Source organism: Amblyomma mixtum, chromosome 1, assembly GCF_055824585.1.
Source record: "Amblyomma mixtum isolate Tamu chromosome 1, ASM5582458v1, whole genome shotgun sequence".
Taxonomy (NCBI): domain Eukaryota; kingdom Metazoa; phylum Arthropoda; class Arachnida; order Ixodida; family Ixodidae; genus Amblyomma; species Amblyomma mixtum.
Window position 1 is genome coordinate 127,693,525 of NC_143012.1, and position 71,709 is coordinate 127,765,233.

Below are 71,709 nucleotides of genomic sequence, written 5' to 3' on the forward strand. Positions count from 1 at the left end.
CATTGCCGCAATAAAAAAAATCAGCGCCGTCAGTTTGTTTCACCTTGTCCTCTGTCCGTGTTCGTAAGCGCTGGTTTTTGTACGATGGATCACCACCAACTCGCCCAATCCTCAGTTCTTCTGTAGTTCGTTTCTTGTACCTGGGCTTCTTTATGTGTTGCAACCTGAACCTTTCAAACCCAGCTGTGCTGTCTCCACTCATAGCCGCATGCATATGCAGAGCGCGCACTGCTTCTTGGTGTTGCCGCTATAAAAAAAACCCAGCGCCGTCAGTCTGTTTCACCTTGTCCTCTGTCCGCGTTCGTAAGCGCTGGTTTTTGTACGATGGATCACCACCAACTCGCCCAATCCTCAGTTCTACTGTAGTTAATTTCTTGTACGTTGGCTTCTTTTATGTGTTGCAACCTGAACCTTTCAATCAAAGCTGTGATGTATCCACTCATAGCCGTATGCATATGCAGAGCTCGCACTGCTTCTTGGCATTGCCGCTATAAAAAAATGAGCGCCGTCAGTCTGTTTCACCTTGTCGTCTGTCCGTGTTCGTAAGCGCTGGTTTTTGTACGATGGATCACCACGAACTCGCCCAATCCTCAGTGCTTCTGTACTTCATTTCTTGTACCTGGGCTTCTTTTATGTGTTGCAACCTGAACCTTTCAAACCCAGCTGTGATGTCTCCAATCATAGCCGTACACATATGCAGAGCGCACATTGCTTCTTGGCATTGCCGCTATAAAAAAATCAGCGCCGTCAGTCTGTTTCACCTTGTCCTCTGTCCGTGTTCGTAAGCGCTGGTTTTTGTACGATGGATCACCACCAACTCGCCCAATCCTCAGTTCTTCTGTAGTTCATTTCTTGTACCTGGGCTTTTTATGTGTTGCAACCTGAACCTTTCAAACCCAGCTGTGCTGTCTCCACTCATAGCCGCATGCATATGCAGAGCGCGCACTGCTTCTTGGCGTTGCCGCTATAAAAAAATCAGCGCCGTCAGTCTGTTTCACCTTGTCCTCTGTCCGTGTTCGTAAGCGCTGGTTTTTGTACGATGGATCACCACCAACTCGCCCAATCCTCAGTTCTTCTGTAGTTCATTTCTTGTACCTGGGTTCCTTTTGTGTGTTGCAACCTGAACCTTTCAAACCCAGCTGTGATGTCTCCACTCATAGCCGTACGAATATGCAGAGCGCACACTGCTTCCTGGCATTGCCGCTATAAAAAAATCAACGCCGTCAGTCTGTTTCACTTTGTCCTCTGTCCGTGTTCGTAAGCGCTGGTTTTTGTACGATGGATCACCACCAACTCGCCCAATCCTCAGTTCTTCTGTAGTTCATTTCTTGTACCTGGGTTCCTTTTGTGTGTTGCAACCTGAACCTTTCAAACCCAGCTGTGATGTCTCCACTCATAGCCGTATGCATATGCAGAGCGCGCACTGCTTCCTGGCATTGCCGCTATAAAAAAATCAGCGCCGTAAGTCTGTTTCACCTTGTCCTCTGTCCGTGTTCGTAAGCGCTGGTTTTTGTACGATGGATCACCACCAACTCGCCCAATCCTCAGTTCTTCTGTAGTTCATTTCTTGTACCTGGGCTTCTTTTATGTGTTGCAACCTGAACTTTTCAAACCCAGCTGTGCTGTCTCCACTCATAGCCGTATGCATATGCAGAGCCCGCACTGCTTCTTGGCATTGCCGCTATAAAAAAATCAGCGCCGTTTGTCTTTTTCACCTTGTCCTCTGTCCGTGTTCGTAAGCGCTGGTATTTGTACGATGCATCACCACCAACTGGCCCATTCCTCAGTTCTTCTGTAGTTCATTTCTTGTACCTGGGCTTTTTTATGTGTTGCAACCTGAACCTTTCAAACCCATCTGTGATGTCTCCACTCATAGCCGTATGCATATGCAGAGCGCGCACTGCTTCTTGGCATTGCCGCTATAAACAAATCAGCGCCGTCAGTCTGTTTCACCTTGTCCTCTGTCCGTGTTCGTAAGCGCTGGTTTTTGTACGATGGATCACCACCAACTCGCCCAATCCTCAGGTCTTCTGTAGTTCATTTCTTTTACCTGGGCTTCTTTTATGTGTTGCAACCTGAACTTTTCAAACCCAGCTGTGATGTCTCCACTCATAGCCGTATGAATATGCAGAGCGCGCACTGCTTCTTGGCATTGCCGCAATAAAAAAATCAGCGCCGTCAGTCTGTTTCACCTTGTCCTCTGTCCGTGTTCGTAAGCGCTGGTTTTTGTACGATGGATCACCACCAACTCGCCCAATCCTCAGTTCTTCTGTAGTTCGTTTCTTGTACCTGGGCTTCTTTATGTGTTGCAACCTGAACCTTTCAAACCCAGCTGTGCTGTCTCCACTCATAGCCGCATGCATATGCAGAGCGCGCACTGCTTCTTGGTGTTGCCGCTATAAAAAAAACCCAGCGCCGTCAGTCTGTTTCACCTTGTCCTCTGTCCGTGTTCGTAAGCGCTGGTTTTTGTACGATGGATCACCACCAACTCGCCCAATCCTCAGTTCTACTGTAGTTAATTTCTTGTACGTTGGCTTCTTTTATGTGTTGCAACCTGAACCTTTCAATCAAAGCTGTGATGTCTCCACTCATAGCCGTATGCATATGCAGAGCTCGCACTGCTTCTTGGCATTGCCGCTATAAAAAAATCAGCGCCGTCAGTCTGTTTCACCTTGTCGTCTGTCCGTGTTCGTAAGCGCTGTTTTTTGTACGATGGATCACCACCAACTCGCCCAATCCTCAGTGCTTCTGTACTTCATTTCTTGTACCTGGGCTTCTTTTATGTGTTGCAACCTGAACCTTTCAAACCCAGCTGTGATGTCTCCACTCATAGCCGTATGCATATGCAGAGCGCGCACTGCTTCTTGGCATTGCCGCAATAAAAAACTCAGCGCCGTCAGACTGTTTCACCTTGTCCTCTGTCCGTGTTCGTAAGCGCTGGTTTTTGTACGATGGATCACCACCAACTCGCCCAATCCTCAGTTCTTCTGTAGTTCGTTTCTTGTACCTGGGCTTCTTTTATGTGTTGCAACCTGAACCTTTCAAACCCAGCTGTGCTGTCTCCACTCATAGCCGCATGCATATGCAGAGCGCGCACTGCTTCTTGGCGTTGCCGCTATAAAAAAATCAGCGCCGTCAGTCTGTTTCACCTTGTCCTCTGTCCGTGTTCGTAAGCGCTGGTTTTTGTACGATGGATCACCACCAACTCGCCCAATCCTCAGTTCTTCTGTAGTTCATTTCTTGTACCTGGTTTCCTTTTGTGTGTTGCAACCTGAACCTTTCAAACCCAGCTGTGATGTCTCCACTCATAGCCTTACGCATATGCAGAGCGCACACTGCTTCCTGGCATTGCCGCTATAAAAAAATCAGCGCCGTCAGTCTGTTTCACTTTGTCCTCTGTCCGTGTTCGTAAGCGCTGGTTTTTGTACGATGGATCACCACCAACTCGCCCAATCCTCAGTTCTTCTGTAGTTCATTTCTTGTACCTGGATTCCTTTTGTGTGTTGCAACCTGAACCTTTCAAACCCAGCTGTGATGTCTCCACTCATAGCCGTATGCATATACAGAGCGCGCACTGCTTCCTGGCATTGCCGCTATACAAAAATCAGCGCCGTAAGTCTGTTTCACCTTGTCCTCTGTCCGTGTTCGTAAGCGGTGGTTTTTGTACGATGGATCACCACCAACTCGCCCAATCCTCAGTTCTTCTGTAGTTCATTTCTTGTACCTGGGCTTCTTTTATGTGTTGCAACCTGAACTTTTCAAACCCAGCTGTGCTGTCTCCACTCATAGCCGTATGCATATGCAGAGCGCGCACTGCTTCTTGGCATTGCCGCTATAAAAAAATCAGCGCCGTCAGTCTGTTTCACCTTGTCCTCTGTCCGTGTTCGTAAGCGCTGGTTTTTGTACGATGGATCACCACCAACTCGCCCAATCCTCAGTTCTTCTGTAGTTCATTTCTTGTACCTGGGCTTTTTATGTGTTGCAACCTGAACCTTTCAAACCCAGCTGTGCTGTCTCCACTCATAGCCGCATGCATATGCAGAGCGCGCACTGCTTCTTGGCGTTGCCGCTATAAAAAAATCAGCGCCGTCAGTCTGTTTCACCTTGTCCTCTGTCCGTGTTCGTAAGCGCTGGTTTTTGTACGATGGATCACCACCAACTCGCCCAATCCTCAGTTCTTCTGTAGTTCATTTCTTGTACCTGGGTTCCTTTTGTGTGTTGCAACCTGAACCTTTCAAACCCAGCTGTGATGTCTCCACTCATAGCCGTACGAATATGCAGAGCGCACACTGCTTCCTGGCATTGCCGCTATAAAAAAATCAACGCCGTCAGTCTGTTTCACTTTGTCCTCTGTCCGTGTTCGTAAGCGCTGGTTTTTGTACGATGGATCACCACCAACTCGCCCAATCCTCAGTTCTTCTGTAGTTCATTTCTTGTACCTGGGTTCCTTTTGTGTGTTGCAACCTGAACCTTTCAAACCCAGCTGTGATGTCTCCACTCATAGCCGTATGCATATGCAGAGCGCGCACTGCTTCCTGGCATTGCCGCTATAAAAAAATCAGCGCCGTAAGTCTGTTTCACCTTGTCCTCTGTCCGTGTTCGTAAGCGCTGGTTTTTGTACGATGGATCACCACCAACTCGCCCAATCCTCAGTTCTTCTGTAGTTCATTTCTTGTACCTGGGCTTCTTTTATGTGTTGCAACCTGAACTTTTCAAACCCAGCTGTGCTGTCTCCACTCATAGCCGTATGCATATGCAGAGCCCGCACTGCTTCTTGGCATTGCCGCTATAAAAAAATCAGCGCCGTTTGTCTTTTTCACCTTGTCCTCTGTCCGTGTTCGTAAGCGCTGGTATTTGTACGATGCATCACCACCAACTGGCCCATTCCTCAGTTCTTCTGTAGTTCATTTCTTGTACCTGGGCTTTTTTATGTGTTGCAACCTGAACCTTTCAAACCCATCTGTGATGTCTCCACTCATAGCCGTATGCATATGCAGAGCGCGCACTGCTTCTTGGCATTGCCGCTATAAACAAATCAGCGCCGTCAGTCTGTTTCACCTTGTCCTCTGTCCGTGTTCGTAAGCGCTGGTTTTTGTACGATGGATCACCACCAACTCGCCCAATCCTCAGGTCTTCTGTAGTTCATTTCTTTTACCTGGGCTTCTTTTATGTGTTGCAACCTGAACTTTTCAAACCCAGCTGTGATGTCTCCACTCATAGCCGTATGAATATGCAGAGCGCGCACTGCTTCTTGGCATTGCCGCAATAAAAAAATCAGCGCCGTCAGTCTGTTTCACCTTGTCCTCTGTCCGTGTTCGTAAGCGCTGGTTTTTGTACGATGGATCACCACCAACTCGCCCAATCCTCAGTTCTTCTGTAGTTCGTTTCTTGTACCTGGGCTTCTTTATGTGTTGCAACCTGAACCTTTCAAACCCAGCTGTGCTGTCTCCACTCATAGCCGCATGCATATGCAGAGCGCGCACTGCTTCTTGGTGTTGCCGCTATAAAAAAAACCCAGCGCCGTCAGTCTGTTTCACCTTGTCCTCTGTCCGTGTTCGTAAGCGCTGGTTTTTGTACGATGGATCACCACCAACTCGCCCAATCCTCAGTTCTACTGTAGTTAATTTCTTGTACGTTGGCTTCTTTTATGTGTTGCAACCTGAACCTTTCAATCAAAGCTGTGATGTCTCCACTCATAGCCGTATGCATATGCAGAGCTCGCACTGCTTCTTGGCATTGCCGCTATAAAAAAATCAGCGCCGTCAGTCTGTTTCACCTTGTCGTCTGTCCGTGTTCGTAAGCGCTGGTTTTTGTACGATGGATCACCACCAACTCGCCCAATCCTCAGTGCTTCTGTACTTCATTTCTTGTACCTGGGCTTCTTTTATGTGTTGCAACCTGAACCTTTCAAACCCAGCTGTGATGTCTCCAATCATAGCCGTACACATATGCAGAGCGCACATTGCTTCTTGGCATTGCCGCTATAAAAAAATCAGCGCCGTCAGTCTGTTTCACCATGTCCTCTGTCCGTGTTCGTAAGCGCTGGTTTTTGTACGATGGATCACCACCAACTCGCCCAATCCTCAGTTCTTCTGTAGTTCATTTCTTGTACCTGGGCTTTTTATGTGTTGCAACCTGAACCTTTCAAACCCAGCTGTGATGTCTCCACTCATAGCCGTATGCATATGCAGAGCGCGCACTGCTTCTTGGCATTGCCGCAATAAAAAACTCAGCGCCGTCAGACTGTTTCACCTTGTCCTCTGTCCGTGTTCGTAAGCGCTGGTTTTTGTACGATGGATCACCACCAACTCGCCCAATCCTCAGTTCTTCTGTAGTTCGTTTCTTGTACCTGGGCTTCTTTTATGTGTTGCAACCTGAACCTTTCAAACCCAGCTGTGCTGTCTCCACTCATAGCCGCATGCATATGCAGAGCGCGCACTGCTTCTTGGCGTTGCCGCTATAAAAAAATCAGCGCCGTCAGTCTGTTTCACCTTGTCCTCTGTCCGTGTTCGTAAGCGCTGGTTTTTGTACGATGGATCACCACCAACTCGCCCAATCCTCAGTTCTTCTGTAGTTCATTTCTTGTACCTGGTTTCCTTTTGTGTGTTGCAACCTGAACCTTTCAAACCCAGCTGTGATGTCTCCACTCATAGCCTTACGCATATGCAGAGCGCACACTGCTTCCTGGCATTGCCGCTATAAAAAAATCAGCGCCGTCAGTCTGTTTCACTTTGTCCTCTGTCCGTGTTCGTAAGCGCTGGTTTTTGTACGATGGATCACCACCAACTCGCCCAATCCTCAGTTCTTCTGTAGTTCATTTCTTGTACCTGGATTCCTTTTGTGTGTTGCAACCTGAACCTTTCAAACCCAGCTGTGATGTCTCCACTCATAGCCGTATGCATATACAGAGCGCGCACTGCTTCCTGGCATTGCCGCTATACAAAAATCAGCGCCGTAAGTCTGTTTCACCTTGTCCTCTGTCCGTGTTCGTAAGCGGTGGTTTTTGTACGATGGATCACCACCAACTCGCCCAATCCTCAGTTCTTCTGTAGTTCATTTCTTGTACCTGGGCTTCTTTTATGTGTTGCAACCTGAACTTTTCAAACCCAGCTGTGCTGTCTCCACTCATAGCCGTATGCATATGCAGAGCGCGCACTGCTTCTTGGCATTGCCGCTATAAAAAAATCAGCGCCGTTTGTCTTTTTCACCTTGTCCTCTGTCCGTGTTCGTAAGCGCTGGTATTTGTACGATGCATCACCACCAACTGGCCCATTCCTCAGTTCTGTAGTTCATTTCTTGTACCTGGGCTTTTTTATGTGTTGCAACCTGAACCTTTCAAACCCATCTGTGATGTCTCCACTCATAGCCGTATGCATATGCAGAGCGCGCACTGCTTCTTGGCATTGCCGCTATAAACAAATCAGCGCCGTCAGTCTGTTTCACCTTGTCCTCTGTCCGTGTTCGTAAGCGCTGCTTTTTGTACGATGGATCACCACCAACTCGCCCAATCCTCAGGTCTTCTGTAGTTCATTTCTTTTACCTGGGCTTCTTTTATGTGTTGCAACCTGAACTTTTCAAACCCAGCTGTGATGTCTCCACTCATAGCCGTATGCATATGCAGAGCGCGCACTGCTTCTTGGCATTGCCGCAATAAAAAAAATCAGCGCCGTCAGTCTGTTTCACCTTGTCCTCTGTCCGTGTTCGTAAGCGCTGGTTTTTGTACGATGGATCACCACCAACTCGCCCAATCCTCAGTTCTTCTGTAGTTCGTTTCTTGTACCTGGGCTTCTTTATGTGTTGCAACCTGAACCTTTCAAACCCAGCTGTGCTGTCTCCACTCATAGCCGCATGCATATGCAGAGCGCGCACTGCTTCTTGGTGTTGCCGCTATAAAAAAAACCCAGCGCCGTCAGTCTGTTTCACCTTGTCCTCTGTCCGTGTTCGTAAGCGCTGGTTTTTGTACGATGGATCACCACCAACTCGCCCAATCCTCAGTTCTACTGTAGTTAATTTCTTGTACGTTGGCTTCTTTTATGTGTTGCAACCTGAACCTTTCAATCAAAGCTGTGATGTCTCCACTCATAGCCGTATGCATATGCAGAGCTCGCACTGCTTCTTGGCATTGCCGCTATAAAAAAATCAGCGCCGTCAGTCTGTTTCACCTTGTCGTCTGTCCGTGTTCGTAAGCGCTGGTTTTTGTACGATGGATCACCACCAACTCGCCCAATCATCAGTGCTTCTGTACTTCATTTCTTGTACCTGAGCTTCTTTTATGTGTTGCAACGTGAACCTTTCAAACCCAGCTGTGATGTCTCCAATCATAGCCGTACACATATGCAGAGCGCACATTGCTTCTTGGCATTGCCGCTATAAAAAAATCAGCGCCGTCAGTCTGTTTCACCTTGTCCTCTGTCCGTGTTCGTAAGCGCTGGTTTTTGTACGATGGATCACCACCAACTCGCCCAATCCTCAGTTCTTCTGTAGTTCGTTTCTTGTACCTGGGCTTCTTTTATGTGTTGCAACCTGAACCTTTCAAACCCAGCTGTGCTGTCTCCACTCATAGCCGCATGGATATGCAGAGCGCGCACTGCTTCTTGGCGTTGCCGCTATAAAAAAATCAGCGCCGTCAGTCTGTTTCACCTTGTCCTCTGTCCGGGTTCGTAAGCGCTGGTTTTTGTACGATGGATCACCACCAACTCGCCCGATCCTCTTCTTCTGTAGTTCGTTTCTTGTACCTGGGCTTCTTTTATGTGTTGCAACCTGAACCTTTCAAACCCAGCTGTGCTGTCTCCACTCATAGCCGCATGGATATGCAGAGCGCGCACTGCTTCTTGGCGTTGCCGCTATAAAAAAATCAGCGCCGTCAGTCTGTTTCACCTTTTCCTCTGTCCGTGTTCGTAAGCGCTGGTTTTTGTACGATGGATCACCACCAACTCGCCCAATCTTCAGTTCTTTTGTAGTTCATTTCTTGTACCTGGGCTTAATTTATGTATTGCAACCTGAACCTTTCAAACCCAGCTGTGATGTCTCCACTCATAGCCGTATGCATATGCAGAGCGCGCACTGCTTCTTGGCATTGCCGCTATAAAAATATCAGCGCCGTCTGTCTGTTTCACCTTGTCCTCTGTCCGTGTTCGTAAGCGCTGGTTTTTGTACGATGGATCACCACCAACTCGCCCAATCCTCAGTTCTTTTGTAGTTCGTTTCTTGTACCTGGGCTTCTTTTATGTGTTGCAACCTGAACCTTTCAAACCCAGCTGTGCTGTCTCCACTCATAGCCGCATGCATATGCAGAGCGCGCACTGCTTCTTGGCGTTGCCGCTATAAAAAAATCAGCGCCGTCAGTCTGTTTCACCTTGTCCTCTGTCCGTGTTCGTAAGCGCTGTTTTTTGTACGATGGATCATCACCAACTCGCCCAATCCTCAGTTCTTCTGTAGTTCATTTCTTGTACCTGGGCTTCTTTTATGTGTTGCAACCTGAACCTTTCAAACCCAGCTGTGCTGTCTCCACTCATAGCCGCATGCATATGCAGAGCGCGCACTGCTTCTTGGCATTGCCGCTATAAAAAAATCAGCGCCGTCAGTCTGTTTCACCTTGTCCTCTGTCCGTGTTCGTAAGCGCTGGTTTTTGTACGATGGATCACCACCAACTCGCCCCATCCTCAGTGCTTCTGTAGTTCATTTCTTGTACCCGGGCTTCTTTTATGTGTTGCAATCTGAACCTTTCAAACCCAGCGTTGCGGTCTCCACTCATAGCCGCATGCATATGCAGAGCGCGCACTGCTTCTTGGCATTGCCGCTATAAAAAAATCAGCGCCGTCAGTCTGTTTCACCTTGTCCTCTGTCCGTGTTCGTAAGCGCTGGTTTTTGTACGATGGATTACCACCAACTCGCCCAATCCTCAGTTCTTCTGTAGTTCATTTCTTGTACCTGGGCTTCTTTTATGTGTTGCAACCTCAACCTTTCAAACCCAGGTGTGCTGTCTCCACTCATAGCTGTATGCATATGCAGAGCGCGCACTGCTTCCTGGCATTGCCGCTAAAAAAAAATCAGCGCCGTCAGTCTGTATCACCTTGTCCTCTGTTCGTGTTCGTAAGCGCTGGTTTTTGTACAATGGATCACCACCAACTCGCCCAATCCTCAGTTCTTCTGTAGTTCATTTCTTGTACCTGGATTCCTTTTGTGTGTTGCAACCTGAACCTTTCAAACCCAGCTGTGATGTGTCCACTCATAGCCGTATGCATATGCAGAGCGCGCACTGCTTCCTGGCATTGCCGCTATAAAAAAATCAGCGCCGTCAGTCTGTTTCACCTTGTCCTCTGTCCGTGTTCGTAAGCGCTGGTTTTTGTACGATGGATCACCACCAACTCGCCCAATCCTCAGTTCTTCTGTAGTTCATTTGTTGTACCTGGGCTTCTTTTATGTGTTGCAACCTGAACCTTTCAAACCCAGCTGTGATGTCTCCACTCATAGCCGTATGCATATGCAGAGCGCGCACTGCTTCTTGGCATTGCCGCTATAAAAAAATCAGCGCGGTCAGTCTGTTTCACCTTGTCCTCTGTCCGTGTTCGTAAGCGCTGGTTTTTGTACGATGGATCACCAACAGCTCGCCCAATCCTCAGTTCTTCTGTAGTTCATTTCTTGTACCTGGGCTTCTTTTATGTGTTGCAACCTGAACCTTTCAAACCCAGCTGTGCTGTCTCCACTCATAGCCGTATGCATATGCAGAGCGCGCACTGCTTCTTGGCTTTGTCGCTATAAAAAAATCTGCGCCGTCTGTCTGTTTCACTTTGTCCTCTGTCCGTGTTCGTAAGCGCTGGTTTTTGTACGATGGATCACCACCAACTCGCCCAATCCTCAGTTCTTCTGTAGTTCGTTTCTTGTACCTGGGCTTCTTTTATGTGTTGCAACCTGAACCTTTCAAACCCAGCTGTGCTGTCTCCACTCATAGCCGCATGCATATGCAGAGCGCGCACTGCTTCTTGGCGTTGCCGCTATAAAAAAATCAGCGCCGTCAGTCTGTTTCACCTTGTCCTCTGTCCGTGTTCGTAAGCGCTGGTTTTTGTACGATGGATCACCACCAACTCGCCCAATCCTCAGTTCTTCTGTAGTTCATTTCTTGTACCTGGGTTCCTTTTGTGTGTTGCAACCTGAACCTTTCAAACCCAGCTGTGATGTCTCCACTCATAGCCGTACGCATATGCAGAGCGCACACTGCTTCCTGGCATTGCCGCTATAAAAAAATCAGCGCCGTCAGTCTGTTTCACTTTGTCCTCTGTCCGTGTTCGTAAGCGCTGGTTTTTGTACGATGGATCACCACCAACTCGCCCAATCCTCAGGTCTTCTGCAGTTCATTTCTTTTACCTGGGCTTCTTTTATGTGTTGCAACCTGAACTTTTCAAACCCAGCTGTGATGTCTCCACTCATAGCCGTATGCATATGCAGAGCGCGCACTGCTTCTTGGCATTGCCGCAATAAAAAAAATCAGCGCCGTCAGTCTGTTTCACCTTGTCCTCTGTCCGTGTTCGTAAGCGCTGGTTTTTGTACGATGGATCACCACCAACTCGCCCAAACCTCAGTTCTTCTGTAGTTCGTTTCTTGTACCTGGGCTTCTTTATGTGTTGCAACCTGAACCTTTCAAACCCAGCTGTGCTGTCTCCACTCATAGCCGTATGCATATGCAGAGCGCGCACTGCTTCTTGGCATTGCCGCAATAAAAAAAATCAGCGCCGTCAGTCTGTTTCACCTTGTCCTCTGTCCGTGTTCGTAAGCGCTGGTTTTTGTACGATGGATCCCCACCAACTCGCCCAATCCTCAGTTCTTCTGTAGTTCGTTTCTTGTACCTGGGCTTCTTTATGTGTTGCAACCTGAACCTTTCAAACCCAGCTGTGCTGTCTCCACTCATAGCCGTATGCATATGCAGAGCGCGCACTGCTTCTTGGCATTGCCGCAATAAAAAAAATCAGCGCCGTCAGTCTGTTTCACCTTGTCCTCTGTCCGTGTTCGTAAGCGCTGGTTTTTGTACGATGGATCCCCACCAACTCGCCCAATCCTCAGTTCTTCTGTAGTTCGTTTCTTGTACCTGGGCTTCTTTATGTGTTGCAACCTGAACCTTTCAAACCCAGCTGTGCTGTCTCCACTCATAGCCGCATGCATATGCAGAGCGCGCACTGCTTCTTGGTGTTGCCGCTATAAAAAAAACCCAGCGCCGTCAGTCTGTTTCACCTTGTCCTCTGTCCGTGTTCGTAAGCGCTGGTTTTTGTACGATGGATCACCACCAACTCGCCCAATCCTCAGTTCTACTGTAGTTAATTTCTTGTACGTTGGCTTCTTTTATGTGTTGCAACCTGAACCTTTCAAACCCAGCTGTGCTGTCTCCACTCATAGCCGCATGCATATGCAGAGCGCGCACTGCTTCTTGGCATTGCCGCTATAAAAAAATCAGCGCCGTCAGTCTGTTTCACCTTGTCCTCTGTCCGTGTTCGTAAGCGCTGGTTTTTGTACGATGGATCACCACCAACTCGCCCAATCCTCAGTTCTTCTGTAGTTCATTTGTTGTACCTGGGCTTCTTTTATGTGTTGCAACCTGAACCTTTCAAACCCAGCTGTGATGTCTCCACTCATAGCCGTATGCATATGCAGAGCGCGCACTGCTTCTTGGCATTGTCGCTATAAAAAAATCTGCGCCGTCTGTCTGTTTCACTTTGTCCTCTGTCCGTGTTCGTAAGCGCTGGTTTTTGTACGATGGATCACCACCAACTCGCCCAATCCTCAGTTCTTCTGTAGTTCGTTTCTTGTACCTGGGCTTCTTTTATGTGTTGCAACCTGAACCTTTCAAACCCAGCTGTGCTGTCTCCACTCATAGCCGCATGAATATGCAGAGCGCGCACTGCTTCTTGGCGTTGCCGCTATAAAAAAATCAGCGCCGTCAGTCTGTTTCACTTTGTCCTCTGTCCGTGTTCGTAAGCGCTGGTTTTTGTACGATGGATCACCACCAACTCGCCCAATCCTCAGTTCTTCTGTAGTTCATTTCTTGTACCTGGGTTCCTTTTGTGTGTTGCAACCTGAACCTTTCAAACCCAGCTGTGATGTCTCCACTCATAGCCGTATGCATATGCAGAGCGCGCACTGCTTCCTGGCATTGCCGCTATAAAAAAATCAGCGCCGTAAGTCTGTTTCACCTTGTCCTCTGTCCGTGTTCGTAAGCGCTGGTTTTTGTACGATGGATCACCACCAACTCGCCCAATCCTCAGTTCTTCTGTAGTTCATTTCTTGTACCTGGGCTTCTTTTATGTGTTGCAACCTGAACTTTTCAAACCCAGCTGTGCTGTCTCCACTCATAGCCGTATGCATATGCAGAGCGCGCACTGCTTCTTGGCATTGCCGCTATAAAAAAAACAGCGCCGTTTGTCTTTTTCACCTTGTCCTCTGTCCGTGTTCGTAAGCGCTGGTATTTGTACGATGCATCACCACCAACTGGCCCATTCCTCAGTTCTTCTGTAGTTCATTTCTTGTACCTGGGCTTTTTATGTGTTGCAACCTGAACCTTTCAAACCCATCTGTGATGTCTCCACTCATAGCCGTATGCATATGCAGAGCGCGAACTGCTTCTTGGCATTGCCGCTATAAACAAATCAGCGCCGTCAGTCTGTTTCACCTTGTCCTCTGTCCGTGTTCGTAAGCGCTGGTTTTTGTACGATGGATCACCACCAACTCGCCCAATCCTCAGGTCTTCTGTAGTTCATTTCTTTTACCTGGGCTTCTTTTATGTGTTGCAACCTGAACTTTTCAAACCCAGCTGTGATGTCTCCACTCATAGCCGTATGCATATGCAGAGCGCGCACTGCTTCTTGGCATTGCCGCAATAAAAAAAATCAGCGCCGTCAGTCTGTTTCACCTTGTCCTCTGTCCGTGTTCGTAAGCGCTGGTTTTTGTACGATGGATCCCCACCAACTCGCCCAATCCTCAGTTCTTCTGTAGTTCGTTTCTTGTACCTGGGCTTCTTTATGTGTTGCAACCTGAACCTTTCAAACCCAGCTGTGCTGTCTCCACTCATAGCCGCATGCATATGCAGAGCGCGCACTGCTTCTTGGTGTTGCCGCTATAAAAAAAACCCAGCGCCGTCAGTCTGTTTCACCTTGTCCTCTGTCCGTGTTCGTAAGCGCTGGTTTTTGTACGATGGATCACCACCAACTCGCCCAATCCTCAGTTCTACTGTAGTTAATTTCTTGTACGTTGGCTTCTTTTATGTGTTGCAACCTGAACCTTTCAATCAAAGCTGTGATGTCTCCACTCATAGCCGTATGCATATGCAGAGCTCGCACTGCTTCTTGGCATTGCCGCTATAAAAAATCAGCGCCGTCAGTCTGTTTCACCTTGTCCTCTGTCCGTGTTCGTAAGCGCTGGTTTTTGTACGATGGATCACCACCAACTCGCCCAATCCTCAGTTCTTCTGTAGTTCATTTCTTGTACCTGGGTTTTTTATGTGTTGCAACCTGAACCTTTCAAACCCAGCTGTGATGTCTCCACTCATAGCCGTATGCATATGCAGAGCGCGCACTGCTTCTTGGCATTGCCGCAATAAAAAAATCAGAGCCGTCAGTCTGTTTCACCTTGTCCTCTGTCCGTGTTCGTAAGCGCTGGTTTTTGTACGATGGATCACCACCAACTCGCCCAATCCTCAGTTCTTCTGTAGTTCGTTTCTTGTACCTGGGCTTCTTTTATGTGTTGCAACCTGAACCTTTCAAACCCAGCTGTGCTGTCTCCACTCATAGCCGCATGCATATGCAGAGCGCGCACTGCTTCTTGGCATTGCCGCTATAAAAAAATCAGCGCCGTCAGTCTGTTTCACCTTGTCCTCTGTCCGTGTTCGTAAGCGCTGGTTTTTGTACGATGGATCACCACCAACTCGCCCAATCCTCAGTTCTTCTGTAGTTCATTTGTTGTACCTGGGCTTCTTTTATGTGTTGCAACCTGAACCTTTCAAACCCAGCTGTGATGTCTCCACTCATAGCCGTATGCATATGCAGAGCGCGCACTGCTTCTTGGCATTGTCGCTATAAAAAAATCTGCGCCGTCTGTCTGTTTCACTTTGTCCTCTGTCCGTGTTCGTAAGCGCTGGTTTTTGTACGATGGATCACCACCAACTCGCCCAATCCTCAGTTCTTCTGTAGTTCGTTTCTTGTACCTGGGCTTCTTTTATGTGTTGCAACCTGAACCTTTCAAACCCAGCTGTGCTGTCTCCACTCATAGCCGCATGAATATGCAGAGCGCGCACTGCTTCTTGGCGTTGCCGCTATAAAAAAATCAGCGCCGTCAGTCTGTTTCACTTTGTCCTCTGTCCGTGTTCGTAAGCGCTGGTTTTTGTACGATGGATCACCACCAACTCGCCCAATCCTCAGTTCTTCTGTAGTTCATTTCTTGTACCTGGGTTCCTTTTGTGTGTTGCAACCTGAACCTTTCAAACCCAGCTGTGATGTCTCCACTCATAGCCGTATGCATATGCAGAGCGCGCACTGCTTTCTGGCATTGCCGCTATAAAAAAATCAGTGCCGTAAGTCTGTTTCACCTTGTCCTCTGTCCGTGTTCGTAAGCGCTGGTTTTTGTACGATGGATCACCACCAACTCGCCCAATCCTCAGTTCTTCTGTAGTTCATTTCTTGTACCTGGGTTTTTTATGTGTTGCAACCTGAACCTTTCAAACCCAGCTGTGATGTCTCCACTCATAGCCGTATGCATATGCAGAGCGCGCACTGCTTCTTGGCATTGCCGCAATAAAAAAATCAGAGCCGTCAGTCTGTTTCACCTTGTCCTCTGTCCGTGTTCGTAAGCGCTGGTTTTTGTACGATGGATCACCACCAACTCGCCCAATCCTCAGTTCTTCTGTAGTTCGTTTCTTGTACCTGGGCTTCTTTTATGTGTTGCAACCTGAACCTTTCAAACCCAGCTGTGCTGTCTCCACTCATAGCCGCATGCATATGCAGAGCGCGCACTGCTTCTTGGCATTGCCGCTATAAAAAAATCAGCGCCGTCAGTCTGTTTCACCTTGTCCTCTGTCCGTGTTCGTAAGCGCTGGTTTTTGTACGATGGATCACCACCAACTCGCCCAATCCTCAGTTCTTCTGTAGTTCATTTGTTGTACCTGGGCTTCTTTTACGTGTTGCAACCTGAACCTTTCAAACCCAGCTGTGATGTCTCCACTCATAGCCGTATGCATATGCAGAGCGCGCACTGCTTCTTGGCATTGCCGCTATAAAAAAATCAGCGCGGTCAGTCTGTTTCACCTTGTCCTCTGTCCGTGTTCGTAAGCGCTGGTTTTTGTACGATGGATCACCAACAGCTCGCCCAATCCTCAGTTCTTCTGTAGTTCATTTCTTGTACCTGGGCTTCTTTTATGTGTTGCAACCTGAACCTTTCAAACCCAGCTGTGCTGTCTCCACTCATAGCCGTATGCATATGCAGAGCGCGCACTGCTTCTTGGCTTTGTCGCTATAAAAAAATCTGCGCCGTCTGTCTGTTTCACTTTGTCCTCTGTCCGTGTTCGTAAGCGCTGGTTTTTGTACGATGGATCACCACCAACTCGCCCAATCCTCAGTTCTTCTGTAGTTCGTTTCTTGTACCTGGGCTTCTTTTATGTGTTGCAACCTGAACCTTTCAAACCCAGCTGTGCTGTCTCCACTCATAGCCGCATGAATATGCAGAGCGCGCACTGCTTCTTGGCGTTGCCGCTATAAAAAAATCAGCGCCGTCAGTCTGTTTCACTTTGTCCTCTGTCCGTGTTCGTAAGCGCTGGTTTTTGTACGATGGATCACCACCAACTCGCCCAATCCTCAGTTCTTCTGTAGTTCATTTCTTGTACCTGGGTTCCTTTTGTGTGTTGCAACCTGAACCTTTCAAACCCAGCTGTGATGTCTCCACTCATAGCCGTATGCATATGCACAGCGCGCACTGCTTCCTGGCATTGCCGCTATAAAAAAATCAGCGCCGTAAGTCTGTTTCACCTTGTCCTCTGTCCGTGTTCGTAAGCGCTGGTTTTTGTACGATGGATCACCACCAACTCGCCCAATCCTCAGTTCTTCTGTAGTTCATTTCTTGTACCTGGGCTTCTTTTATGTGTTGCAACCTGAACTTTTCAAACCCAGCTGTGCTGTCTCCACTCATAGCCGTATGCATATGCAGAGCGCGCACTGCTTCTTGGCATTGCCGCTATAAAAAAATCAGCGCCGTTTGTCTTTTTCACCTTGTCCTCTGTCCGTGTTCGTAAGCGCTGGTATTTGTACGATGCATCACCACCAACTGGCCCATTCCTCAGTTCTTCTGTAGTTCATTTCTTGTACCTGGGCTTTTTTATGTGTTGCAACCTGAACCTTTCAAACCCATCTGTGATGTCTCCACTCATAGCCGTATGCATATGCAGAGCGCGCACTGCTTCTTGGCATTGCCGCAATAAAAAAATCAGCGCCGTCAGTCTGTTTCACCTTGTCCTCTGTCCGTGTTCGTAAGCGCTGGTTTTTGTACGATGGATCACCACCAACTCGCCCAATCCTCAGGTCTTCTGTAGTTCATTTCTTTTACCTGGGCTTCTTTTATGTGTTGCAACCTGAACTTTTCAAACCCAGCTGTGATGTCTCCACTCATAGCCGTATGCATATGCAGAGCGCGCACTGCTTCTTGGCATTGCCGCAATAAAAAAAATCAGCGCCGTCAGTCTGTTTCACCTTGTCCTCTGTCCGTGTTCGTAAGCGCTGGTTTTTGTACGATGGATCCCCACCAACTCGCCCAATCCTCAGTTCTTCTGTAGTTCGTTTCTTGTACCTGGGCTTCTTTTATGTGTTGCAACCTGAACCTTTCAAACCCAGCTGTGCTGTCTCCACTCATAGCCGCATGCATATGCAGAGCGCGCACTGCTTCTTGGCATTGCCGCTATAAAAAAATCAGCGCCGTCAGTCTGTTTCACCTTGTCCTCTGTCCGTGTTCGTAAGCGCTGGTTTTTGTACGATGGATCACCACCAACTCGCCCAATCCTCAGTTCTTCTGTAGTTCATTTGTTGTACCTGGGCTTCTTTTATGTGTTGCAACCTGAACCTTTCAAACCCAGCTGTGATGTCTCCACTCATAGCCGTATGCATATGCAGAGCGCGCACTGCTTCTTGGCATTGCCGCTATAAAAAAATCAGCGCGGTCAGTCTGTTTCACCTTGTCCTCTGTCCGTGTTCGTAAGCGCTGGTTTTTGTACGATGGATCACCAACAGCTCGCCCAATCCTCAGTTCTTCTGTAGTTCATTTCTTGTACCTGGGCTTCTTTTATGTGTTGCAACCTGAACCTTTCAAACCCAGCTGTGCTGTCTCCACTCATAGCCGTATGCATATGCAGAGCGCGCACTGCTTCTTGGCTTTGTCGCTATAAAAAAATCTGCGCCGTCTGTCTGTTTCACTTTGTCCTCTGTCCGTGTTCGTAAGCGCTGGTTTTTGTACGATGGATCACCACCAACTCGCCCAATCCTCAGTTCTTCTGTAGTTCGTTTCTTGTACCTGGGCTTCTTTTATGTGTTGCAACCTGAACCTTTCAAACCCAGCTGTGCTGTCTCCACTCATAGCCGCATGCATATGCAGAGCGCGCACTGCTTCTTGGCATTGCCGCAATAAAAAAATCAGCGCCGTCAGTCTGTTTCACCTTGTCCTCTGTCCGTGTTCGTAAGCGCTGGTTTTTGTACGATGGATCACCACCAACTCGCCCAATCCTCAGGTCTTCTGCAGTTCATTTCTTTTACCTGGGCTTCTTTTATGTGTTGCAACCTGAACTTTTCAAACCCAGCTGTGATGTCTCCACTCATAGCCGTATGCATATGCAGAGCGCGCACTGCTTCTTGGCATTGCCGCAATAAAAAAAATCAGCGCCGTCAGTCTGTTTCACCTTGTCCTCTGTCCGTGTTCGTAAGCGCTGGTTTTTGTACGATGGATCACCACCAACTCGCCCAAACCTCAGTTCTTCTGTAGTTCGTTTCTTGTACCTGGGCTTCTTTATGTGTTGCAACCTGAACCTTTCAAACCCAGCTGTGCTGTCTCCACTCATAGCCGCATGCATATGCAGAGCGCGCACTGCTTCTTCATGTTGCCGCTATAAAAAAAACCCAGCGCCGTCAGTCTGTTTCACCTTGTCCTCTGTCCGTGTTCGTAAGCGCTGGTTTTTGTACGATGGATCACCACCAACTCGCCCAATCCTCAGTTCTACTGTAGTTAATTTCTTGTACGTTGGCTTCTTTTATGTGTTGCAACCTGAACCTTTCAATCAAAGCTGTGATGTCTCCACTCATAGCCGTATGCATATGCAGAGCTCGCACTGCTTCTTGGCATTGCCGCTATAAAAAAATCAGCGCCGTCAGTCTGTTTCACCTTGTCCTCTGTCCGTGTTCGTAAGCGTTGGTTTTTGTACGATGGATCACCACCAACTCGCCCAATCCTCAGTTCTTCTGTAGTTCATTTCTTGTACCTGGGCTTTTTATGTGTTGCAACCTCAACCTTTCAAACCCAGGTGTGCTGTCTCCACTCATAGCTGTATGCATATGCAGAGCGCGCACCGCTTCCTGGCATTGCCGCTATAAAAAAATCAGCGCCGTCAGTCTGTTTCACCTTGTCCTCTGTCCGTGTTCGTAAGCGCTGGTTTTTGTACGATGGATCACCACCAACTCGCCCAATCCTCAGTTCTTCTGTAGTTCATTTGTTGTACCTGGGCTTCTTTTATGTGTTGCAACCTGAACCTTTCAAACCCAGCTGTGCTGTCTCCACTCATAGCCGCATGCATATGCAGAGCGCGCACTGCTTCTTGGCGTTGCCGCTATATAAAAATCAGCGCCGTCAGTCTGTTTCACCTTGTCCTCTGTCCGTGTTCGTAAGCGCTGGTTTTTGTACGATGGATCACCACCAACTCGCCCAATCCTCAGTTCTTCTGTAGTTCGTTTCTTGTACCTGGGCTTCTTTTATGTGTTGCAACCTGAACCTTTCAAACCCAGCTGTGCTGTCTCCACTCATAGCCGCATGCATATGCAGAGCGCGCACTGCTTCTTGGCGTTGCCGCTATAAAAAAATCAGCGCCGTCAGTCTGTTTCACCTTGTCCTCTGTCCGTGTTCGTAAGCGCTGGTTTTTGTACGATGCATCACCACCAACTGGCCCATTCCTCAGTTCTTCTGTAGTTCATTTCTTGTACCTGGGCTTTTTTATGTGTTGCAACCTGAACCTTTCTAACCCATCTGTGATGTCTCCACTCATAGCCGTATGCATATGCAGAGCGCGCACTGCTTCTTGGCGTTGCCGCTATAAAAAAATCAGCGCCGTCAGTCTGTTTCACCTTGTCCTCTGTCCGTGTTCGTAAGCGCTGTTTTTTGTACGATGGATCATCACCAACTCGCCCAAGCCTCAGTTCTTCTGTAGTTCATTTCTTGTACCTGGGCTTCTTTTATGTGTTGCAACCTGAACCTTCCAAACCCAGCTGTGCTGTCTCCACTCATAGCCGCATGCATATACAGAGCGCGCACTGCTTCTTGGCATTGCCGCTATAAAAAAATCAGCGCCGTCAGTCTGTTTCACCTTGTCCTCTGTCCGTGTTCGTAAGCGCTGGTTTTTGTACGATGGATCACCACCAACTCGCCCCATCCTCAGTGCTTCTGTAGTTCATTTCTTGTACCTGGGCTTCTTTTATGTGTTGCAATCTGAACCTTTCAAACCCAGCTGTGCGGTCTCCACTCATAGCCGCATGCATATGCAGAGCGCGCACTGCTTCTTGGCATTGCCGCTATAAAAAAATCAGCGCCGTCAGTCTGTTTCACCTTGTCCTCTGTCCGTGTTCGTAAGCGCTGGTTTTTGTACGATAGATTACCACCAACTCGGCCAATCCTCAGTTCTTCTGTAGTTCATTTCTTGTACCTGGGCTTCTTTTATGTGTTGCAACCTCAACCTTTCAAACCCAGGTGTGCTGTCTCCACTCATAGCTGTATGCATATGCAGAGCGCGCACTGCTTCCTGGCATTGCCGCTAAAAAAAATCAGCGCCGTCAGTCTGTATCACCTTGTCCTCTGTTCGTGTTCGTAAGCGCTGGTTTTTGTACAATGGATCACCACCAACTCGCCCAATCCTCAGTTCTTCTGTAGTTCATTTCTTGTACCTGGATTCCTTTTGTGTGTTGCAACCTGAACCTTTCAAACCCAGCTGTGATGTGTCCACTCATAGCCGTATGCATATGCAGAGCGCGCACTGCTTCCTGGCATTGCCGCTATAAAAAAATCAGCGCCGTCAGTCTGTTTCACCTTGTCCTCTGTCCGTGTTCGTAAGCGCTGGTTTTTGTACGATGGATCACCACCAACTCGCCCAATCCTCAGTTCTTCTGTAGTTCATTTGTTGTACCTGGGCTTCTTTTATGTGTTGCAACCTGAACCTTTCAAACCCAGCTGTGATGTCTCCACTCATAGCCGCATGCATATGCAGAGCGCGCACTGCTTCTTGGCATTGCCGCTATAAAAAAATCAGCGCCGTCAGTCTGTTTCACCTTGTCCTCTGTCCGTGTTCGTAAGCGCTGGTTTTTGTACGATGGATCACCACCAACTCGCCCCATCCTCAGTGCTTCTGTAGTTCATTTCTTGTACCTGGGCTTCTTTTATGTGTTGCAATCTGAACCTTTCAAACCCAGCTGTGCGGTCTCCACTCATAGCCGCATGCATATGCAGAGCGCGCACTGCTTCTTGGCATTGCCGCTATAAAAAAATCAGCGCCGTCAGTCTGTTTCACCTTGTCCTCTGTCCGTGTTCGTAAGCGCTGGTTTTTGTACGATGGATTACCACCAACTCGCCCAATCCTCAGTTCTTCTGTAGTTCATTTCTTGTACCTGGGCTTCTATTATGTGTTGCAACCTCAACCTTTCAAACCCAGGTGTGCTGTCTCCACTCATAGCTGTATGCATATGCAGAGCGCGCACTGCTTCCTGGCATTGCCGCTAAAAAAAAATCAGCGCCGTCAGTCTGTATCACCTTGTCCTCTGTTCGTGTTCGTAAGCGCTGGTTTTTGTACAATGGATCACCACCAACTCGCCCAATCCTCAGTTCTTCTGTAGTTCATTTCTTGCACCTGGATTCCTTTTGTGTGTTGCAACCTGAACCTTTCAAACCCAGCTGTGATGTGTCCACTCATAGCCGTATGCATATGCAGAGCGCGCACTGCTTCCTGGCATTGCCGCTATAAAAAAATCAGCGCCGTCAGTCGGTTTCACCTTGTTCTCTGTCCGTGTTCGTAAGCGCTGGTTTTTGTACGATGGATCACCACCAACTCGCCCAATCCTCAGTTCTTCTGTAGTTCATTTGTTGTACCTGGGCTTCTTTTATGTGTTGCAACCTGAACCTTTCAAACCCAGCTGTGATGTCTCCACTCATAGCCGTATGCATATGCAGAGCGCGCACTGTTTCTTGGCATTGCCGCTATAAAAAAATCAGCGCGGTCAGTCTGTTTCACCTTGTCCTCTGTCCGTGTTCGTAAGCGCTGGTTTTTGTACGATGGATCACCACCAGCTCGCCCAATCCTCAGTTCTTCTGTAGTTCATTTCTTGTACCTGGGCTTCTTTTATGTGTTGCAACCTGAACCTTTCAAACCCAGCTGTGATGTCTCCACTCATAGCCGCATGCATATGCAGAGCGCGCACTGCTTCTTGGCATTGCCGCTATAAAAAAATCAGCGCCGTCAGTCTGTTTCACCTTGTCCTCTGTCCGTGTTCGTAAGCGCTGGTTTTTGTACGATGGATCACCACCAACTCGCCCCATCCTCAGTGCTTCTGTAGTTCATTTCTTGTACCTGGGCTTCTTTTATGTGTTGCAATCTGAACCTTTCAAACCCAGCTGTGCGGTCTCCACTCATAGCCGCATGCATATGCAGAGCGCGCACTGCTTCTTGGCATTGCCGCTATAAAAAAATCAGCGCCGTCAGTCTGTTTCACCTTGTCCTCTGTCCGTGTTCGTAAGCGCTGGTTTTTGTACGATGGATTACCACCAACTCGCCCAATCCTCAGTTCTTCTGTAGTTCATTTCTTGTACCTGGGCTTCTATTATGTGTTGCAACCTCAACCTTTCAAACCCAGGTGTGCTGTCTCCACTCATAGCTGTATGCATATGCAGAGCGCGCACTGCTTCCTGGCATTGCCGCTAAAAAAAAATCAGCGCCGTCAGTCTGTATCACCTTGTCCTCTGTTCGTGTTCGTAAGCGCTGGTTTTTGTACAATGGATCACCACCAACTCGCCCAATCCTCAGTTCTTCTGTAGTTCATTTCTTGTACCTGGATTCCTTTTGTGTGTTGCAACCTGAACCTTTCAAACCCAGCTGTGATGTGTCCACTCATAGCCGTATGCATATGCAGAGCGCGCACTGCTTCCTGGCATTGCCGCTATAAAAAAATCAGCGCCGTCAGTCTGTTTCACCTTGTTCTCTGTCCGTGTTCGTAAGCGCTGGTTTTTGTACGATGGATCACCACCAACTCGCCCAATCCTCAGTTCTTCTGTAGTTCATTTGTTGTACCTGGGCTTCTTTTATGTGTTGCAACCTGAACCTTTCAAACCCAGCTGTGATGTCTCCACTCATAGCCGTATGCATATGCAGAGCGCGCACTGCTTCTTGGCATTGCCGCTATAAAAAAATCAGCGCGGTCAGTCTGTTTCACCTTGTCCTCTGTCCGTGTTCGTAAGCGCTGGTTTTTGTACGATGGATCACCACCAGCTCGCCCAATCCTCAGTTCTTCTGTAGTTCATTTCTTGTACCTGGGCTTCTTTTATGTGTTGCAACCTGAACCTTTCAAACCCAGCTGTGCTGTCTCCACTCATAGCCGTATGCATATGCAGAGCGCGCACTGCTTCTTGGCTTTGTCGCTATAAAAAATCTGCGCCGTCTGTCTGTTTCACTTTGTCCTCTGTCCGTGTTCGTAAGCGCTGGTTTTTGTACGATGGATCACCACCAACTCGCCCAATCCTCAGTTCTTCTGTAGTTCATTTCTTGTACCTGGGTTCCTTTTGTGTGTTGCAACCTGAACGTTTCAAACCCAGCTGTGATGTCTCCACTCATAGCCCTATGCATATGCAGAGCGCGCACTGCTTCTTGGCATTGCCGCTATAAAAATATCAGCGCCGTCTGTCTGTTTCACCTTGTCCTCTGTCCGTGTTCGTAAGCGCTGGTTTTTGTACGATGGATCACCACCAACTCGCCCAATCCTCAGTTCTTTTGTAGTTCGTTTCTTGTACCTGGGCTTCTTTTGTGTTGCAACCTGAACCTTTCAAACCCAGCTGTGCTGTCTCCACTCATAGCCGCATGCATATGCAGAGCGCGCACTGCTTCTTGGCGTTGCCGCTATAAAAAAATCAGCGCCGTCAGTCTGTTTCACCTTGTCCTCTGTCCGTGTTCGTAAGCGCTGTTTTTTGTACGATGGATCATCACCAACTCGCCCAATCCTCAGTTCTTCTGTAGTTCATTTCTTGTACCTGGGCTTCTTTTATGTGTTGCAACCTGAACCTTTCAAACCCAGCTGTGCTGTCTCCACTCATAGCCGCATGCATATGCAGAGCGCGCACTGCTTCTTGGCATTGCCGCTATAAAAAAATCAGCGCCGTCAGTCTGTTTCACCTTGTCCTCTGTCCGTGTTCGTAAGCGCTGGTTTTTGTACGATGGATCACCACCAACTCGCCCAATCCTCAGTGCTTCTGTAGTTCATTTCTTGTACCTGGGCTTCTTTTATGTGTTGCAATCTGAACCTTTCAAACCCAGCTGTGCTATCTCCACTCATAGCCGCATGCATATGCAGAGCGCGCACTGCTTCTTGGCATTGCCGCTATAAAAAATTCAGCGCCGTCAGTCTGTTTCACCTTGTCCTCAGTCCGTGTTCGTAAGCGCTGGTTTTTGTACGATGGATTACCACCAACTCGCCCAATCCTCAGTTCTTCTGTAGTTCATTTCTTGTACCTGGGCTTCTTTTATGTGTTGCAACCTCAACCTTTCAAACCCACGTGTGCTGTCTCCACTCATAGCTGTATGCATATGCAGAGCGCGCACTGCTTCCTGGCATTGCCGCTAAAAAAAAATCAGCGCCGTCAGTCTGTATCACTTTGTCCTCTGTTCGTGTTCGTAAGCGCTGGTTTTTGTACAATGGATCACCACCAACTCGCCCAATCCTCAGTTCTTCTGTAGTTCATTTCTTGTACCTGGATTCCTTTTGTGTGTTGCAACCCAGTTTGCAAACCCAGTTTGCGCCGGGTTCTTCCGGAGAGAATAGATCGCAATACTACAGAAATATTCAATTCCTTTTTCACCAATATCGGCCCGTCATTAGCTGCTCAACTTCCTGAATCGCAACAACAATATATTGCATCCAGTCCAGTTCTCAACACTTTTGGAATGTTTGAGATCGAACCCGATGAAATTACATCCATTATTCTCAGCTTACCTGGTAATAAATCTGCTGGACTGGATGGAATTTACCCACGCTTGCTTAAGGAGAACACTGATATCTTGGTACCCATATTATGCAAACTTTTTAATCATTCATTGAAATGTGCAAAATATCCCTCCGTACTAAAGATTGCCAAAGTTGTCCCGGTATACAAGGATGGAGACCGATCCAACCCGTCAAGCTACAGACCCATTTCTGTCCTAAGTGTTATTAATAATATTTTCGAAAAGATTCTATCTAACAATATTTGCAAATTTTTAGAAAAGTATAACTTCCTCTGTCAACAGCAACATGGATTTCGAAAACACTATTCAACGGCATCTGCAGTCCTAAGTTTGACTCAGTTAATTAGTACAGCATTACATGATAACAAACTGGCCGCCGTTGTATTTGTTGATTTAAAGAAAGCGTTTGATACCGTCGATCACGCTATTATGCTCAACAAGTTAAACCATTATGGATTCCGCGGTGAAGTCTACCGCTTACTTTCCAGTTACATTGAAAACCGTCAACAAGCTGTAATTATGAATAACATTATATCATGCCTTCAATATTTAAAGACAGGGGTTCCTCAAGGATCTGTTTTAGGGCCCATGTTATTTTCATTATATTTGAATGACTTGCCGAAGGTCCTAAGTTGCTCGGATATTTTAATGTACGCAGATGACACTGCGATCATAGTTACAGCTGACAACCATGAGGATCTAGAAGCAAAAACAAACACTGAATTGGAAAAAATTTCAAGCTGGTTTTTTACCAACAAGCTAACAATTAATTCAAGCAAAACCAAATATATAGTATTTAGCTCAAGAGGAAAAGTCATCCATAGCAACCAAATTAACATTTTTATTAATGGCCACTCAGTTGAACGAACACACTCATTTAAGTATCTTGGAGTCATTCTAGATGAACATCTTCACTGGAAAAATCAGATTAACGCCGTCTGTTCGAAGTTGGCCTCAGGCTGTTGCGCCTTACTACAGGCCCGCGATTGTTTTAACACACAAACACTGCGTACCCTTTATTTTGCACTTATTAATAGTCATTTAACATACTGTATAGAATCATGGGGTTTGACATACAATACTTACCTTGATCCTATCCGGCGATTACAAAAACGGGCTATCCGAATTGTAACACAAAGCAAGTATACCGAGCCAAGTAAACCACTTTTCCAGTTATTAAATATCCTTCCTTTTGACCTTTTGCGCTCTTTAAAGATAGCGGTGTGTGTAAACAACATAGTCAAATATAATCAACCTTTCAATGCCTCCCTGTTTCGCTCATCTTCTCGACTCACAAGAAACCTTACACATAGTAACTTTAATCTACCACCGAATTATAACGTTTACAGCGAAAGATTGGTGCAGTTTTCAGGAGCCAAGGTTTGGAATGCTTTACCCCCAGAAATAAAACAGTCTCATGAAACAAATAGAGCATTGCGAACATACTTTATGAGCCTTATTTGACATATGTGACAATTGTCTTCGGTTTGTGTCTGTTGTACCATGTTCTTCATGAAAGATTTTTTTTTTCCTTCTGCTGTAAAATGCACATTATTTTATTTTTTCCTTGTTGTATGATGTATTTGGGTCTTTCGCCGTGATTTTGTGCTTTTCATTTTTCACAAGTGCTGTGTCATTGCCTTGATATATTTTGTTTCTGAACCCCACACTAGCCTCTGGCTATGGGTTCAGTCAGTGTTTTGGTAATTTGTATGGCAAAAGTAGAAATAAAATGAAATGAAATGAAATGAAAACCTGAACCTTTCAAACCCAGCTGTGATGTGTCCACTCATAGCCGTATGCATATGCAGAGCGCGCACTGCTTCCTGGCATTGCCGCTATAAAAAAATCAGCGCCGTCAGTCTGTTTCACCTTGTCCTCTGTCCGTGTTCGTAAGCGCTGGTTTTTGTACGATGGATCACCACCAACTCGCCCAATCCTCAGTTCTTCTGTAGTTCATTTGTTGTACCTGGGCTTCTTTTATGTGTTGCAACCTGAACCTTTCAAACCCAGCTGTGATGTCTCCACTCATAGCCGTATGCATATGCAGAGCGCGCACTGCTTCTTGGCATTGCCGCTATAAAAAAATCAGCGCCGTCAGTCTGTTTCACCTTGTCCTCTGTCCGTGTTCGTAAGCGCTGGTTTTTGTACGATGGATCACCACCAGCTCGCCCAATCCTCAGTTCTTCTGTAGTTCATTTCTTGTACCTGGGCTTCTTTTATGTGTTGCAACCTGAACCTTTCAAACCCAGCTGTGCTGTCTCCACTCATAGCCGTATGCATATGCAGAGCGCGCACTGCTTCTTGGCTTTGTCGCTATAAAAAAATCTGCGCCGTCTGTCTGTTTCACTTTGTCCTCTGTCCGTGTTCGTAAGCGCTGGTTTTTGTACGATGGATCACCACCAACTCGCCCAATCCTCAGTTCTTCTGTAGTTCATTTCTTGTACCTGGGTTCCTTTTGTGTGTTGCAACCTGAACCTTTCAAACCCAGCTGTGCTGTCTCCACTCATAGCCGTATGCATATGCAGAGCGCGCACTGCTTCTTGGCATTGCCGCTATAAAAAAATCAGCGCCGTTTGTCTTTTTCACCTTGTCCTCTGTCCGTGTTCGTAAGCGCTGGTATTTGTACGATGCATCACCTCCAACTGGCCCATTCCTCAGTTCTTCTGTAGTTCATTTCTTGTACCTGGGCTTTTTTATGTGTTGCAACCTGAACCTTTCAAACCCAGCTGTGATGTCTCCACTCATAGCCGTATGCATATGCAGAGCGCGCACTGCTTCTTGGCATTGCCGCTATAAACAAATCAGCGCCGTCAGTCTGTTTCACCTTGTCCTCTGTCCGTGTTCGTAAGCGCTGGTTTTTGTACGATGGATCACCACCAACTCGCCCAATCCTCAGGTCTTCTGTAGTTCATTTCTTTTACCTGGGCTTCTTTTATGTGTTGCAACCTGAACTTTTCAAACCCAGCTGTGCTGTCTCCACTCATAGCCGCATGCATATGCAGAGCGCGCGCTGCTTCTTGGCGTTGCCGCTATAAAAAAACCCAGCGCCGTCAGTCTGTTTCACCTTGTCCTCTGTCCGTGTTCGTAAGCGCTGGTTTTTGTACGATGGATCACCACCAACTCGCCCAATCCTCAGTTCTACTGTAGTTAATTTCTTGTACGTTGGCTTCTTTTATGTGTTGCAACCTGAACCTTTCAATCCCAGCTGTGATGTCTCCACTCATAGCCGTATGCATATGCAGAGCGCGCACTGCTTCTTGGCATTGCCGCTATAAAAAAATCAGCGCCGTCAGTCTGTTTCACCTTGTCGTCTGTCCGTGTTCGTAAGCGCTGGTTTTTGTACGATGGATCACCACCAACTCGCCCAATCCTCAGTGCTTCTGTACTTCATTTCTTGTACCTGGGCTTCTTTTATGTGTTGCAACCTGAACCTTTCAAACCCAGCTGTGATGTCTCCAATCATAGCCGTACACATATGCAGAGCGCACACTGCTTCTTGGCATTGCCGCTATAAAAAAATCAGCGCCGCCAGTCTGTTTCACCTTGTCCTCTGTCCGTGTTCGTAAGCGCTGGTTTTTGTACGATGGATCACCACCAACTCGCCCAATCCTCAGTTCTTCTGTAGTTCATTTCTTGTACCTGGGCTTCTTTTATGTGTTGCAACCTGAACTTTTCAAACCCAGCTGTGCTGTCTCCACTCATAGCCGCATGCATATGCAGAGCGCGCACTGCTTCTTGGCATTGCCGCTATAAAAAAATCAGCGCCGTTTGTCTTTTTCACCTTGTCCTCTGTCCGTGTCCGTAAGCGCTGGTATTTATACGATGGATCACCACCAACTCGCCCAATCCTCAGTTCTTCTGTAGTTCATTTCTTGTACCTGGGCTTTTTTATGTGTTGCAACCTGAACCTTTCAAACCCAGCTGTGATGTCTCCACTCATAGCCGTATGCATATGCAGAGCGCGCACTGCTTCTTGGCATTGCCGCTATAAAAAAATCTGCGCCGTCTGCCTGTTTCACCTTGTCCTCTGTCCGTGTTCGTAAGCGCTGGTTTTTGTACGATGGATCACCACCAACTCGCCCAATCCTCAGTTCTTCTGCCGTTCATTTCTTGTTCCTGGGCTTCTTTTATGTGTTGCAACCTGAACCTTTCAAACCCGGCTGTGCTGTCTCTACTCATAGCCGTATGCATATGCAGAGCGCGCACTGCTTCTTAGCATTGCCGCAATAAAAAAATCAGCGCCGTCAGTCTGTTTCACTTTGTCCTGTGTCCGTGTTCGTAAGCGCTGGTTTTTGTACGATGGATCACCACCAACTCGCCCAATCCTCAGTTCTTCTGTAGTTCGTTTCTTGTACCTGGGCTTCTTTTATGTGTTGCAACCTGAACCTTTCAAACCCAGCTGTGCTGTCTCCACTCATAGCCGCATGCATATGCAGAGCGCGCACTGCTTCTTGGCGTTGCCGCTATAAAAAAATCAGCGCCGTCAGTCTGTTTCACCTTGTCCTCTGTCCGTGTTCGTAAGCGCTGGTTTTTGTACGATGGATCACCACCAACTCGCCCAATCTTCAGTTCTTCTGTAGTTCATTTCTTGTACCTGGGCTTCTTTTATGTATTGCAACCTGAACCTTTCAAACCCAGCTGTGATGTCTCCACTCATAGCCGTATGCATATGCAGAGCGCGCACTGCTTCTTGGCATTGCCGCTATAAAAATATCAGCGCCGTCTGTCTGTTTCACCTTGTCCTCTGTCCGTGTTCGTAAGCGCTGGTTTTTGTACGATGGATCACCACCAACTCGCCCAATCCTCAGTTCTTTTGTAGTTCATTTCTTGTACCTGGGCTTCTTTTATGTGTTGCAACCTGAACCTTTCAAACCCAGCTGTGCTGTCTCCACTCATAGCCGTATGCATATGCAGAGCGCGCACTGCTTCTTGGCTTTGCCGCTATAAAAAAATCAGCGCCGTCTGTCTGTTTCACTTTGTCCTCTGTCCGTGTTCGTAAGCGCTGGTTTTTGTACGATGGATCACCACCAACTCGCCCAATCCTCAGTTCTTCTGTAGTTCATTTCTTGTACCTGGGTTCCTTTTGTGTGTTGCAACCTGAACCTTTCAAACCAAGCTGTGATGTCTCCACTCATAGCCGTACGCATATGCAGAGCGCACACTGCTTCTTGGCATTGCTGCTATAAAAAAATCAGCGCCGTCAGTCTGTTTCACTTTGTCCTCTGTCCGTGTTCGTAAGCGCTGGTTTTTGTACGATCGATCACCACCAACTCGCCCAATCCTCAGTTCTTCTGTAGTTCATTTCTTGTACCTGGGCTTCTTTTATGTGTTGCAACCTGAACTTTTCAAACCCAGCTGTGCTGTCTCCACTCATAGCCGTATGCATATGCAGAGCGCGCACTGCTTCTTGGCATTGCCGCTATAAAAAAATCAGCGCCGTTTGTCTTTTTCACCTTGTCCTCTGTCCGTGTTCGTAAGCGCTGGTATTTGTACGATGCATCACCACCAACTGGCCCATTCCTCAGTTCTTCTGTAGTTCATTTCTTGTACCTGGGCTTTTTTATGTGTTGCAACCTGAACCTTTCAAACCCATCTGTGATGTCTCCACTCATAGCCGTATGCATATGCAGAGCGCGCACTGCTTCTTGGCATTGCCGCTATAAACAAATCAGCGCCGTCAGTCTGTTTCACCTTGTCCTCTGTCCGTTTTCGTAAGCGCTGGTTTTTGTACGATGGATCACCACCAACTCGCCCAATCCTCAGGTCTTCTGTAGTTCATTTCTTTTACCTGGGCTTCTTTTATGTGTTGCAACCTGAACTTTTCAAACCCAGCTGTGATGTCTCCACTCATAGCCGAATGCATATGCAGAGCGCGCACTGCTTCTTGGCATTGCCGCAATAAAAAAAATCTGCGCCGTCAGTCTGTTTCACCTTGTCCTCTGTCCGTGTTCGTAAGCGCTGGTTTTTGTACGATGGATCACCACCAACTCGCCCAATCCTCAGTTATTCTGTAGTTCGTTTCTTGTACCTGGGCTTCTTTATGTGTTGCAACCTGAACCTTTCAAACCCAGCTGTGCTGTCTCCACCCATAGCCGCATGCATATGCAGAGCGCGCACTGCTTCTTGGTGTTGCCGCTATAAAAAAACCCAGCGCCGTCAGTCTGTTCACCTTGTCCTCTGACCGTGTTCGTAAGCGCTGGTTTTTGTATGATGGATCACCACCAACTCGCCCAATCCTCAGTTCTACTGTAGTTAATTTCTTGTACGTTGGCTTCTTTTATGTGTTGCAACCTGAACCTTTCAATCAAAGCTGTGATGTCTCCACTCATAGCCGTATGCATATGCAGAGCTCGCACTGCTTCTTGGCATTGCCGCTATAAAAAAATCAGCGCCGTCAGTCTGTTTCACCTTGTCGTCTGTCCGTGTTCGTAAGCGCTGGTTTTTGTACGATGGATCACCACGAACTCGCCCAATCCTCAGTGCTTCTGTACTTCATTTCTTGTACCTGGGCTTCTTTTATGTGTTGCAACCTGAACCTTTCAAACCCAGCTGTGATGTCTCCAATCATAGCCGTACACATATGCAGAGCGCACACAGCTTGTTGGCATTGCCGCTATAAAAAAATCAGCGCCGCCAGTCTGTTTCACCTTGTCCTCTGTCCGTGTTCGTAAGCGCTGGTTTTTGTACGATGGTTCACCACCAACTCGCCCAATCCTCAGTTCTTCTGTAGTTCATTTCTTGTACCTGGGCTTCTTTTATGTGTTGCAACCTGAACTTTTCAAACCCAGCTGTGCTGTCTCCACTCATAGCCGTATGCATATGCAGAGCGCGCACTGCTTCTTGGCATTGCCGCTATAAAAAAATCAGCGCCGTTTGTCTTTTTCACCTTGTCCTCTGTCCGTGTCCGTAAGCGCTGGTATTTGTACGATGGATCACCACCAACTCGCCCAATCCTCAGTTCTTCTGTAGTTCATTTCTTGTACCTGGGCTTTTTTATGTGTTGCAACCTGAACCTTTCAAACCCAGCTGTGATGTCTCCACTCATAGCCGTATGCATATGCAGAGCGCGCACTGCTTCTTGGCATTGCCGCTATAAAAAAATCAGCGCCGTCTGCCTGTTTCACCTTGTCCTCTGTCCGTGTTCGTAAGCGCTGGTTTTTTTACGATGGATCACCACCAACTCGCCCAATCCTCAGTTCTTCTGCCGTTCATTTCTTGTTCCTGGGCTTCTTTTATGTGTTGCAACCTGAACCTTTCAAACCCGGCTGTGCTGTCTCTACTCATAGCCGTATGCATATGCAGAGCGCGCACTGCTTCTTGGCATTACCGCTATAAAAAAATCAGTGCCGTCAGTCTGTTTCACCTTGTCGTCTGTCCGTATTCGTAAGCGCTGGTTTTTGTACGATGGATCACCACCAACTCGCCCAATCCTCAGTGCTTCTGTACTTCATTTCTTGTACCTGGGCTTCTTTTATGTGTTGCAACCTGAACCTTTCAAACCCAGCTGTGATGTCTCCAATCATAGCCGTACACATATGCAGAGCGCACACTGCTTCTTGGCATTGCCGCTATAAAAAAATCAGCGCCGCCAGTCTGTTTCACCTTGTCCTCTGTCCGAGTTCGTAAGCGCTGGTTTTTGTACGATGGATCACCACCAACTCGCCCAATCCTCAGTTCTTCTGTAGTTCATTTCTTGTACCTGGGCTTCTTTTATGTGTTGCAACCTGAACTTTTCAAACCCAGCTGTGATGTCTCCACTCATAGCCGTATGCATATGCAGAGCGCGCACTGCTTCTTGGCATTGCCGCTATAAAAAAATCAGCGCCGTCTGCCTGTTTCACCTTGTCCTCTGTCCGTGTTCGTAAGCGCTGGTTTTTTTACGATGGATCACCACCAACTCGCCCAATCCTCAGTTCTTCTGCCGTTCATTTCTTGTTCCTGGGCTTCTTTTATGTGTTGCAACCTGAACCTTTCAAACCCGGCTGTGCTGTCTCTACTCATAGCCGTATGCATATGCAGAGCGCGCACTGCTTCTTAGCATTGCCGCAATAAAAAAATCAGCGCCGTCAGTCTGTTTCACCTTGTCGTCTGTCCGTGTTCGTAAGCGCTGGTTTTTGTACGATGGATCACCACCAACTCGCCCAATCCTCAGTGCTTCTGTACTTCATTTCTTGTACCTGGGCTTCTTTTATGTGTTGCAACTTGAACCTTTCAAACCCAGCTGTGATGTCTCCAATCATAGCCGTACACATATGCAGAGCGCACACTGCTTCTTGGCATTGCCGCTATAAAAAAATCAGCGCCGCCAGTCTGTTTCACCTTGTCCTCTGTCCGTGTTCGTAAGCGCTGGTTTTTGTACGATGGATCACCACCAACTCGCCCAATCCTCAGTTCTTCTGTAGTTCATTTCTTGTACCTGGGCTTCTTTTATGTGTTGCAACCTGAACTTTTCAAACCCAGCTGTGCTGTCTCCACTCATAGCCGCATGCATATGCAGAGCGCGCACTGCTTCTTGGCATTGCCGCTATAAAAAAATCAGCGCCGTTTGTCTTTTTCACCTTGTCCTCTGTCCGTGTCCGTAAGCGCTGGTATTTATACGATGGATCACCACCAACTCGCCCAATCCTCAGTTCTTCTGTAGTTCATTTCTTGTACCTGGGCTTTTTTATGTGTTGCAACCTGAACCTTTCAAACCCAGCTGTGATGTCTCCACTCATAGCCGTATGCATATGCAGAGCGCGCACTGCTTCTTGGCATTGCCGCTATAAAAAAATCTGCGCCGTCTGCCTGTTTCACCTTGTCCTCTGTCCGTGTTCGTAAGCGCTGGTTTTTGTACGATGGATCACCACCAACTCGCCCAATCCTCAGTTCTTCTGCCGTTCATTTCTTGTTCCTGGGCTTCTTTTATGTGTTGCAACCTGAACCTTTCAAACCCGGCTGTGCTGTCTCTACTCATAGCCGTATGCATATGCAGAGCGCGCACTGCTTCTTAGCATTGCCGCAATAAAAAAATCAGCGCCGTCAGTCTGTTTCACTTTGTCCTGTGTCCGTGTTCGTAAGCGCTGGTTTTTGTACGATGGATCACCACCAACTCGCCCAATCCTCAGTTCTTCTGTAGTTCGTTTCTTGTACCTGGGCTTCTTTTATGTGTTGCAACCTGAACCTTTCAAACCCAGCTGTGCTGTCTCCACTCATAGCCGCATGCATATGCAGAGCGCGCACTGCTTCTTGGCGTTGCCGCTATAAAAAATCAGCGCCGTCAGTCTGTTTCACCTTGTCCTCTGTCCGTGTTCGTAAGCGCTGGTTTTTGTACGATGGATCACCACCAACTCGCCCAATCTTCAGTTCTTCTGTAGTTCATTTCTTGTACCTGGGCTTCTTTTATGTATTGCAACCTGAACCTTTCAAACCCAGCTGTGATGTCTCCACTCATAGCCGTATGCATATGCAGAGCGCGCACTGCTTCTTGGCATTGCCGCTATAAAAATATCAGCGCCGTCTGTCTGTTTCACCTTGTCCTCTGTCCGTGTTCGTAAGCGCTGGTTTTTGTACGATGGATCACCACCAACTCGCCCAATCCTCAGTTCTTTTGTAGTTCATTTCTTGTACCTGGGCTTCTTTTATGTGTTGCAACCTGAACCTTTCAAAACCAGCTGTGCTGTCTCCACTCATAGCCGTATGCATATGCAGAGCGCGCACTGCTTCTTGGCTTTGCCGCTATAAAAAAATCAGCGCCGTCTGTCTGTTTCACTTTGTCCTCTGTCCGTGTTCGTAAGCGCTGGTTTTTGTACGATGGATCACCACCAACTCGCCCAATCCTCAGTTCTTCTGTAGTTCATTTCTTGTACCTGGGTTCCTTTTGTGTGTTGCAACCTGAACCTTTCAAACCAAGCTGTGATGTCTCCACTCATAGCCGTACGCATATGCAGAGCGCACACTGCTTCTTGGCATTGCCGCTATAAAAAAATCAGCGCCGTAAATCTGTTTCACTTTGTCCTCTGTCCGTGTTCGTAAGCGCTGGTTTTTGTACGATGGATCACCACCAACTCGCCCAATCCTCAGTTCTTCTGTAGTTCATTTCTTGTACCTGGGTTCCTCTTGTGTGTTGCAACCTGAACCTTTCAAACCCAGCTGTGATGTCTCCACTCATAGCCGTACGCATATGCAGAGCGCACACTGCTTCCTGGCATTGCCGCTACAAAAAAATCAGCGCCGTCAGTCTGTTTCACTTTGTCCTCTGTCCGTGTTCGTAAGCGCTGGTTTTTGTACGATCGATCACCACCAACTCGCCCAATCCTCAGTTCTTCTGTAGTTCATTTCTTGTACCTGGGCTTCTTTTATGTGTTGCAACCTGAACTTTTCAAACCCAGCTGTGCTGTCTCCACTCATAGCCGTATGCATATGCAGAGCGCGCACTGCTTCTTGGCATTGCCGCTATAAAAAAATCAGCGCCGTTTGTCTTTTTCACCTTGTCCTCTGTCCGTGTTCGTAAGCGCTGGTATTTGTACGATGCATCACCACCAACTGGCCCATTCCTCAGTTCTTCTGTAGTTCATTTCTTGTACCTGGGCTTTTTTATGTGTTGCAACCTGAACCTTTCAAACCCATCTGTGATGTCTCCACTCATAGCCGTATGCATATGCAGAGCGCGCACTGCTTCTTGGCATTGCCGCTATAAACAAATCAGCGCCGTCAGTCTGTTTCACCTTGTCCTCTGTCCGTGTTCGTAAGCGCTGGTTTTTGTACGATGGATCACCACCAACTCGCCCAATCCTCAGGTCTTCTGTAGTTCATTTCTTTTACCTGGGCTTCTTTTATGTGTTGCAACCTGAACTTTTCAAACCCAGCTGTGATGTCTCCACTCATAGCCGTATGCATATGCAGAGCGCGCACTGCTTCTTGGCATTGCCGCAATAAAAAAAATCTGCGCCGTCAGTCTGTTTCACCTTGTCCTCTGTCCGTGTTCGTAAGCGCTGGTTTTTGTACGATGGATCACCACCAACTCGCCCAATCCTCAGTTATTCTGTAGTTCGTTTCTTGTACCTGGGCTTCTTTATGTGTTGCAACCTGAACCTTTCAAACCCAGCTGTGCTGTCTCCACCCATAGCCGCATGCATATGCAGAGCGCGCACTGCTTCTTGGTGTTGCCGCTATAAAAAAAACCCAGCGCCGTCAGTCTGTTCACCTTGTCCTCTGACCGTGTTCGTAAGCGCTGGTTTTTGTATGATGGATCACCACCAACTCGCCCAATCCTCAGTTCTACTGTAGTTAATTTCTTGTACGTTGGCTTCTTTTATGTGTTGCAACCTGAACCTTTCAATCAAAGCTGTGATGTCTCCACTCATAGCCGTATGCATATGCAGAGCTCGCACTGCTTCTTGGCATTGCCGCTATAAAAAAATCAGCGCCGTCAGTCTGTTTCACCTTGTCGTCTGTCCGTGTTCGTAAGCGCTGGTTTTTGTACGATGGATCACCACGAACTCGCCCAATCCTCAGTGCTTCTGTACTTCATTTCTTGTACCTGGGCTTCTTTTATGTGTTGCAACCTGAACCTTTCAAACCCAGCTGTGATGTCTCCAATCATAGCCGTACACATATGCAGAGCGCACACTGCTTGTTGGCATTGCCGCTATAAAAAAATCAGCGCCGCCAGTCTGTTTCACCTTGTCCTCTGTCCGTGTTCGTAAGCGCTGGTTTTTGTACGATGGTTCACCACCAACTCGCCCAATCCTCAGTTCTTCTGTAGTTCATTTCTTGTACCTGGGCTTCTTTTATGTGTTGCAACCTGAACTTTTCAAACCCAGCTGTGCTGTCTCCACTCATAGCCGTATGCATATGCAGAGCGCGCACTGCTTCTTGGCATTGCCGCTATAAAAAAATCAGCGCCGTTTGTCTTTTTCACCTTGTCCTCTGTCCGTGTCCGTAAGCGCTGGTATTTGTACGATGGATCACCACCAACTCGCCCAATCCTCAGTTCTTCTGTAGTTCATTTCTTGTACCTGGGCTTTTTTATGTGTTGCAACCTGAACCTTTCAAACCCAGCTGTGATGTCTCCACTCATAGCCGTATGCATATGCAGAGCGCGCACTGCTTCTTGGCATTGCCGCTATAAAAAAATCAGCGCCGTCTGCCTGTTTCACCTTGTCCTCTGTCCGTGTTCGTAAGCGCTGGTTTTTTTACGATGGATCACCACCAACTCGCCCAATCCTCAGTTCTTCTGCCGTTCATTTCTTGTTCCTGGGCTTCTTTTATGTGTTGCAACCTGAACCTTTCAAACCCGGCTGTGCTGTCTCTACTCATAGCCGTATGCATATGCAGAGCGCGCACTGCTTCTTGGCATTACCGCTATAAAAAAATCAGTGCCGTCAGTCTGTTTCACCTTGTCGTCTGTCCGTATTCGTAAGCGCTGGTTTTTGTACGATGGATCACCACCAACTCGCCCAATCCTCAGTGCTTCTGTACTTCATTTCTTGTACCTGGGCTTCTTTTATGTGTTGCAACCTGAACCTTTCAAACCCAGCTGTGATGTCTCCAATCATAGCCGTACACATATGCAGAGCGCACACTGCTTCTTGGCATTGCCGCTATAAAAAAATCAGCGCCGCCAGTCTGTTTCACCTTGTCCTCTGTCCGTGTTCGTAAGCGCTGGTTTTTGTACGATGGATCACCACCAACTCGCCCAATCCTCAGTTCTTCTGTAGTTCATTTCTTGTACCTGGGCTTCTTTTATGTGTTGCAACCTGAACTTTTCAAACCCAGCTGTGATGTCTCCACTCATAGCCGTATGCATATGCAGAGCGCGCACTGCTTCTTGGCATTGCCGCTATAAAAAAATCAGCGCCGTCTGCCTGTTTCACCTTGTCCTCTGTCCGTGTTCGTAAGCGCTGGTTTTTTTACGATGGATCACCACCAACTCGCCCAATCCTCAGTTCTTCTGCCGTTCATTTCTTGTTCCTGGGCTTCTTTTATGTGTTGCAACCTGAACCTTTCAAACCCGGCTGTGCTGTCTCTACTCATAGCCGTATGCATATGCAGAGCGCGCACTGCTTCTTAGCATTGCCGCAATAAAAAAATCAGCGCCGTCAGTCTGTTTCCCTTTGTCCTCTGTCCGTGTTCGTAAGCGCTGGTTTTTGTACGATGGATCACCACCAACTCGCCCAATCCTCAGTTCTTCTGTAGTTCGTTTCTTGTACCTGGGCTTCTTTTATGTGTTGCAACCTGAACCTTTCAAACCCAGCTGTGCTGTCTCCACTCATAGCCGCATGCATATGCAGAGCGCGCACTGCTTCTTGGCGTTGCCGCTATAAAAAAATCAGCGGCCTCTGTCTGTTTCACCTTGTCCTCTGTCCGTGTTCGTAAGCGCTGGTTTTTGTACGATGGATCACCACCAACTCGCCCAATCTTCAGTTCTTCTGTAGTTCATTTCTTGTACCTGGGCTTCTTTTATGTATTGCAACCTGAACCTTTCAAACCCAGCTGTGATGTCTCCACTCATAGCCGTATGCATATGCAGAGCGCGCACTGCTTCTTGGCATTGCCGCTATAAAAATATCAGCGCCGTCTGTCTGTTTCACCTTGTCCTCTGTCCGTGTTCGTAAGCGCTGGTTTTTGTACGATGGATCACCACCAACTCGCCCAATCCTCAGTTCTTTTGTAGTTCATTTCTTGTACCTGGGCTTCTTTTATGTGTTGCAACCTGAACCTTTCAAACCCAGCTGTGCTGTCTCCACTCATAGCCGTATGCATATGCAGAGCGCGCACTGCTTCTTGGCTTTGCCGCTATAAAAAAATCAGCGCCGTCTGTCTGTTTCACTTTGTCCTCTGTCCGTGTTCGTAAGCGCTGGTTTTTGTGCGATGGATCACCACCAACTCGCCCAATCCTCAGTTCTTCTGTAGTTCATTTCTTGTACCTGGGTTCCTTTTGTGTGTTGCAACCTGAACCTTTCAAACCCAGCTGTGATGTCTCCACTCATAGCCGTACGCATATGCAGAGCGCACACTGCTTCTTGGCATTGCCGCTATAAACAAATCAGCGCCGTCAGTCTGTTTCACCTTGTCCTCTGTCCGTGTTCGTAAGCGCTGGTTTTTGTACGATGGATCACCACCAACTCGCCCAATCCTCAGGTCTTCTGTAGTTCATTTCTTTTACCTGGGCTTCTTTTATGTGTTGCAACCTGAACTTTTCAAACCCAGCTGTGATGTCTCCACTCATAGCCGTATGCATATGCAGAGCGCGCACTGCTTCTTGGCATTGCCGCAATAAAAAAATCAGCGGCGTCAGTCTGTTTCACCTTGTCCTCTGTCCGTGTTCGTAAGCGCTGGTTTTTGTACGATGGATCACCACCAACTCGCCCAATCCTCAGTTCTTCTGTAGTTCGTTTCTTGTACCTGGGCTTCTTTATGTGTTGCAACCTGAACCTTTCAAACCCAGCTGTGCTGTATCCACTCATAGACGCATGCATATGCAGAGCGCGCACTGCTTCTTGGCGTTGCCGCTATAAAAAAACCCAGCGCCGTCAGTCTGTTTCACCTTGTCCTCTGTCCGTGTTCGTAAGCGCTGGTTTTTGTACGATGGATCACCACCAACTCGCCCAATCCTCAGTTCTACTGTAGTTAATTTCTTGTACGGTGGCTTCTTTTATGTGTTGCAACCTGAACCTTTCAATCCCAGCTGTGATGTCTCCACTCATAGCCGTATGCATATGCAGAGCGCGCACTGCTTCTTGGCATTGCCGCTATAAAAGAATCAGTGCCGTCAGTCTGTTTCACCTTGTCGTCTGTCCGTATTCGTAAGCGCTGGTTTTTGTACGATGGATCACCACCAACTCGCCCAATCCTCAGTGCTTCTGTACTTCATTTCTTGTACCTGGGCTTCTTTTATGTGTTGCAACCTGAACCTTTCAAACCCAGCTGTGATGTCTCCAATCATAGCCGTACACATATGCAGAGCGCACACTGCTTCTTGGCATTGCCGCTTTAAAAAAATCAGCGCCGCCAGTCTGTTTCACCTTGTCCTCTGTCCGTGTTCGTAAGCGCTGGTTTTTGTACGTTGGTTCACCACCAACTCGCCCAATCCTCAGTTCTTCTGTAGTTCATTTCTTGTACCTGGGCTTCTTTTATGTGTTGCAACCTGAACTTTTCAAACCCAGCTGTGCTGTCTCCACTCATAGCCGTATGCATATGCAGAGCGCGCACTGCTTCTTGGCATTGCCGCGCGCTGGTATTTGTACGATGGATCACCACCAACTCGCCCAATCCTCAGTTCTTCTGTAGTTCATTTCTTGTACCTGGGCTTTTTTATGTGTTGCAACCTGAACCTTTCAAACCCAGCTGTGATGTCTCCACTCATAGCCGTATGCATATGCGGAGCGCGCACTGCTTCTTGGCATTGCCGCTATAAAAAAATCAGCGCCGTCTGCCTGTTTCACCTTGTCCTCTGTCCGTGTTCGTAAGCGCTGGTTTTTTTACGATGGATCGCCACCAACTCGCCCAATCCTCAGTTCTTCTGCCGTTCATTTCTTGTTCCTGGGCTTCTTTTATGTGTTGCAACCTGAACCTTTCAAACCCGGCTGTGCTGTCTCTACTCATAGCCGTATGCATATGCAGAGCGCGCACTGCTTCTTGGCATTACCGCTATAAAAAAATCAGTGCCGTCAGTCTGTTTCACCTTGTCGTCTGTCCGTATTCGTAAGCGCTGGTTTTTGTACGATGGATCACCACCAACTCGCCCAATCCTCAGTGCTTCTGTACTTCATTTCTTGTGCCTGGGCTTCTTTTATGTGTTGCAACCTGAACCTTTCAAACCCAGCTGTGATGTCTCCAATCATAGCCGTACACATATGCAGAGCGCACACTGCTTCTTGGCATTGCCGCTATAAAAAAATCAGCGCCGCCAGTCTGTTTCACCTTGTCCTCTGTCCGTGTTCGTAAGCGCTGGTTTTTGTACGATGGATCACCACCAACTCGCCCAATCCTCAGTTCTTCTGTAGTTCATTTCTTGTACCTGGGCTTCTTTTATGTGTTGCAACCTGAACTTTTCAAACCCAGCTGTGATGTCTCCACTCATAGCCGTATGCATATGCAGAGCGCGCACTGCTTCTTGGCATTGCCGCTATAAAAAAATCAGCGCCGTCTGCCTGTTTCACCTTGTCCTCTGTCCGTGTTCGTAAGCGCTGGTTTTTGTACGATGGATCACCACCAACTCGCCCAATCCTCAGTTCTTCTGTAGTTCGTTTCTTGTACCTGGGCTTCTTTTATGTGTTGCAACCTGAACCTTTCAAACCCAGCTGTGCTGTCTCCACTCATAGCCGCATGCATATGCAGAGCGCGCACTGCTTCTTGGCGTTGCCGCTATAAAAAAATCAGCGGCCTCTGTCTGTTTCACCTTGTCCTCTGTCCGTGTTCGTAAGCGCTGGTTTTTGTACGATGGATCACCACCAACTCGCCCAATCTTCAGTTCTTCTGTAGTTCATTTCTTGTACCTGGGCTTCTTTTATGTATTGCAACCTGAACCTTTCAAACCCAGCTGTGATGTCTCCACTCATAGCCGTATGCATATGCAGAGCGCGCACTGCTTCTTGGCATTGCCGCTATAAAAATATCAGCGCCGTCTGTCTGTTTCACCTTGTCCTCTGTCCGTGTTCGTAAGCGCTGGTTTTTGTACGATGGATCACCACCAACTCGCCCAATCCTCAGTTCTTTTGTAGTTCATTTCTTTTACCTGGGCTTCTTTTATGTGTTGCAACCTGAACCTTTCAAACCCAGCTGTGCTGTCTCCACTCATAGCCGTATGCATATGCAGAGCGCGCACTGCTTCTTGGCTTTGCCGCTATAAAAAAATCAGCGCCGTCTGTCTGTTTCACTTTGTCCTCTGTCCGTGTTCGTAAGCGCTGGTTTTTGTGCGATGGATCACCACCAACTCGCCCAATCCTCAGTTCTTCTGTAGTTCATTTCTTGTACCTGGGTTCCTTTTGTGTGTTGCAACCTGAACCTTTCAAACCCAGCTGTGATGTCTCCACTCATAGCCGTACGCATATGCAGAGCGCACACTGCTTCTTGGCATTGCCGCTATAAACAAATCAGCGCCGTCAGTCTGTTTCACCTTGTCCTCTGTCCGTGTTCGTAAGCGCTGGTTTTTGTACGATGGATCACCACCAACTCGCCCAATCCTCAGGTCTTCTGTAGTTCATTTCTTTTACCTGGGCTTCTTTTATGTGTTGCAACCTGAACTTTTCAAACCCAGCTGTGATGTCTCCACTCATAGCCGTATGCATATGCAGAGCGCGCACTGCTTCTTGGCATTGCCGCAATAAAAAAATCAGCGGCGTCAGTCTGTTTCACCTTGTCCTCTGTCCGTGTTCGTAAGCGCTGGTTTTTGTACGATGGATCACCACCAACTCGCCCAATCCTCAGTTCTTCTGTAGTTCGTTTCTTGTACCTGGGCTTCTTTATGTGTTGCAACCTGAACCTTTCAAACCCAGCTGTGCTGTATCCACTCATAGACGCATGCATATGCAGAGCGCGCACTGCTTCTTGGCGTTGCCGCTATAAAAAAACCCAGCGCCGTCAGTCTGTTTCACCTTGTCCTCTGTCCGTGTTCGTAAGCGCTGGTTTTTGTACGATGGATCACCACCAACTCGCCCAATCCTCAGTTCTACTGTAGTTAATTTCTTGTACGTTGGCTTCTCTTATGTGTTGCAACCTGAACCTTTCAATCCCAGCTGTGATGTCTCCACTCATAGCCGTATGCATATGCAGAGCGCGCACTGCTTCTTGGCATTGCCGCTATAAAAAATCAGTGCCGTCAGTCTGTTTCACCTTGTCGTCTGTCCGTATTCGTAAGCGCTGGTTTTTGTACGATGGATCACCACCAACTCGCCCAATCCTCAGTGCTTCTGTACTTCATTTCTTGTACTTGGGCTTCTTTTATGTGTTGCAACCTGAACCTTTCAAACCCAGCTGTGATGTCTCCAATCATAGCCGTACAGATATGCAGAGCGCACACTGCTTCTTGGCATTGCCGCTATAAAAAAATCAGCGCCGCCAGTCTGTTTCACCTTGTCCTCTGTCCGTGTTCGTAAGCGCTGGTTTTTGTACGATGGATCACCACCAACTCGCCCAATCCTCAGTTCTTCTGTAGTTCATTTCTTGTACCTGGGCTTCTTTTATGTGTTGCAACCTGAACTTTTCAAACCCAGCTGTGCTGTCTCCACTCATAGCCGTATGCATATGCAGAGCGCGCACTGCTTCTTGGCATTGCCGCTATAAAAAAATCAGCGCCGTTTGTCTTTTTCACCTTGTCCTCTGTCCGTGTCCGTAAGCGCTGGTATTTGTACGATGGATCACCACCAACTCGCCCAATCCTCAGTTCTTCTGTAGTTCATTTCTTGTACCTGGGCTTTTTTATGTGTTGCAACCTGAACCTTTCAAACCCAGCTGTGATGTCTCCACTCATAGCCGTATGCATATGCAGAGCGCGCACTGCTTCTTGGCATTGCCGCTATAAAAAAATCAGCGCCGTCTGCCTGTTTCACCTTGTCCTCTGTCCGTGTTCGTAAGCGCTGGTTTTTTTTACGATGGATCACCACCAACTCGCCTAATCCTCAGTTCTTCTGCCGTTCATTTCTTGTTCCTGGGCTTCTTTTATGTGTTGCAACCTGAACCTTTCAAACCCGGCTGTGCTGTCTCTACTCATAGCCGTATGCATATGCAGAGCGCGCACTGCTTCTTGGCATTGCCGCTATAAAAAAATCAGTGCCGTCAGTCTGTTTCAACTTGTCCTCTGTCCGTGTTCGTAAGCGCTGGTTTTTGTACGATGGATCACCACCAACTCGCCCAATCCTCAGTTCTTCTGTAGTTCATTTCTTGTACCTGGGCTTCTTTTATGTGTTGCAACCTGAACTTTTCAAACCCAGCTGTGCTGTCTCCACTCATAGCCGTATGCATATGCAGAGCGCGCACTGCTTCTTGGCATTGCCGCTATAAAAAAATCAGCGCCGTTTGTCTTTTTCACCTTGTCCTCTGTCCGTGTCCGTAAGCGCTGGTATTTGTACGATGGATCACCACCAACTCGCCCAATCCTCAGTTCTTCTGTAGTTCATTTCTTGTACCTGGGCTTTTTTATGTGTTGCAACCTGAACCTTTCAAACCCAGCTGTGATGTCTCCACTCATAGCCGTATGCATATGCAGAGCACGCACTGCTTCTTGGCATTGCCGCTATAAAAAAATCAGCGCCGTCTGCCTGTTTCACCTTGTCCTCTGTCCGTGTTCGTAAGCGCTGGTTTTTTTACGATGGATCACCACCAACTCGCCCAATCCTCAGTTCTTCTGTAGTTCGTTTCTTGTACCTGGGCTTCTTTTATGTGTTGCAACCTGAACCTTTCAAACCCAGCTGTGCTGTCTCCACTCATAGCCGCATGCATATGCAGAGCGCGCACTGCTTCTTGGCGTTGCCGCTATAAAAAAATCAGTGCCGTCAGTCTGTTTCACCTTGTCGTCTGTCCGTATTCGTAAGCGCTGGTTTTTGTACGATGGATCACCACCAACTCGCCCAATCCTCAGTGCTTCTGTACTTCATTTCTTGTACCTGGGCTTCTTTTATGTGTTGCAACCTGAACCTTTCAAACCCAGCTGTGATGTCTCCAATCATAGCCGTACACATATGCAGAGCGCACACTGCTTCTTGGCATTGCCGCTATAAAAAAATCAGCGCCGCCAGTCTGTTTCAACTTGTCCTCTGTCCGTGTTCGTAAGCGCTGGTTTTTGTACGATGGATCACCACCAACTCGCCCAATCCTCAGTTCTTCTGTAGTTCATTTCTTGTACCTGGGCTTCTTTTATGTGTTGCAACCTGAACATTTCAAACCCAGCTGTGCTGTCTCCACTCATAGCCGTATGCATATGCAGAGCGCGCACTGCTTCTTGGCATTGCCGCTATAAAAAAATCAGCGCCGTTTGTCTTTTTCACCTTGTCCTCTGTCCGTGTCCGTAAGCGCTGGTATTTGTACGATGGATCACCACCAACTCGCCCAATCCTCAGTTCTTCTGTAGTTCATTTCTTGTACCTGGGCTTTTTTATGTGTTGCAACCTGAACCTTTCAAACCCAGCTGTGATGTCTCCACTCATAGCCGTATGCATATGCAGAGCACGCACTGCTTCTTGGCATTGCCGCTATAAAAAAATCAGCGCCGTCTGCCTGTTTCACCTTGTCCTCTGTCCGTGTTCGTAAGCGCTGGTTTTTTTACGATGGATCACCACCAACTCGCCCAATCCTCAGTTCTTCTGTAGTTCGTTTCTTGTACCTGGGCTTCTTTTATGTGTTGCAACCTGAACCTTTCAAACCCAGCTGTGCTGTCTCCACTCATAGCCGCATGCATATGCAGAGAGCGCACTGCTTCTTGGCGTTGCCGCTATAAAAAAATCAGCGGCGTCTGTCTGTTTCACCTTGTCCTCTGTCCGTGTTCGTAAGCGCTGGTTTTTGTACGATGGATCACCACCAACTCGCCCAATCTTCAGTTCTTCTGTAGTTCATTTCTTGTACCTGGGCTTCTTTTATGTATTGCAACCTGAACCTTTCAAACCCAGCTGTGATGTCTCCACTCATAGCCGTATGCATATGCAGAGCGCGCACTGCTTCTTGGCATTGCCGCTATAAAAATATCAGCGCCGTCTGTCTGTTTCACCTTGTCCTCTGTCCGTGTTCGTAAGCGCTGGTTTTTGTACGATGGATCACCACCAACTAGCCCAATCCTCAGTTCTTTTGTAGTTCATTTCTTGTACCTGGGCTTCTTTTATGTGTTGCAACCTGAACCTTTCAAACCCAGCTGTGCTGTCTCCACTCATAGCCGTATGCATATGCAGAGCGCGCACTGCTTCTTGGCTTTGCCGCTATAAAAAAATCAGCGCCGTCTGTCTGTTTCACTTTGTCCTCTGTCCGTGTTCGTAAGCGCTGGTTTTTGTACGATGGATCACCACCAACTCGCCCAATCCTCAGTTCTTCTGTAGTTCATTTCTTGTACCTGGGTTCCTTTTGTGTGTTGCAACCTGAACCTTTCAAACCCAGCTGTGATGTCTCCACTCATAGCCGTACGCATATGCAGAGCGCACACTGCTTCTTGGCATTGCCGCTATAAAAAAATCAGCGCCGTAAATCTGTTTCACTTTGTCCTCTGTCCGTGTTCGTAAGCGCTGGTTTTTGTACGATGGATCACCACCAACTCGCCCAATCCTCAGTTCTTCTGTAGTTCATTTCTTGTACCTGGGTTCCTTTTGTGTGTTGCAACCTGAACCTTTCAAACCCAGCTGTGATGTCTCCACTCATAGCCGTACGCATATGCAGAGCGCACACTGCTTCCTGGCATTGCCGCTATAAAAAAATCAGCGCCGTCAGTCTGTTTCACTTTGTCCTCTGTCCGTGTTCGTAAGCGCTGGTTTTTGTACGATGGATCACCACCAACTCGCCCAATCCTCAGTTCTTCTGTAGTTCATTTCTTGTACCTGGGTTCCTTTTGTGTGTTGCAACCTGAACCTTTCAAACCCAGCTGTGATGTCTCCACTCATAGCCGTGTGCATATGCAGAGCGCGCACTGCTTCCTGGCATTGCCGCTATAAAAAAATCAGCGTCGTAAGTCTGTTTCACCTTGTCCTCTGTCCGTGTTCGTAAGCGCTGGTTTTTGTACGATGGATCACCACCAACTCGCCCAATCCTCAGTTCTTCTGTAGTTCATTTCTTGTACCTGGGCTTATTTTATGTGTTGCAACCTGAACTTTTCAAACCCAGCTGTGCTGTCTCCACTCATAGCCGTATGCATATGCAGAGCGCGCACTGCTTCTTGGCATTGCCGCTATAAAAAAATCAGCGCCGTTTGTCTTTTTCACCTTGTCCTCTGTCCGTGTTCGTAAGCGCTGGTATTTGTACGATGCATCACCACCAACTGGCCCATTCCTCAGTTCTGTAGTTCATTTCTTGTACCTGGGCTTTTTTATGTGTTGCAACCTGAACCTTTCAAACCCATCTGTGATGTCTCCACTCATAGCCGTATGCATATGCAGAGCGCGCTGCTTCTTGGCATTGCCTCTATAAACAAATCAGCGCCGTCAGTCTGTTTCACCTTGTCCTCTGTCCGTGTTCGTAAGCGCTGGTTTTTGTACGATGGATCACCACCAACTCGCCCAATCTTCAGTTCTTTTGTAGTTCATTTCTTGTACCTGGGCTTCTTTTATGTATTGCAACCTGAACCTTTCAAACCCAGCTGTGATGTCTCCACTCATAGCCGTATGCATATGCAGAGCGCGCACTGCTTCTTGGCATTGCCGCTATAAAAATATCAGCGCCGTCTGTCTGTTTCACCTTGTCCTCTGTCCGTGTTCGTAAGCGCTGGTATTTGTACGATGCATCACCACCAACTGGCCCATTCCTCAGTTCTGTAGTTCATTTCTTGTACCTGGGCTTTTTTATGTGTTGCAACCTGAACCTTTCAAACCCAGCTGTGCTGTATCCACTCATAGCCGCATGCATATGCAGAGCGCGCACTGCTTCTTGGCGTTGCCGCTATAAAAAAACCCAGCGCCGTCAGTCTGTTTCACCTTGTCCTCTGTCCGTGTTCGTAAGCGCTGGTTTTTGTACGATGGATCACCACCAACTCGCCCAATCCTCAGTTCTACTGTAGTTAATTTCTTGTACGTTGGCTTCTTTTATGTGTTGCAACCTGAACCTTTCAATCCCAGCTGTGATGTATCCACTCATAGCCGTATGCATATGCAGAGCGCGCACTGCTTCTTGGCATTGCCGCTATAAAAAAATCAGTGCCGTCAGTCTGTTTCACCTTGTCCTCTGTCCGTATTCGTAAGCGCTGGTTTTTGTACGATGGATCACCACCAACTCGCCCAATCCTCAGTGCTTCTGTACTTCATTTCTTGTACCTGGGCTTCTTTTATGTGTTGCAACCTGAACCTTTCAAACCCAGCTGTGATGTCTCCAATCATAGCCGTACACATATGCAGAGCGCACACTGCTTCTTGGCATTGCCGCTATAAAAAAATCAGCGCCGCCAGTCTGTTTCACCTTGTCCTCTGTCCGTGTTCGTAAGCGCTGGTTTTTGTACGATGGATCACCACCAACTCGCCCAATCCTCAGTTCTTCTGTAGTTCATTTCTTGTACCTGGGCTTCTTTTATGTGTTGCAACCTGAACTTTTCAAACCCAGCTGTGCTGTCTCCACTCATAGCCGTATGCATATGCAGAGCGCGCACTGCTTCTTGGCATTGCCGCTATAAAAAAATCAGCGCCGTTTGTCTTTTTCACCTTGTCCTCTGTCCGTGTCCGTAAGCGCTGGTATTTGTACGATGGATCACCACCAACTCGCCCAATCCTCAGTTCTTCTGTAGTTCATTTCTTGTACCTGGGCTTTTTTATGTGTTGCAACCTGAACCTTTCAAACCCAGCTGTGATGTCTCCACTCATAGCCGTATGCATATGCAGAGCGCGCACTGCTTCTTGGCATTGCCGCTATAAAAAAATCAGCGCCGTCTGCCTGTTTCACCTTGTCCTCTGTCCGTGTTCGTAAGCGCTGGTTTTTTTACGATGGATCACCACCAACTCGCCCAATCCTCAGTTCTTCTGCCGTTCATTTCTTGTTCCTGGGCTTCTTTTATGTGTTGCAGCCTGAACCTTTCAAACCCGGCTGTGCTGTCTCTACTCATAGCCGTATGCATATGCAGAGCGCGCACTGCTTCTTAGCATTGCCGCAATGAAAAAATCAGCGCCGTCAGTCTGTTTCACTTTGTCCTCTGTCCGTGTTCGTAAGCGCTGGTTTTTGTACGATGGATCACCACCAACTCGCCCAATCCTCAGTTCTTCTGTAGTTCGTTTCTTGTACCTGGGCTTCTTTTATGTGTTGCAACCTGAACCTTTCAAACCCAGCTGTGCTGTCTCCACTCATAGCCGCATGCATATGCAGAGCGCGCACTGCTTCTTGGCGTTGCCGCTATAAAAAAATCAGCGGCGTCTGTCTGTTTCACCTTGTCCTCTGTCCGTGTTCGTAAGCGCTGGTTTTTGTACGATGGATCACCACCAACTCGCCCAATCTTCAGTTCTTCTGTAGTTCATTTCTTGTACCTGGGCTTCTTTTATGTATTGCAACCTGAACCTTTCAAACCCAGCTGTGATGTCTCCACTCATAGCCGTATGCATATGCAGAGCGCGCACTGCTTCTTGGCATTGCCGCTATAAAAATATCAGCGCCGTCTGTCTGTTTCACCTTGTCCTCTGTCCGTGTTCGTAAGCGCTGGTTTCTGTACGATGGATCACCACCAACTCGCCCAATCCTCAGTTCTTTTGTAGTTCATTTCTTGTACCTGGGCTTCTTTTATGTGTTGCAACCTGAACCTTTCAAACCCAGCTGTGCTGTCTCCACTCATAGCCGTATGCATATGCAGAGCGCGCGCTGCTTCTTGGCTTTGCCGCTATAAAAAAATCAGCGCCGTCTGTCTGTTTCACTTTGTCCTCTGTCCGTGTTCGTAAGCGCTGGTTTTTGTGCGATGGATCACCACCAACTCGCCCAATCCTCAGTTCTTCTGTAGTTCATTTCTTGTACCTGGGTTCCTTTTGTGTGTTGCAACCTGAACCTTTCAAACCCAGCTGTGATGTCTCCACTCATAGCCGTACGCATATGCAGAGCGCACACTGCTTCTTGGCATTGCCGCTATAAACAAATCAGCGCCGTCAGTCTGTTTCACCTTGTCCTCTGTCCGTGTTCGTAAGCGCTGGTTTTTGTACGATGGATCACCACCAACTCGCCCAATCCTCAAGTCTTCTGTAGTTCATTTCTTTTACCTGGGCTTCTTTTATGTGTTGCAACCTGAACTTTTCAAACCCAGCTGTGATGTCTCCACTCATAGCCGTATGCATATGCAGAGCGCGCACTGCTTCTTGGCATTGCCGCAATAAAAAAATCAGCGCCGTCAGTCTGTTTCACCTTGTCCTCTGTCCGTGTTCGTAAGCGCTGGTTTTTGTACGATGGATCACCACCAACTCGCCCAATCCTCAGTTCTTCTGTAGTTCGTTTCTTGTACCTGGGCTTCTTTATGTGTTGCAACCTGAACCTTTCAAACCCAGCTGTGCTGTATCCACTCATAGACGCATGCATATGCAGAGCGCGCACTGCTTCTTGGCGTTGCCGCTATAAAAAAACCCAGCGCCGTCAGTCTGTTTCACCTTGTCCTCTGTCCGTGTTCGTAAGCGCTGGTTTTTGTACGATGGATCACCACCAACTCGCCCAATCCTCAGTTCTACTGTAGTTAATTTCTTGTACGTTGGCTTCTTTTATGTGTTGCAACCTGAACCTTTCAATCCCAGCTGTGATGTCTCCACTCATAGCCGTATGCATATGCAGAGCGCGCACTGCTTCTTGGCATTGCCGCTATAAAAAAATCAGTGCCGTCAGTCTGTTTCACCTTGTCGTCTGTCCGTATTCGTAAGCGCTGGTTTTTGTACGATGGATCACCACCAACTCGCCCAATCCTCAGTGCTTCTGTACTTCATTTCTTGTACCTGGGCTTCTTTTATGTGTTGCAACCTGAACCTTTCAAACCCAGCTGTGATGTCTCCAATCATAGCCGTACACATATGCAGAGCGCACACTGCTTCTTGGCATTGCCGCTATAAAAAAATCAGCGCCGCCAGTCTGTTTCACCTTGTCCTCTGTCCGTGTTCGTAAGCGCTGGTTTTTGTACGATGGATCACCACCAACTCGCCCAATCCTCAGTTCTTCTGTAGTTCATTTCTTGTACCTGGGCTTCTTTTATGTGTTGCAACCTGAACTTTTCAAACCCAGCTGTGCTGTCTCCACTCATAGCCGTATGCATATGCAGAGCGCGCACTGCTTCTTGGCATTGCCGCTATAAAAAAATCAGCGCCGTTTGTCTTTTTCACCTTGTCCTCTGTCCGTGTCCGTAAGCGCTGGTATTTGTACGATGGATCACCACCAACTCGCCCAATCCTCAGTTCTTCTGTAGTTCATTTCTTGTACCTGGGATTTTTTATGTGTTGCAACCTGAACCTTTCAAACCCAGCTGTGATGTCTCCACTCATAGCCGTATGCATATGCAGAGCGCGCACTGCTTCTTGGCATTGCCGCTATAAAAAAATCAGCGCCGTCTGCCTGTTTCACCTTGTCCTCTGTCCGTGTTCGTAAGCGCTGGTTTTTTTACGATGGATCACCACCAACTCGCCCAATCCTCAGTTCTTCTGCCGTTCATTTCTTGTTCCTGGGCTTCTTTTATGTGTTGCAGCCTGAACCTTTCAAACCCGGCTGTGCTGTCTCTACTCATAGCCGTATGCATATGCAGAGCGCGCACTGCTTCTTAGCATTGCCGCAATGAAAAAATCAGCGCCGTCAGTCTGTTTCACTTTGTCCTCTGTCCGTGTTCGTAAGCGCTGGTTTTTTTACGATGGATCACCACCAACTCGCCCAATCCTCAGTTCTTCTGTAGTTCGTTTCTTGTACCTGGGCTTCTTTTATGTGTTGCAACCTGAACCTTTCAAACCCAGCTGTGCTGTCTCCACTCATAGCCGTATGCATATGCAGAGCGCGCGCTGCTTCTTGGCTTTGCCGCTATAAAAAAATCAGCGCCGTCTGTCTGTTTCACTTTGTCCTCTGTCCGTGTTCGTAAGCGCTGGTTTTTGTGCGATGGATCACCACCAACTCGCCCAATCCTCAGTTCTTCTGTAGTTCATTTCTCGTACCTGGGTTCCTTTTGTGTGTTGCAACCTGAACCTTTCAAACCCAGCTGTGATGTCTCCACTCAAAGCCGTACGCATATGCAGAGCGCACACTGCTTCTTGGCATTGCCGCTATAAACAAATCAGCGCCGTCAGTCTGTTTCACCTTGTCCTCTGTCCGTGTTCGTAAGCGCTGGTTTTTGTACGATGGATCACCACCAACTCGCCCAATCCTCAGGTCTTCTGTAGTTCATTTCTTTTACCTGGGCTTCTTTTATGTGTTGCAACCTGAACTTTTCAAACCCAGCTGTGCTGTCTCCACTCATAGCCGTATGCATATGCAGAGCGCGCACTGCTTCTTGGCATTGCCGCTATAAAAAAATCAGCGCCGTTTGTCTTTTTCACCTTGTCCTCTGTCCGTGTCCGTAAGCGCTGGTATTTGTACGATGGATCACCACCAACTCGCCCAATCCTCAGTTCTTCTGTAGTTCATTTCTTGTACCTGGGCTTTTTTATGTGTTGCAACCTGAACCTTTCAAACCCAGCTGTGATGTCTCCACTCATAGCCGTATGCATATGCAGAGCGCGCACTGCTTCTTGGCATTGCCGCTATAAAAAAATCAGCGCCGTCTGCCTGTTTCACCTTGTCCTCTGTCCGTGTTCGTAAGCGCTGGTTTTTTTACGATGGATCACCACCAACTCGCCCAATCCTCAGTTCTTCTGCCGTTCATTTCTTGTTCCTGGGCTTCTTTTATGTGTTGCAACCTGAACCTTTCAAACCCGGCTGTGCTGTCTCTACTCATAGCCGTATGCATATGCAGAGCGCGCACTGCTTCTTGGCATTGCCGCTATAAAAAAATCAGTGCCGTCAGTCTGTTTCACCTTGTCGTCTGTCCGTATTCGTAAGCGCTGGTTTTTGTACGATGGATCACCACCAACTCGCCCAATCCTCAGTGCTTCTGTACTTCATTTCTTGTACCTGGGCTTCTTTTATGTGTTGCAACCTGAACCTTTCAAACCCAGCTGTGATGTCTCCAATCATAGCCGTACACATATGCAGAGCGCACACTGCTTCTTGGCATTGCCGCTATTAAAAAATCAGCGCCGCCAGTCTGTTTCACCTTGTCCTCTGTCCGTGTTCGTAAGCGCTGGTTTTTGTACGATGGATCACCACCAACTCGCCCAATCCTCAGTTCTTCTGTAGTTCATTTCTTGTACCTGGGCTTCTTTTATGTGTTGCAACCTGAACTTTTCAAACCCAGCTGTGCTGTCTCCACTCATAGCCGTATGCATATGCAGAGCGCGCACTGCTTCTTGGCATTGCCGCTATAAAAAAATCAGCGCCGTTTGTCTTTTTCACCTTGTCCTCTGTCCGTGTCCGTAAGCGCTGGTATTTGTACGATGGATCACCACCAACTCGCCCAATCCTCAGTTCTTTTGTAGTTCATTTCTTGTACCTGGGCTTTTTTATGTGTTGCAACCTGAACCTTTCAAACCCAGCTGTGATGTCTCCACTCATAGCCGTATGCATATGCAGAGCACGCACTGCTTCTTGGCATTGCCGCTATAAAAAAATCAGCGCCGTCTGCCTGTTTCACCTTGTCCTCTGTCCGTGTTCGTAAGCGCTGGTTTTTTTACGATGGATCACCACCAACTCGCCCAATCCTCAGTTCTTCTGCCGTTCATTTCTTGTTCCTGGGCTTCTTTTATGTGTTGCAACCTGAACCTTTCAAACCCGGCTGTGCTGTCTCTACTCATAGCCGTATGCATATGCAGAGCGCGCACTGCTTCTTAGCATTGCCGCAATAAAAAAATCAGCGCCGTCAGTCTGTTTCACTTTGTCCTCTGTCCGTGTTCGTAAGCGCTGGTTTTTGTACGATGGATCACCACCAACTCGCCCAATCCTCAGTTCTTCTGTAGTTCGTTTCTTGTACCTGGGCTTCTTTTATGTGTTGCAACCTGAACCTTTCAAACCCAGCTGTGCTGTCTCCACTCATAGCCGCATGCATATGCAGAGCGCGCACTGCTTCTTGGCGTTGCCGCTATAAAAAAATCAGCGGCGTCTGTCTGTTTCACCTTGTCCTCTGTCCGTGTTCGTAAGCGCTGGTTTTTGTACGATGGATCACCACCAACTCGCCCAATCTTCAGGTCGTCTGTAGTTCATTTCTTGTACCTGGGCTTCTTTTATGTATTGCAACCTGAACCTTTCAAACCCAGCTGTGATGTCTCCACTCATAGCCGTATGCATATGCAGAGTGCGCACTGCTTCTTGGCATTGCCGCTATAAAAATATCAGCGCCGTCTGTCTGTTTCACCTTGTCCTCTGTCCGTGTTCGTAAGCGCTGGTTTTTGTACGATGGATCACCACCAACTCGCCCAATCCTCAGTTCTTCTGTAGTTCATTTCTTGTACCTGGGCTTCTTTTATGTGTTGCAACCTGAACCTTTCAAACCCAGCTGTGCTGTCTCCACTCATAGCCGTATGCATATGCAGAGCGCGCACTGCTTCTTGGCTTTGCCGCTATAAAAAAATCAGCGCCGTCTGTCTGTTTCACTTTGTCCTCTGTCCGTGTTCGTAAGCGCTGGTTTTTGTACGATGGATCACCACCAACTCGCCCAATCCTCAGTTCTTCTGTAGTTCATTTCTTGTAGCTGGGTTCCTTTTGTGTGTTGCAACCTGAACCTTTCAAACCCAGCTGTGATGTCTCCACTCATAGCCGTACGCATATGCAGAGCGCACGCTGCTTCTTGGCATTGCCGCTATAAAAAAATCAGCGCCGTAAATCTGTTTCACTTTGTCCTCTGTCCGTGTTCGTAAGCGCTGGTTTTTGTACGATGGATCACCACCAACTCGCCCAATCCTCAGTTCTTCTGTAGTTCATTTCTTGTACCTGGGTTCCTTTTGTGTGTTGCAACCTGAACCTTTCAAACCCAGCTGTGATGTCTCCACTCATAGCCGTACGCATATGCAGAGCGCACACTGCTTCCTGGCATTGCCGCTATAAAAAAATCAGCGCCGTCAGTCTGTTTCACTTTGTCCTCTGTCCGTGTTCGTAAGCGCTGGTTTTTGTACGATGGATCACCACCAACTCGCCCAATCCTCAGTTCTTCTGTAGTTCATTTCTTGTACCTGGGTTCCTTTTGTGTGTTGCAACCTGAACCTTTCAAACCCAGCTGTGATGTCTCCACTCATAGCCGTATGCATATTCAGAGCGCGCACTGCTTCCTGGCATTGCCGCTATAAAAAATCAGCGCCGTAAGTCTGTTTCACCTTGTCCTCTGTCCGTGTTCGTAAGCGCTGGTTTTTGTACGATGGATCACCACCAACTCGCCCAATCCTCAGTTCTTCTGTAGTTCATTTCTTGTACCTGGGCTTATTTTATGTGTTGCAACCTGAACTTTTCAAACCCAGCTGTGCTGTCTCCACTCATAGCCGTATGCATATGCAGAGCGCGCACTGCTTCTTGGCATTGCCGCTATAAAAAAATCAGCGCCGTTTGTCTTTTTCACCTTGTCCTCTGTCCGTGTTCGTAAGCGCTGGTATTTGTACGATGCATCACCACCAACTGGCCCATTCCTCAGTTCTGTAGTTCAATTCTTGTACCTGGGCTTTTTTATGTGTTGCAACCTGAACCTCTCAAACCCATCTGTGATGTCTCCACTCATAGCCGTATGCATATGCAGAGCGCGCTGCTTCTTGGCATTGCCTCTATAAACAAATCAGCGCCGTCAGTCTGTTTCACCTTGTCCTCTGTCCGTGTTCGTAAGCGCTGGTTTTTGTACGATGGATCACCACCAACTCGCCCAATCTTCAGTTCTTTTGTAGTTCATTTCTTGTACCTCGGCTTCTTTTATGTATTGCAACCTGAACCTTTCAAACCCAGCTGTGATGTCTCCACTCATAGCCGTATGCATATGCAGAGCGCGCACTGCTTCTTGGCATTGCCGCTATAAAAATATCAGCGCCGTCTGTCTGTTTCACCTTGTCCTCTGTCCGTGTTCGTAAGCGCTGGTTTTTGTACGATGGATCACCACCAACTCGCCCAATCCTCAGTTCTTTTGTAGTTCGTTTCTTGTACCTGGGCTTCTTTTATGTGTTGCAACCTGAACCTTTCAAACCCAGCTGTGCTGTCTCCACTCATAGCCGCATGCATATGCAGAGCGCGCACTGCTTCTTGGCGTTGCCGCTATAAAAAAATCAGCGCCGTCAGTCTGTTTCACCTTGTCCTCTGTCCGTGTTCTTAAGCGCTGTTTTTTGTACGATGGATCATCACCAACTCGCCCAATCCTCAGTTCTTCTGTAGTTCATTTCTTGTACCTGGGCTTCTTTTATGTGTTGCAACCTGAACCTTTCAAACCCAGCTGTGCTGTCTCCACTCATAGCCGCATGCATATGCAGAGCGCGCACTGCTTCTTGGCATTGCCGCTATAAAAAAATCAGCGCCGTTTGTCTTTTTCACCTTGTCCTCTGTCCGTGTTCGTAAGCGCTGGTATTTGTACGATGCATCACCACCAACTGGCCCATTCCTCAGTTCTTCTGTAGTTCATTTCTTGTACCTGGGCTTTTTTATGTTATGCAACCTGAACCTTTCAAACCCATCTGTGATGTCTCCACTCATAGCCGTATGCATATGCATAGCGCGCACTGCTTCTTGGCATTGCCGCTATAAACAAATCAGCGCCGTCAGTCTGTTTCACCTTGTCCTCTGTCCGTGTTCGTAAGCGCTGGTTTTTGTGCGATGGATCACCACCAACTCGCCCAATCTTCAGTTCTTTTGTAGTTCATTTCTTGTGCCTGGGCTTCTTTTATGTATTGCAACCTGAACCTTTCAAACCCAGCTGTGATGTCTCCACTCATAGCCGTATGCATATGCAGAGCGCGCACTGCTTCTTGACATTGCCGCTATAAAAATATCAGCGCCGTCTGTCTGTTTCACCTTGTCCTCTGTCCGTGTTCGTAAGCGCTGGTTTTTGTACGATGGATCACCACCAACTCGCCCAATCCTCAGTTCTTCTGTAGTTCATTTCTTGTACCTGGGCTTCTTTTATGTGTTGCAACCTGAACCTTTCAAACCCAGCTGTGCTGTCTCCACTCATAGCCGTATGCATATGCAGAGCGCGCACTGCTTCTTGGCTTTGCCGCTATAAAAAAATCAGCGCCGTCTGTCTGTTTCACTTTGTCCTCTGTCCGTGTTCGTAAGCGCTGGTTTTTGTACGATGGATCACCACCAACTCGCCCAATCCTCAGTTCTTCTGTAGTTCATTTCTTGTAGCTGGGTTCCTTTTGTGTGTTGCAACCTGAACCTTTCAAACCCAGCTGTGATGTCTCCACTCATAGCCGTACGCATATGCAGAGCGCACACTGCTTCTTGGCATTGCCGCTATAAAAAAATCAGCGCCGTAAATCTGTTTCACTTTGTCCTCTGTCCGTGTTCGTAAGCGCTGGTTTTTGTACGATGGATCACCACCAACTCGCCCAATCCTCAGTTCTTCTGTAGTTCATTTCTTGTACCTGGGTTCCTTTTGTGTGTTGCAACCTGAACCTTTCAAACCCAGCTGTGATGTCTCCACTCATAGCCGTACGCATATGCAGAGCGCACACTGCTTCCTGGCATTGCCGCTATAAAAAAATCAGCGCCGTCAGTCTGTTTCACTTTGTCCTCTGTCCGTGTTCGTAAGCGCTGGTTTTTGTACGATGGATCACCACCAACTCGCCCAATCCTCAGTTCTTCTGTAGTTCATTTCTTGTACCTGGGTTCCTTTTGTGTGTTGCAACCTGAACCTTTCAAACCCAGCTGTGATGTCTCCACTCATAGCCGTATGCATATTCAGAGCGCGCACTGCTTCCTGGCATTGCCGCTATAAAAAATCAGCGCCGTAAGTCTGTTTCACCTTGTCCTCTGTCCGTGTTCGTAAGCGCTGGTTTTTGTACGATGGATCACCACCAACTCGCCCAATCCTCAGTTCTTCTGTAGTTCATTTCTTGTACCTGGGCTTATTTTATGTGTTGCAACCTGAACTTTTCAAACCCAGCTGTGCTGTCTCCACTCATAGCCGTATGCATATGCAGAGCGCGCACTGCTTCTTGGCATTGCCGCTATAAAAAAATCAGCGCCGTTTGTCTTTTTCACCTTGTCCTCTGTCCGTGTTCGTAAGCGCTGGTATTTGTACGATGCATCACCACCAACTGGCCCATTCCTCAGTTCTGTAGTTCATTTCTTGTACCTGGGCTTTTTTATGTGTTGCAACCTGAACCTTTCAAACCCATCTGTGATGTCTCCACTCATAGCCGTATGCATATGCAGAGCGCGCTGCTTCTTGGCATTGCCTCTATAAACAAATCAGCGCCGTCAGTCTGTTTCACCTTGTCCTCTGTCCGTGTTCGTAAGCGCTGGTTTTTGTACGATGGATCACCACCAACTCGCCCAATCTTCAGTTCTTTTGTAGTTCATTTCTTGTACCTGGGCTTCTTTTATGTATTGCAACCTGAACCTTTCAAACCCAGCTGTGATGTCTCCACTCATAGCCGTATGCATATGCAGAGCGCGCACTGCTTCGTGGCATTGCCGCTATAAAAATATCAGCGCCGTCTGTCTGTTTCACCTTGTCCTCTGTCCGTGTTCGTAAGCGCTGGTTTTTGTACGATGGATCACCACCAACTCGCCCAATCCTCAGTTCTTTTCTAGTTCGTTTCTTGTACCTGGGCTTCTTTTATGTGTTGCAACCTGAACCTTTCAAACCCAGCTGTGCTGTCTCCACTCATAGCCGCATGCATATGCAGAGCGCGCACTGCTTCTTGGCGTTGCCGCTATAAAAAAATCAGCGCCGTCAGTCTGTTTCACCTTGTCCTCTGTCCGTGTTCGTAAGCGCTGTTTTTTGTACGATGGATCATCACCAACTCGCCCAATCCTCAGTTCTTCTGTAGTTCATTTCTTGTACCTGGGCTTCTTTTATGTGTTGCAACCTGAACCTTTCAAACCCAGCTGTGCTGTCTCCACTCATAGCCGCATGCATATGCAGAGCGCGCACTGCTTCTTGGCATTGCCGCTATAAAAAAATCAGCGCCGTTTGTCTTTTTCACCTTGTCCTCTGTCCGTGTTCGTAAGCGCTGGTATTTGTACGATGCATCACCACCAACTGGCCCATTCCTCAGTTCTTCTGTAGTTCATTTCTTGTACCTGGGCTTTTTTATGTGTTGCAACCTGAACCTTTCAAACCCATCTGTGATGTCTCCACTCATAGCCGTATGCATATGCATAGCGCGCACTGCTTCTTGGCATTGCCGCTATAAACAAATCAGCGCCGTCAGTCTGTTTCACCTTGTCCTCTGTCCGTGTTCGTAAGCGCTGGTTTTTGTGCGATGGATCACCACCAACTCGCCCAATCTTCAGTTCTTTTGTAGTTCATTTCTTGTGCCTGGGCTTCTTTTATGTATTGCAACCTGAACCTTTCAAACCCAGCTGTGATGTCTCCACTCATAGCCGTATGCATATGCAGAGCGCGCACTGCTTCTTGACATTGCCGCTATAAAAATATCAGCGCCGTCTGTCTGTTTCACCTTGTCCTCTGTCCGTGTTCGTAAGCGCTGGTTTTTGTACGATGGATCACCACCAACTCGCCCAATCCTCAGTTCTTTTGTAGTTCGTTTCTTGTACCTGGGCTTCTTTTATGTGTTGCAACCTGAACCTTTCAAACCCAGCTGTGCTGTCTCCACTCATAGCCGCATGCATATGCAGAGCGCGCACTGCTTCTTGGCGTTGCCGCTATAAAAAAATCAGCGCCGTCAGTCTGTTTCACCTTGTCCTCTGTCCGTGTTCGTAAGCGCTGTTTTTTGTACGATGGATCATCACCAACTCGCCCAATCCTCAGTTCTTCTGTAGTTCATTTCTTGTAGCTGGGCTTCTTTTATGTGTTGCAACCTGAACCTTCAAACCCAGCTGTGCTGTCTCCACTCATAGCCGCATGCATATGCAGAGCGCGCACTGCTTCTTGGCATTGCCGCTATAAAAAAATCAGCGCCGTCAGTCTGTTTCACCTTGTCCTCTGTCCGTGTTCGTAAGCGCTGGTTTTTGTACGATGGATCACCACCAACTCACCCAATCCTCAGTGCTTCTGTAGTTCATTTCTTGTACCTGGGCTTCTTTTATGTGTTGCAATCTGAACCTTTCAAACCCAGCTGTGCTGTCTCCACTCATAGCCGCATGCATATGCAGAGCGCGCACTGCTTCTTGGCATTGCCGCTATAAAAAAATCAGCGCCGTCAGTCTGTTTCACCTTGTCCTCTGTCCGTGTTCGTAAGCGCTGGTTTTTGTACGATGGATTACCACCAACTCGCCCAATCCTCAGTTCTTCTGTAGTTCATTTCTTGTACCTGGGTTTCTTTTATGTGTTGCAACCTGAACCTTTCAAACCCAGCTGTGCTGTCTCCACTCATAGCCGCATGCATATGAGGAGCGCGCACTGCTTCTTGGCGTTGCCGCTATAAAAAAATCAGCGCCGTCAGTCTGTTTCACCTTGTCCTCTGTCCGTGTTCGTAAGAGCTGTTTTTTGTACGATGGATCATCACCAACTCGCCCAATCCTCAGTTCTTCTGTAGTTCATTTCTTGTACCTGGGCTTCTTTTATGTGTTGCAACCTGAACCTTTCAAACCCAGCTGTGCTGTCTCCACTCATAGCCGCATGCATATGCAGAGCGCGCACTGCTTCTTGGCATTGCCGCTATAAAAAAATCAGCGCCGTCAGTCTGTTTCACCTTGTCCTCTGTCCGTGTTCGTAAGCGCTGGTTTTTGTACGATGGATCACCACCAACTCGCCCAATCCTCAGTGCTTCTGTAGTTCATTTCTTGTACCTGGGCTTCTTTTATATGTTGCAATCTGAACCTTTCAAACCCAGCTGTGCTGTCTCCACTCATAGCCGCATGCATATGCAGAGCGCGCACTGCTTCTTGGCATTGACGCTATAAAAAATCAGCGCCGTCAGTCTGTTTCACCTTGTCCTCTGTCCGTGTTCGTAAGCGCTGGTTTTTGTACGATGGATTACCACCAACTCGCCCAATCCTCAGTTCTTCTGTAGTTCATTTCTTGTACCTGGGCTTCTTTTATGTGTTGCAACCTCAACCTTTCAAACCCAGGTGTGCTGTCTCCACTCATAGCTGTATGCATATGCAGAGCGCGCACTGCTTCTTGGCTTTGCCGCTATAAAAAAATCAGCGCCGTCTGTCTGTTTCACTTTTTCCTCTGTCCGTGTTCGTAAGCGCTGGTTTTTGTACGATGGATCACCACCAACTCGCCCAATCCTCAGTTCTTCTGTAGTTCATTTCTCGTACCTGGGTTCATTTTGTGTGTTGCAACCTGAACCTTTCAAACCCAGCTGTGATGTCTCCACTCATAGCCGTATGCATATGCAGAGCGCACACTGCTTCTTGGCATTGCCGCTATAAAAAAATCAGCGCCGTAAGTCTGTTTCACTTTGTCCTCTGTCCGTGTTCGTAAGCGCTGGTTTTTGTACGATGGATCACCACCAACTCGCCCAATCCTCAGTTCTTCTGTAGTTCATTTCTTGTACCTGGGTTCCTTTTGTGTGTTGCAACCTGAACCTTTCAAACCCAGCTGTGATGTCTCCACTCATAGCCGTACGCATATGCAGAGCGCACACTGCTTCCTGGCATTGCCGCTATAAAAAAATCAGCGCCATCAGTCTGTTTCACTTTGTCCTCTGTCCGTGTTCGCAAGCGCTGGTTTTTGTACGATGGATCACCACCAACTCGCCCAATCCTCAGTTCTTCTGTAGTTCATTTCTTGTACCTGGGCTTCTTTTATGTGTTGCAACCTCAACCTTTCAAACCCAGGTGTGCTGTCTCCACTCATAGCTGTATGCATATGCAGAGCACGCACTGCTTCCTGGCATTGCCGCTATAAAAAAATCAGCGCCGTCAGTCTGTATCACCTTGTCCTCTGTTCGTGTTCGTAAGCGCTGGTTTTTGTACAATGGATCACCACCAACTCGCCCAATCCTCAGTTCTTCTGTAGTTCATTTCTTGTACCTGGATTCCTTTTGTGTGTTGCAACCTGAACCTTTCAAACCCAGCTGTGATGTGTCCACTCATAGCCGTATGCATATGCAGAGCGCGCACTGCTTCCTGGCATTGCCGCTATAAAAAAATCAGCGCCGTCAGTCTGTTTCACCTTGTCCTCTGTCCGTGTTCGTAAGCGCTGGTTTTTGTACGATGGATCACCACCAACTCGCCCAATCCTCAGTTCTTCTGTAGTTCATTTGTTGTACCTGGGCTTCTTTTATGTGTTGCAACCTGAACCTTTCAAACCCAGCTGTGATGTCTCCACTCATAGCCGTATGCATATGCAGAGCGCGCACTGCTTCTTGGCATTGCCGCTATAAAAAAATCAACGCCGTCAGTCTGTTTCACCTTGTCCTCTGTCCGTGTTCGTAAGCGCTGGTTTTTGTACGATGGATCACCACCAGCTCGCCCAATCCTCAGTTCTTCTGTAGTTCATTTCTTGTACCTGGGCTTCTTTTATGTGTTGCAACCTGAACCTTTCAAACCCAGCTGTGCTGTCTCCACTCATAGCCGTATGCATATGCAGAGCGCGCACTGCTTCTTGGCATTGCCGCTATAAAAATATCAGCGCCGTCTGTCTGTTTCACCTTGTCCTCTGTCCGTGTTCGTAAGCGCTGGTTTTTGTACGATGGATCACCACCAACTCGCCCAATCCTCAGTTCTTTTGTAGTTCGTTTCTAGTACCTGGGCTTCTTTTATGTGTTGCAACCTGAACCTTTCAAACCCAGCTGTGCTGTCTCCACTCATAGCCGCATGCATATGCAGAGCGCGCACTGCTTCTTGGCGTTGCCGCTATAAAAAAATCAGCGCCGTCAGTCTGTTTCACCTTGTCCTCTGTCCGTGTTCGTAAGCGCTGTTTTTTGTACGATGGATCATCACCAACTCGCCCAATCCTCAGTTCTTCTGTAGTTCATTTCTTGTACCTGGGCTTCTTTTATGTGTTGCAACCTGAACCTTTCAAACCCAGCTGTGCTGTCTCTACTCATAGCCGCATGCATATGCAGAGCGCGCACTGCTTCTTGGCATTGCCGCTATAAAAAAATCAGCGCCGTTTGTCTTTTTCACCTTGTCCTCTGTCCGTGTTCGTAAGCGCTGGTATTTGTACGATGCATCACCACCAACTGGCCCATTCCTCAGTTCTTCTGTAGTTCATTTCTTGTACCTGGGCTTTTTTATGTGTTGCAACCTGAACCTTTCAAACCCATCTGTGATGTCTCCACTCATAGCCGTATGCATATGCATAGCGCGCACTGCTTCTTGGCATTGCCGCTATAAACAAATCAGCGCCGTCAGTCTGTTTCACCTTGTCCTCTGTCCGTGTTCGTAAGCGCTGGTTTTTGTGCGATGGATCACCACCAACTCGCCCAATCTTCAGTTCTTTTGTAGTTCATTTCTTGTGCCTGGGCTTCTTTTATGTATTGCAACCTGAACCTTTCAAACCCAGCTGTGCTGTCTCCACTCATAGCCGCATGCATATGCAGAGCGCGCACTGCTTCTTGGCATTGCCGCTATAAAAAAATCAGCGCCGTTTGTCTTTTTCACCTTGTCCTCTGTCCGTGTTCGTAAGCGCTGGTATTTGTACGATGCATCACCACCAACTGGCCCATTCCTCAGTTCTTCTGTAGTTCATTTCTTGTACCTGGGCTTTTTTATGTGTTGCAACCTGAACCTTTCAAACCCATCTGTGATGTCTCCACTCATAGCCGTATGCATATGCATAGCGCGCACTGCTTCTTGGCATTGCCGCTATAAACAAATCAGCGCCGTCAGTCTGTTTCACCTTGTCCTCTGTCCGTGTTCGTAAGCGCTGGTTTTTGTGCGATGGATCACCACCAACTCGCCCAATCTTCAGTTCTTTTGTAGTTCATTTCTTGTGCCTGGGCTTCTTTTATGTATTGCAACCTGAACCTTTCAAACCCAGCTGTGATGTCTCCACTCATAGCCGTATGCATATGCAGAGCGCGCACTGCTTCTTGACATTGCCGCTATAAAAATATCAGCGCCGTCTGTCTGTTTCACCTTGTCCTCTGTCCGTGTTCGTAAGCGCTGGTTTTTGTACGATGGATCACCACCAACTCGCCCAATCCTCAGTTCTTTTGTAGTTCGTTTCTTGTACCTGGGCTTCTTTTATGTGTTGCAACCTGAACCTTTCAAACCCAGCTGTGCTGTCTCCACTCATAGCCGCATGCATATGCAGAGCGCGCACTGCTTCTTGGCGTTGCCGCTATAAAAAAATCAGCGCCGTCAGTCTGTTTCACCTTGTCCTCTGTCCGTGTTCGTAAGAGCTGTTTTTTGTACGATGGATCATCACCAACTCGCCCAATCCTCAGTTCTTCTGTAGTTCATTTCTTGTACCTGGGCTTCTTTTATGTGTTGCAACCTGAACCTTTCAAACCCAGCTGTGCTGTCTCCACTCATAGCCGCATGCATATGCAGAGCGCGCACTGCTTCTTGGCATTGCCGCTATAAAAAAATCAGCGCCGTCAGTCTGTTTCACCTTGTCCTCTGTCCGTGTTCGTAAGCGCTGGTTTTTGTACGATGGATTACCACCAACTCGCCCAATCCTCAGTTCTTCTGTAGTTCATTTCTTGTACCTGGGCTTCTTTTATGTGTTGCAACCTCAACCTTTCAAACCCAGGTGTGCTGTCTCCACTCATAGCTGTATGCATATGCATAGCGCGCACTGCTTCTTGGCTTTGCCGCTATAAAAAAATCAGCGCCGTCTGTCTGTTTCACTTTTTCCTCTGTCCGTGTTCGTAAGCGCTGGTTTTTGTACGATGGATCACCACCAACTCGCCCAATCCTCAGTTCTTCTGTAGTTCATTTCTCGTACCTGGGTTCATTTTGTGTGTTGCAACCTGAACCTTTCAAACCCAGCTGTGATGTCTCCACTCATAGCCGTACGCATATGCAGAGCGCACACTGCTTCTTGGCATTGCCGCTATAAAAAAATCAGCGCCGTAAGTCTGTTTCACTTTGTCCTCTGTCCGTGTTCGTAAGCGCTGGTTTTTGTACGATGGATCACCACCAACTCGCCCAATCCTCAGTTCTTCTGTAGTTCATTTCTTGTACCTGGGTTCCTTTTGTGTGTTGCAACCTGAACCTTTCAAACCCAGCTGTGATGTCTCCACTCATAGCCGTACGCATATGCAGAGCGCACACTGCTTCCTGGCATTGCCGCTATAAAAAAATCAGCGCCATCAGTCTGTTTCACTTTGTCCTCTGTCCGTGTTCGCAAGCGCTGGTTTTTGTACGATGGATCACCACCAACTCGCCCAATCCTCAGTTCTTCTGTAGTTCATTTCTTGTACCTGGGCTTCTTTTATGTGTTGCAACCTCAACCTTTCAAACCCAGGTGTGCTGTCTCCACTCATAGCTGTATGCATATGCAGAGCACGCACTGCTTCCTGGCATTGCCGCTATAAAAAAATCAGCGCCGTCAGTCTGTATCACCTTGTCCTCTGTTCGTGTTCGTAAGCGCTGGTTTTTGTACAATGGATCACCACCAACTCGCCCAATCCTCAGTTCTTCTGTAGTTCATTTCTTGTACCTGGATTCCTTTTGTGTGTTGCAACCTGAACCTTTCAAACCCAGCTGTGATGTGTCCACTCATAGCCGTATGCATATGCAGAGCGCGCACTGCTTCCTGGCATTGCCGCTATAAAAAAATCAGCGCCGTCAGTCTGTTTCACCTTGTCCTCTGTCCGTGTTCGTAAGCGCTGGTTTTTGTACGATGGATCACCACCAACTCGCCCAATCCTCAGTTCTTCTGTAGTTCATTTGTTGTACCTGGGCTTCTTTTATGTGTTGCAACCTGAACCTTTCAAACCCAGCTGTGATGTCTCCACTCATAGCCGTATGCATATGCAGAGCGCGCACTGCTTCTTGGCATTGCCGCTATAAAAAAATCAACGCCGTCAGTCTGTTTCACCTTGTCCTCTGTCCGTGTTCGTAAGCGCTGGTTTTTGTACGATGGATCACCACCAGCTCGCCCAATCCTCAGTTCTTCTGTAGTTCATTTCTTGTACCTGGGCTTCTTTTATGTGTTGCAACCTGAACCTTTCAAACCCAGCTGTGCTGTCTCCACTCATAGCCGTATGCATATGCAGAGCGCGCACTGCTTCTTGGCATTGCCGCTATAAAAATATCAGCGCCGTCTGTCTGTTTCACCTTGTCCTCTGTCCGTGTTCGTATGCGCTGGTTTTTGTATGATGGATCACCACCAACTCGCCCAATCCTCAGTTCTTTTGTAGTTCGTTTCTTGTACCTGGGCTTCTTTTATGTGTTGCAACCTGAACCTTTCAAACCCAGCTGTGCTGTCTCCACTCATAGCCGCATGCATATGCAGAGCGCGCACTGCTTCTTGGCGTTGCCGCTATAAAAAAATCTGCGCCGTCAGTCTGTTTCACCTTGTCCTCTGTCCGTGTTCGTAAGCGCTGTTTTTTGTACGATGGATCATCACCAACTCGCCCAATCCTCAGTTCTTCTGTAGTTCTTTTCTTGTACCTGGGCTTCTTTTATGTGTTGCAACCTGAACCTTTCAAACCCAGCTGTGCTGTCTCCACTCATAGCCGCATGCATATGCAGAGCGCGCACTGCTTCTTGGCATTGCCGCTATAAAAAAATCAGCGCCGTTTGTCTTTTTCACCTTGTCCTCTGTCCGTGTTCGTAAGCGCTGGTATTTGTACGATGCATCACCACCAACTGGCCCATTCCTCAGTTCTTCTGTAGTTCATTTCTTGTACCTGGGCTTTTTTATGTGTTGCAACCTGAACCTTTCAAACCCATCTGTGATGTCTCCACTCATAGCCGTATGCATATGCATAGCGCGCACTGCTTCTTGGCATTGCCGCTATAAACAAATCAGCGCCGTCAGTCTGTTTCACCTTGTCCTCTGTCCGTGTTCGTAAGCGCTGGTTTTTGTGCGATGGATCACCACCAACTCGCCCAATCTTCAGTTCTTTTGTAGTTCATTTCTTGTGCCTGGGTTCCTTTTGTGTGTTGCAACCTGAACCTTTCAAACCCAGCTGTGATGTCTCCACTCATAGCCGTATGCATATGCAGAGCGCGCACTGCTTCTTGGCATTGCCGCTATAAAAAAATCAGCGCCGTCAGTCTGTTTCACCTTGTCCTCTGTCCGTGTTCGTAAGCGCTGGTTTTTGTACGATGGATTACCACCAACTCGCCCAATCCTCAGTTCTTCTGCAGTTCATTTCTTGTACCTGGGCTTCTTTTATGTGTTGCAACCTGAACCTTTCAAACCCAGCTGTGATGTCTCCACTCATAGCCGTATGCATATGCAGAGCGCGCACTGCTTCTTGGCATTGCCGCTATAAAAAAATCAGCGCCGTCAGTCTCTTTCACCTTGTCCTCTGTCCGTGTTCGTAAGCGCTGGTTTTTGTACGATGGATTACCACCAACTCGCCCAATCCTCAGTTCTTCTGCAGTTCATTTCTTGTACCTGGGCTTCTTTTATGTGTTGCAACCTCAACCTTTCAAACCCAGGTGTGCTGTCTCCACTCATAGCTGTATGCATATGCAGAGCGCGCACTGCTTCCTGGCATTGCCGCTATAAAAAAATCAGTGCCGTCAGTCTGTATCACCTTGTCCTCTGTTCGTGTTCGTAAGCGCTGGTTTTTGTACAATGGATCACCACCAACTCGCCCAATCCTCAGTTCTTCTGTAGTTCATTTCTTGTACCTGGATTCCTTTTGTGTGTTGCAACCTGAACCTTTCAAACCCAGCTGTGATGTGTCCACTCATAGCCGTATGCATATGCAGAGCGCGCACTGCTTCCTGGCATTGCCGCTATAAAAAAATCAGCGCCGTCAGTCTGTTTCACCTTGTCCTCTGTCCGTGTTCGTAAGCGCTGGTTTTTGTACGATGGATCACCACCAACTCGCCCAATCCTCAGTTCTTCTGTAGTTAATTTGTTGTACCTGGGCTTCTTTTATGTGTTGCAACCTGAACCTTTCAAACCCAGCTGTGATGTCTCCACTCATAGCCGTATGCATATGCAGAGCGCGCACTGCTTCTTGGCATTGCCGCTATAAAAAAATCAGCGCCGTCAGTCTGTTTCACCTTGTCCTCTGTCCGTGTTCGTAAGCGCTGGTTTTTGTACGATGGATTACCACCAACTCGCCCAATCCTCAGTTCTTCTGTAGTTCATTTCTTGTACCTGGGCTTCTTTTATGTGTTGCAACCTGAACCTTTCAAACCCAGCTGTGCTGTCTCCACTCATAGCCGCATGCATATGCAGAGCGCGCACTGCTTCTTGGCGTTGCCGCTATAAAAAAATCAGCGCCGTCAGTCTGTTTCACCTTGTCCTCTGTCCGTGTTCGTAAGAGCTGTTTTTTGTACGATGGATCATCACCAACTCGCCCAATCCTCAGTTCTTCTGTAGTTCATTTCTTGTACCTGGGCTTCTTTTATGTGTTGCAACCTGAACCTTTCAAACCCAGCTGTGCTGTCTCCACTCATAGCCGCATGCATATGCAGAGCGCGCACTGCTTCTTGGCATTGCCGCTATAAAAAAATCAGCGCCGTCAGTCTGTTTCACCTTGTCCTCTGTCCGTGTTCGTAAGCGCTGGTTTTTGTACGATGGATCACCACCAACTCGCCCAATCCTCAGTGCTTCTGTAGTTCATTTCTTGTACCTGGGCTTCTTTTATGTGTTGCAATCTGAACCTTTCAAACCCAGCTGTGCTGTCTCCACTCATAGCCGCATGCATATGCAGAGCGCGCACTGCTTCTTGGCATTGACGCTATAAAAAATCAGCGCCGTCAGTCTGTTTCACCTTGTCCTCTGTCCGTGTTCGTAAGCGCTGGTTTTTGTACGATGGATTACCACCAACTCGCCCAATCCTCAGTTCTTCTGTAGTTCATTTCTTGTACCTGGGCTTCTTTTATGTGTTGCAACCTCAACCTTTCAAACCCAGGTGTGCTGTCTCCACTCATAGCTGTATGCATATGCAGAGCGCGCACTGCTTCTTGGCTTTGCCGCTATAAAAAAATCAGCGCCGTCTGTCTGTTTCACTTTTTCCTCTGTCCGTGTTCGTAAGCGCTGGTTTTTGTACGATGGATCACCACCAACTCGCCCAATCCTCAGTTCTTCTGTAGTTCATTTCTCGTACCTGGGTTCATTTTGTGTGTTGCAACCTGAACCTTTCAAACCCAGCTGTGATGTCTCCACTCATAGCCGTACGCATATGCAGAGCGCACACTGCTTCTTGGCATTGCCGCTATAAAAAAATCAGCGCCGTAAGTCTGTTTCACTTTGTCCTCTGTCCGTGTTCGTAAGCGCTGGTTTTTGTACGATGGATCACCACCAACTCGCCCAATCCTCAGTTCTTCTGTAGTTCATTTCTTGTACCTGGGTTCCTTTTGTGTGTTGCAACCTGAACCTTTCAAACCCAGCTGTGATGTCTCCACTCATAGCCGTACGCATATGCAGAGCGCACACTGCTTCCTGGCATTGCCGCTATAAAAAAATCAGCGCCATCAGTCTGTTTCACTTTGTCCTCTGTCCGTGTTCGCAAGCGCTGGTTTTTGTACGATGGATCACCACCAACTCGCCCAATCCTCAGTTCTTCTGTAGTTCATTTCTTGTACCTGGGCTTCTTTTATGTGTTGCAACCTCAACCTTTCAAACCCAGGTGTGCTGTCTCCACTCATAGCTGTATGCATATGCAGAGCACGCACTGCTTCCTGGCATTGCCGCTATAAAAAAATCAGCGCCGTCAGTCTGTATCACCTTGTCCTCTGTTCGTGTTCGTAAGCGCTGGTTTTTGTACAATGGATCACCACCAACTCGCCCAATCCTCAGTTCTTCTGTAGTTCATTTCTTGTACCTGGATTCCTTTTGTGTGTTGCAACCTGAACCTTTCAAACCCAGCTGTGATGTGTCCACTCATAGCCGTATGCATATGCAGAGCGCGCACTGCTTCCTGGCATTGCCGCTATAAAAAAATCAGCGCCGTCAGTCTGTTTCACCTTGTCCTCTGTCCGTGTTCGTAAGCGCTGGTTTTTGTACGATGGATCACCACCAACTCGCCCAATCCTCAGTTCTTCTGTAGTTCATTTGTTGTACCTGGGCTTCTTTTATGTGTTGCAACCTGAACCTTTCAAACCCAGCTGTGATGTCTCCACTCATAGCCGTATGCATATGCAGAGCGCGCACTGCTTCTTGGCATTGCCGCTATAAAAAAATCAACGCCGTCAGTCTGTTTCACCTTGTCCTCTGTCCGTGTTCGTAAGCGCTGGTTTTTGTACGATGGATCACCACCAGCTCGCCCAATCCTCAGTTCTTCTGTAGTTCATTTCTTGTACCTGGGCTTCTTTTATGTGTTGCAACCTGAACCTTTCAAACCCAGCTGTGCTGTCTCCACTCATAGCCGTATGCATATGCAGAGCGCGCACTGCTTCTTGGCTTTGCCGCTATAAAAAAATCAGCGCCGTCTGTCTGTTTCACTTTTTCCTCTGTCCGTGTTCGTAAGCGCTGGTTTTTGTACGATGGATCACCACCAACTCGCCCAATCCTCAGTTCTTCTGTAGTTCATTTCTTGTACCTGGGTTCCTTTTGTGTGTTGCAACCTGAACCTTTCAAACCCAGCTGTAATGTCTCCACTCATAGCCGTACGCATATGCAGAGCGCACACTGCTTCTTGGCATTGCCGCTATAAAAAAATCAGCGCCGTAAGTATGTTTCACTTTGTCCTCTGTCCGTGTTCGTAAGCGCTGGTTTTTGTACGATGGATCACCACCAACTCGCCCAATCCTCAGTTCTTCTGTAGTTCATTTCTTGTACCTGGGTTCCTTTTGTGTGTTGCAACCTGAACCTTTCAAACCCAGCTGTGATGTGTCCACTCATAGCCGTATGCATATGCAGAGCGCGCACTGCTTCCTGGCATTGCCGCTATAAAAAAATCAGCGCCGTCAGTCTGTTTCACCTTGTCCTCTGTCCGTGTTCGTAAGCGCTGGTTTTTGTACGATGGATCACCACCAACTCGCCCAATCCTCAGTTCTTCTGTAGTTCATTTCTTGTACCTGGGCTTCTTTTATGTGTTGCAACCTGAACCTTTCAAACCCAGCTGTGATGTCTCCACTCATAGCCGTACGCATATGCAGAGCGCACACTGCTTCTTGGCATTGCCGCTATAAAAAAATCAGCGCCGTCAGTCTGTTTCACCTTGTCCTCTGTCCGTGTTCGTAAGCGCTGGTTTTTGTACGATGGATCACCACCAGCTCGCCCAATCCTCAGTTCTTCTGTAGTTCATTTCTTGTACCTGGGCTTCTTTTATGTGTTGCAACCTGAACCTTTCAAACCCAGCTGTGATGTCTCCACTCATAGCCGTACGCATATGCAGAGCGCACACTGCTTCTTGGCATTGCCGCTATAAAAAAATCAGCGCCGTAAGTCTGTTTCACTTTGTCCTCTGTCC